Here is a 72,089-nt window from a genome sequence, read left to right as displayed (position 1 = left end):
GTGTGTGTGCGTGTGTGTGTGTGTGTGCGTGAGTGTGTGTGTCCGAGTACAAAAGTTGATGTGGATACGTCACATGTGCAGATATGAGTTGAAGCAGAAAGAGCCGTGTTTGTGTGCGTACACGTGTCCATATGTGCATCCTTGTGTGAGCCTAAAGCCCCAGTGGGACCGAGGGGAATTTTGTGGTGGGTTGAAAAGGCTTAGATTTGCCAGACGCTTATGTAAGCACAACAACATTCCCATGACAGGGTCCAGAGCGGTGAAGGTGATGCTGGCTTGAGGTGAACGGAGCACATCCATCCCTTTGTGACCAAAGTGTCCCCACTGAAATAAAATAACAACTGCCAAGCACCAAATGTCATTTGTCAACGAGGGTCAGCGGATACGTGTGCCCGTGACTTTTTGAGATCCTAACTTTCTACTGAGTTATTGGTCTTCGCCTGCTCTAAAACTTTCCTGTCCTCGATGCTCTCTCTAACAATAAAGACAGACTTTGATTATGTCATGCTAAATCTTTACTGTCACAGCCTATGGCCGATTTTTAAAACATCAGCAGTGAACTGATAAAAACACTGGACAGTATTACAACATCAGTATAACAGTGGCATGTTTACATAGGGATCAATCAGAGTTTTTCCAAAATCATTTTTATGCACAATCACTATGGGTTTAACTTTAGTTGAAACCTGAAGTGATGCTTTTTCCTTCCATAAAGAACAACCGTCAGGAGGCTAACTGCCTGTGCTTTAGGTGTGAAGAGAGATAGTTGCTTGGTAGAAATCAGTTTAGAGTCTGTTCTTTCTTTTAGAAACAGGCTCGTCCTTTTTTCCCTCTTCTTGTGGCACTGGTGATTATTTCTCAAGCTAAGAACTGAGATGCTATAAAATATCATACCTGCAGAATACTGAGTCAGTATAAACCTTGAAGTTGGGTGAGAGTAGGAGGAGATATGGGAGCATATGAGAAGAAAGGAGGAGTGGAAAAGATGGGAGACGAGGAAAGAGACGAGAAGCAATGGGAACAGAAAGGCAAGGAGGAAGGTATGCTGTGAGTAAGTGAAAAGGTGGAGAGAGAAAATAGTGCACATGTGAACAGAACAAAGTGTAAAACACAGAACTGCAGAGGCAGATTGAGATTGACTCTCAACCTCACAGCTTCACAGCTATGTGTGTGTGAATGCTACACAGGTGAATGTGTCTGTGTGTGTGTGCACATGTGTCTATGTGCTACGAAGCTTTGTGTGCTAAAGTGTTCTATGACTCATGTTTATACATATGAGGGTATGAAGGGCTGTCCCCACAGTCAGAAAGCACTTGAAGGCATGCCGACAGGGCAACCTCTCTGAAAAACAAAATCACAGCACGCCCTGAATATTTGCTAGATCGGTGCACTTAGCACAGCACTGAAGATCAAATAAAATCAATGATGTGGAATGCAACATGTCAGCCATCCTCAGTGACACCACCACTGTTCTCTCATGATCAGGTGCTGCTTTTAATCAATGGAACTGGGAGCTGCAGAAGCTTTGACTTTTCAAAGGCAGAAATTATTAATGATTCAAACATTTTGACAGTCATGCATTTCATCCTGCTTTTTAAATTTTTTTTATTTCTGCCTTTTAAACTTCAATCCAAACCCTGTTTGTATAACATGGACATATGACTGAGCATCCAGTGTTTGTTAAACGCAAGGACTAGACGCTCAAAAATCTAATTCTGCCCGAGATGCTATTGAGTGTCAAAAACAGACAAACTGCTGCGATGCTAAAACTGTAATGGGAAACACTGTATGGATCCTGATTCACTTTTAAAATTCAATCTAACATTAAAACAAGGGTGTAGGAATGTTGAATGATGCTACATAAAATGAAGAATTGTTAACAACTATATGATTTTCTGTACATCAGTTTTTAAAATGCATACCTATTAACATACACAGACTCAGGTGTGAAGGCACACCAAGCTATCTGAGACATCACACGTTATCTTCAGCACCTTAAATGAAATTGCTTGTGTATGTCTCTGTGCCTGAGTGTGTATGTGTGCTTGTTCACAAGTGTTGTGTTTAGGCTGCAGCAAGTCTCAAAAACGAATCAAATGGAATAAAATATCTTTTTATCAGCTCAGAGCGGAAGTGTTTCAGAGGTTCTTGGCGTCAAGGTTATGCTTCAGAGTCTGCTATTTACTGGCACTCCTCACTTTAGCCAGTCCTATCCTATTAAGCCCATGCTCAGTCCAAATGAAAAAAAAAAAAAACTGGTGCATTTTGCAGGTCATCAAAGAAACTGAAAGACATATAGAAGAAAAACAATCTATGACATTAGTTTGATGTTCTGTGTTAAACGACGTTGTGAATAGTTTGGATTCTGATGTTCCTCCATAACAGAAAAGCTTAATTGTAAAAATACACATTATGTGAATATTTCAGCAGCTGCTGCATGAAGCTGCTTTTGCATAGTGTTACTGTGTTGTCAGTCAAGTGGTTGCTAGTTTGTCCTTGTCACTGTCAGACAGATAAAACACAGCGATGCTGTGAAAATCAGCAATGTTGTCATTATTATCATCACCATAATACAAATCCTGATGTCTGCACAACGTGATTAAATGGTGCTGCATTGACTTTGTAAGAGGTGACACTAGATGTGTTATGATAAGATAAACAACCATAAATGAGATGTGTGTATGTGTGTGTTTATAAAAATATTTTAGCAAGTATGTCAATGTTTGCCTCAGGAGGAGAGTGAGAACAGCAGACCTCAGTTTACTTCTGCCTGTGTGAACAAGAAATGACATGCCTTCCTTGCTGTGAGCGCTCGCCACCTGAGTTACACACATATACATGCACGCAGGCAAACACACAACTGTACAACATCCATAAGGAGCATGCCTGTACTGACTTAAGCACACACACACGTTAGACTTCATATATGACTCTGTCCTGCATTAGTGTAGAGCATGTCTAGGTCATGGCATCACAGACACAGGTGTACGTTTCTACAGGTATAACATGTTTATCCCTTCAACGTGACAACAAGATTATTTCAATTAAAAGCCTCTTTGTCTTGTCCTGCCTCTTTCTTTTGCCCCTACCTATCCCCATTTTAGTAGAATACTAGCCCAGAGGTTTAATAAAGGCAATTCCTCACCGAGAAAGGGGAGAAGAGGGAGTTATAACTGATGTGGGAACTCCTGCTGTTCTGTTACACTAATGTGAACAACAGAGAGGAAGAGTGGACATGTTTGCCTGTCCTGCACTTTACAGTCACTAGTTCTGCTGTACTATCCTCTCTTCGCGCGTGTGTGTGTGTGTGTGTGTGTGTGTGTGTGTGTGTAAGCAAACGCACATTCCTTATAGGGAACAAAATTTTCTATCCCAAAAGTTCTCATAGGGCTAATTAACCCCAACATGAACACAAGTCAGATTAGCAATGACCTCATATGTCTCTCACCTTTATAATCATGTGTTCATGTGTTCAAATCAGTGTGTGTCTCTCATTCTGCATAGAACCAGGCAGTTTCTGCTTGTTCTCAGGATCTTCCATGATTTACGTGACTTAACACAGAAAATCCTGGCCAAGATCGACTTTTCACCCAGCACGGCTTTTGCTTAGGGTGTAAAATTCTTCAAAGGAAATTTCATTAGATTCAACTTTACGTAAGAATTGCACTGGGTGTAATTAGAAAATAATAACACAGTGATAACACAATGAATATTCTAGACACAGCTGAAAGCATTTTCATAGTGTCCTTAATATCATTTTGGCCTACAAAACATATTTAGAGAAAGAATGTAATGGCATTAAATAGAAATTAGTCTGCGTGTTCCTACTGAGGCCATTGCCTGAGCTAATGAGTGTGTTTGATACCGAGCGGAACATGCAGCAGCTTGAGGTTGGTCCCAGGCCTTATCAGGATGCTGTGACGTGAAAGTGGGACAAATCAGAGTTGTGAGAGAACATGATAGATTACACAGGAGAGAAGAACTGAGTGAGATGCAGAGGAGAGGCAGATGAAAGGCCAATTATCAGCAGCACTATGCCAGTAAAATCAAGTGTACTACAGGATACACAAGTGAGAAAGAAGATGAATGAATTATCATTCTAAATACACACGCTCACATACAAAACGTACATTATTAAGAATTACATCTGTGGATAATGGCTAGTATGTGTGTGTGTTTGTGTGTGTGTGTGTGTGTGTGTGTGTGTGTTTGTGTGATACATTGATTCCCATTAAATTTGCTTCTAGAGTTTCCAATATGGGGTCTTCTTCTTCGAGCTTGTTATAAGCACTAATTCCCTTATTGCTCACAAAGCTGCACTCATCTTTTGCATGTGTGTGGTGCGTTTGTGTGCTTAAGGGAGAGAGACAGTGTGTGTGTGTGTGTGTGTGTGTGTGTGACTGCAAGGCATACACAGGGCCAGAAACAGGCTTAATAAGGAAACGCTCTAATGAAAATTTATCACATCTGCCCAGAGAGAGAAACCCATTTCTAAATGCATTCATATAAAAATCTACCAAAAAAAAAAAAAAAAAAAAAAAAGAAACGTTGGTGTTTCTATATTTGTGAGGCACTGTCTAAGTCTTAACCCTCACTGAAGGTGTGAGAAGCAGCCATTATGTCCTCACAGTGATGGTACTGAACACAAATTTGTCCATGCAACCACAGAAAGACATACAGTATACACACACACACACACGTCCAAACTTCACACACACTCTTCTCATATATAGCACATGAAAAATCGCCTTATTCAGAAAGATAGGATTCATCTGTTTCTAAACCTTACACCAGTCAAATATACCTCCTTCCTCACATTTCATTGCCTCCCCCTCTCTCCTCAGTCTGTCCTCTGTTTCCTGTCCCCTCATTAGGAGAGTGGATCTGTGCAGGTTTTGCACAGTAAGTGAGTCCCTGGGGAGAAGGGCCACGGAGTACCTTTTTCTGACTAGTGCGTGTGTGTGCGTGTGTGTGTGTGTGTGTGTGTGAGGCAGAGCGACAGAGAGAAAGAGCATGTGTGTCTGCAGCTTGGGAAGAATGATGCAATATCAGCTGACAGGCTGCACATAGTTTTGCACAGACTGAGGCAGAAGTGAACGTTTCCTCTCCAAGTTGGACATGAAATCAAAATAGAAAATCAGAGCTCCATATGATAACGAGCTAGAGAGAGGCAGCATTACACGGAAGACTGTAAGCATGGAGAAAGGGAAGGCTACAAATCTATTATACAAAGTGCATTTCCACATTTAGTGGCTGTCTTTACCACTCTTTTTAATCACTTTGCCATTTGGTTTTGTGCTGTTTTCATGGTGTATTTCTCTGTCTTATATGTTCTATCCTGCACAGTGAAAGCTGTTTGTTTTTATAGACCTCTACCCTCCACACCCTGTTGTTTACATGCCCTGTAATCATGTGTGCACAACATGAGGATCAGAGTTCAGATTGGGGAAATTGGTACTGGATGTTGCTGCTTGTTTAAAGGCCCCATAAACTTAAATGCAAATTGGCATTTTTGCCATATTATTACATTAAAATGGCCTGTTAAATAATTATAGTTCCATATGTTTTACAGCAGTGGTTACAGATAATGAATATCAACCACATCTTTTACATTGGTCAATATCATATTGTCCATCATAGCAGATTAAGTTGTTGCTTGTTAATGAGACAAAGTCTACAGCCATGCTAGCAAATCTGTGGTGCTGTACTTAGCCAGAATGGTGCCTTGAGCTAAATGCTATAACATCAGCATGTCTTACAATTAGTTTCTGTTTTTGGTGCAAGGAAACTGTACAAATAAAAAACCTAATCAAAAATCAGTCCATAGATACTTGGACAACAAGTAATATTTTTAAAATCACAAGTCAGTCATTTAAAAACAAACATGTCACTGACAACATCTAACCAACTCTACAGCTTCAGATAAGTCTTATTACTATACCACGATACATCCTCTTCATCCTGCATTCCTTATGCACAAGGAAAACAATGCTGTGCAATCTCAGATTTGTTTATTATGAATAAATAATGTATTTATACAGCAGTTTTAAACAAAACATTATTTTATGCTTCACTCATGTATGCAGATTGGGAAAAATAGACTTCATGTGAAAATTGGTGATGCAGAAAATATTGCCATGCCAGGCAGACACGACCACATCGCACATGGCTCATGTGTCAAACATAAAACCACTGAATTAAAGAGTTGTAGGCAGCTTCAAGACAAGGAGAGGAAATGTCTCAAACGTTTCAGAAGTTCGAGGTCACTATAAAACCTTCAGAACAGGAAGAAATGTGTAAAGGTAATATTACATTAAGTGTGTGTGTGTGTGTGTGTGTGTGTGTGTGTGTGTGTGCAATTTGTGGTGCTGTTGATCTTGAACTGCACTGCATCATGCAAAGAGACATGTCAGTAGTTTAGCCTTCCCTCACTGGTTTGAGATGGACAAAAATAATAACAACCCCCATCAATGCAATGCAGTTCAACAGCAACACAGACTGCAGACCACAAAAAGACCAAGTTTATTCTAAATATTACACATGTATGATTTTTTATAAAAGTGAAGTACAGCCCTGTTATATTAGCCAGAATTTATTTATTCAGTACCTGTTCCTTATAAACTAACAACTGACTGTGCATGTTCGTTTATGACAAAGGTGGGATCAGTGGAGAGAAACAACATTTCTCCAGAGAAATTTGCAGCACAGATCTGAAGAAGAGTTGAGTGTGTGTGCACACAAACATGCACACCAACTAGGGAAACACACAATGTATCAATGACTTAAAATGCAGTTCCCTCCAGGGCCATGAATGGCTGCTACTTTTGCCAACTAACTACATTTGTGTGTGTGTGTGTGTGTGTGTGTGTGTGTGTGTGTGCGTGTGCGTGTTCTGGGAGCACATTTGGCTACACTTATCTACTTTTGAATAATCTAGAGAGCACTTTCTCTCTCCCTCACACACACACACACACACCTCTGTTCACTCTCTTTGTCAAACACATACAGACACACTAATGCACCTACCCACAATCCACCCACACAAACTCACACACTTACAAATGCACATGTACTTGTATTAAGTCACTGGCCTCACTGTTAAGGATACATTTGCTCTCTCAGGGGAACAAATTAAATGGTAAAACCTTCTTCCCCAGCATGTGTGTGTGTGTGTGTGTGTGTGTTTGCATGTGTCCATGCACATGTAAATGTGCGCTTGTGCACCTCCATTGATCACGATTGTATTAATTCAGTCCTTTTGTGACCACACATGGCCTTTAGACACACCACGCAGAGTACCTCTCCAGTAATCCAGCCTTCAATTGAGAGGCTCAATCCACACCTCAGTTTGCATGCAAACACATATTCTCAAACATGAGCAAAATGAGGGAGCGACACCTGCAGTTGTGCACGCAGTCGAAGAGACGAAGACACGAGCTTTCACAGTTCCTGACATTGTCACTGTGCAGCCCTCTGGCACTGTCTCTCCCCACCCAGGGTGTTCACCTAATCAGCAACAAAGAAAACTTTTCCCCACTGAACCTTCACTTCCTGATCATAAACACAACAGAGACACCTCTCTCCCGTTGTTTGTTAATTGAGATGCTTGACAAACATCATGTGATCAAACAGTAGCTCTAACTAAGTGTAAGTCCTGACAGTGTGCTGGAGTTCATTATTTTTTGTCAAGTCAACACACATCTACTCATACGAGATTCTTCAGCAGGGGACGTGAACGGCATGATGTCGTGAGCCTGAACTGCTCCATCGACACAAGAAAACAAAAATAAAATAGCAGAGCTCCATCCCGGTGACTCTTTCTTTTGTTATAAAACAGTAAACACAGATCATCAGGTGCTTTGGTGCTCTGTGTTTTTCACCACGACCTGTTGCACAGCAGCGAGTGTCAGCTTATGTTTCTTCCAGTAACAATTCTTCCAGATAAATGCCCAGTTTATCATTCAGTAGATGGACTTTTGAATTAAACTCTGTTTCCTTCCCAACAGCCTGCTAAATAAAGGGAAAGTAGAACAAGCAGCAGCATTCTGCATAATTTACCCTCATTAAATTCTTAAAATCAGCTGCTAATTCACCTTTGAAACCCCATATACAAGAAATTCATTCTATCCAGACCGAGTTTGAACTCAAGGCTGACTGAGAATTTAATTTACAATGTTTTGTGTATTTTAACCTTAAACAACCTCTAACACAATAATGCTTTTTTTTTTTTCATTCAGATTAATTTGACTGCTCATTATAATGTTCCCATGAGTCGCTTTTGAGTTCTAGGGGTCAAAAAGACAGCAGAGCTATGTGAGGTGTTAAACTGTCAAATAGTGAGAGGTTGTCGTTTCTTTTTCTACCAATGTCACATCTACAGTAAGCTGAACCCAGAAGGTTTCTGCCTATACACACTTCTGTTTTAAAAAAAAGGGGAATAAAAGCGTCACAGGGACAAAGACTCCACTGCAGCATTATATACATACGCACACAAAAACTGCTGAGAGGAGAAGAAATATCAACTTTCCATAGATGCTCCTATTTTATGTTGCACCCCAGTGGGATATTAGGAGTCTGTGCAACAAGCCACACCTTTGTTACATTAAAGGCATTTAGAGATCTGCTATTTCCAATAGTTCTTCTGCTGCATTTGAGCATGTTTGTGTGTGTGATGAGAGCAACTCAAGCATAAGCCTTAAGATGAAAATGAGGTCATTTGGTCTCATGGGAAAGTTAGAGAGGGAAAAGCAGAGAGGGGGAGGTTAAGATACTGGACAAAAAGATGATAAAGGCAGACAAGTGAAAGAAGTAGCAGTAAGGAACAGAAGGAAGAATATTGGCTGTTGGGCATGATCCATTAAGCAGCATACACATGTAATCGCACACACACACACACACACACACACACACACACACACACACACACACACACACACACACACACACACACACACACACACACAAAGACATACATTTAGAAGAGCATTAGTTCCTAGTTTGGCTGTAGTGGTCCACTCATGCTTGTTCCCTATCAACGATTTCAATTTCCAAACCCTTCCTCCAGAGAACCATGGTCAAATTCGCTCTCTCACAGACAGTAACAAAAGACCAGTGACAATTTAACAGTAGAGAAAATCTTCACCACGTGATATTAAAGCTCATAAACATGTTTTTGAAACTGCTTTTTACCTAGTGATGACCTGGTGTCAGGAAGTTATTTTGTTTCTGGTTTCAAGTGGCTTTTACTGCCTTTTACTGTCATTTCAACCATATACGGTTCAGTACACAGTGAAACGAATCATCATTCATGATACAGGTGACAATACAGACGCTGTCGCTCACACAACACTTTTCAAAACTACTTTTGAACTTTGAAGGAACTTGCAAACACTGTCATACTGTTATCTTTGACTGCGTTCACTGTTGAGCAGTATCTTTAAATCCTATTTTCTATAAAATAGTCAATAATCAGTGCTGGGTTTTTTTTCAGCTCGTGACCACTGGTCTATTGAATTTATTTGTTGTATTGTATTTACATCAAAGATGCTCAGTTTTGAGCCTTTTTCACAAAAAGAGTTGGTCAAAATGTGAATATATAGTGGATGTAGGCACTTTGGTACATTTGAAGTTATTGATTCCGATTGTCGGCTATACTCAAGATGTATTTTGCATTTCTAAACACTATGTAAGAGACAAAAATGCTAAGTGGACATTCTGGTGTAATTAGCCCGAGGCTACTCGAGGCATCTGTTCTCTCTAGACCGTGGTGTACTGTAGTTTAACAGTATGCTCTGGTGTGCCATTTAGCCTTGTAGGAAATATTAACCACACATCCTCTAATGAGACCTAATCTAGGTTGTATTTGAAATATCAAATGTCTCTCTTTTGTGAATGCCATCGCAATCAGAGGAAGGCATTGAATGGGGAAGGGAAATGTTAGCCTGGTTATTGTAGCTGGAAATACAACAGTTTTCTATATGACATACCTCTAAATCCTTCTGGAGAAGCGATTGCTGGCTGGATTAGAGCGAGCTTTGACTAACGATGAAAAACAGAGGTGTCTGATTTTCAAGATGAAAAGCATATTATTAAAACTCTTGGGGCTGAATCGATGTGACACAGAAACACTAAGGCAATAAAATAGGTTTATCCTGCATACTGCATGAATAATTCATGGAGTATAATTCCTATGCAATCTTCATTGATGCACTGACTCGTTTAACATTAGAAATGTGCCTGTAGTATATGAAAAGTTACATTAGCTCAGAAGATAATTGCTTCACAAACATGCCTGATTCTATACACTCCAGTGCTGTTTGCAGTGCATGCTGTGTAAAACCCCCTTCAGTAGTGTACAATAACAGCTGTGGGAGAGTTAGGTCAACCCCAAGGAACAGAGAGGTTAACCCCATCACAACTCATTTACTGCAAAGTAGCTAAACTGACCCGACAGTTTAGGCTGCATTATAAATAAATAAAGAAGGATGATAGTATAGAGACCAAACTGAGTGTGTATTGATTGCAAGATACCAAATCCTTTTAAGAGCTAAATATTTCAAATGCATTTCCTGGAAGAGTCATAAAAGGGGAAGAAGCTGCAGGAGGTGTGTTAAAAATGAGAGAGCAAAGAGAAAAGAGGTTTGGTTTGAGATGAGGACAAGTGAGAAATAGAGAGGTAAGTGGAGAGGAAGGAAGAGAGAGAAAGGGTCATGGGAGAAAATAAGATTGAGATGAAGATGACAAGGAGAAGGAAGAATGAAAAATGGGGACAAGGCATGGAAGGTGACACACTCGATGGGCGTGAGGGAATGAAAGTGAGAACACTTCCGTGGGAAAGTCAGTATTTGTATGTGTGCTGGGAGAAAAAAGTACTTCTGTGAAATATTCAGTGTGATAGAAGACTTATAGAGGCAAAATCCCCTCCCTGGAGAGGAGCAAGAGAGCTGAGAAGAGGAGGAGAAAGGAGCAATGACTGAAGTTTTGGATAAGAGTCATAAGGCTGGAGACCATTAAAACAGAGAGGTCTCTGCTGTGAAGCTTTGTGTAGGACTGTCAGGGCCCTCTCTATTTTTAAACAGTGTGTGGGTATACTGCTCACACCTTATAGCATCCAGCATACCTGGAGCTTGCTGGAGGTAGAATTTTCTACTGGCTTACCTTTTTGGTAAAGGAGAAAACAGTCTCTTGTTGTTGAATAATGACTGGACAAATTAAAGGTCTTTTCACTGTAGGCTACATGACCACAGACAGTGAAGAACAAGACTGACGTCAGGGACCTGCTAACACAAACACTAATGAATGGATTGTCATGAAAGCTGGTCCAGATATTTGTGTCTTCAGGATAAATGTCAACTTTGGTGACCACTTCTGATCTAGTGCCATCGTCAGGTCAACATGTGAATTTCTCCAATATTTCCTTTATGATCAAACTCCTGCAAAGCAAATGATATTCTCATCAGTCTCTGCTGTACCTCGTGTTTAGTGCTAAATAACAAATGTTAGCATTGTTCAACTCAAAGCACTGTTGTGACTCCATATAGCCTCAGTGCTGCTAACATGAACTAGCCATCCACGTGCTAGGAGTCTGTCCTCGCTCCCCTGGCAGTGAACTATTTGTACATTTGCTAAATATAAACACTTCCAGTATATAATCCGGTACACTTATCTCAAACATTGCAATTTTTTTTGTATGTTCATGACCAGCCATTCTCAATCGGGTGAGAAAATCTTCACATATAAAAAACATAAATATACACACTGGCTTACACCCAAGCCAAAAGGCTCTATAAATACAGTGTGGAGGTAATGTTCATTGTGCAAAGTAGGCGGATTAACTGGAACCGGGTCAGAGCAAAAGCAGACCATGCTCTAGCTTTTCTCCTGTGTAACTGCTTTTCTTGCTGTTGCTCTTCTAGCTATTTTTTGTCAGAAGGTAGACGGGAGTGGTTATATCCTTCAACCACACACAGTCCTGCTCAGCTGCTCTGTAGCGTGTGTCTTCATAGACAAGCATATAAAATGTAAGGTTAGGTGGCAAATTACTGGAGCTGATGTTGCTCATGTATCATCAATGAAACTGTACTTCAAGAATGAGCAAAACCAAAAAAACTACCAAGTACTACACCAGATATCGCTTTTATATTTATAGTTTCTTAAAGAACAACAGAAAAGACAATATGTGTTTTTGTTTTGGAAGCATCTGTAGATTCTGCTTCACCATAACTGTACTGTTTGTACGAGAGTGAGGCTGAGCATGTCTATTACAGTTAATACTCTCTTATCTCTCTTATCATAAATGGCTGGATGCATTAAATCAATCAATGGGATGTTTCTGTAATGACGCGGAGAGATGGCACATAAGAGAACAAGGAGGAAAGAGGGGGAAGTCAAGAAAAGGCAAAGGCCAAAGAGTAAAGAAAGGAGGAGATGTGGCAACATCAGAGAAGGATGAGAAGAGGCTTGCTTTTTATTCCATGAGTCAGACAGAGTAAAGTATGCACCTCACTCAGGAAATCTGGCTTTGTTTCTAACCACCTAAGTATTAAACCCATCCATCCTCAGAAAGTGAGAAATATACAGTGAGGAAGGCAGGGAGGGGCAAAGATGAGACACAGGCAGACACACAAAGAATCTGCATCTGCAGAACAGTCATCTTTCACCTGTAGCTAACAGAGATCTTGGCTTGCATAATACAATGTGAGGATAAAGCCTCATTTATGACCAGCTGAGCCAATAAATCCGGATCAGCTCTGACCTCTTTTTCTTCCTCTCATCTCCTTTTCTCTGTGGTTTCTATAGAGTGGCAACGATTTCCAGCTTCTGCACTCTCCAAGCCAATAAACTTTTCCTGATTCCTTTTTCTGTCATTGCTAACTTGAAGCTGCATCACAAAAGTAAAAACCACATATTCATCTGTTGAATCCACCCATGCATTAGAGCAAAGTGGAGACACTTGACACTTAGTGCTTCCACCCCCCTCCCCCCAGTACAATAATAAAAAAAAAACATTTCAAATGTACCTTTCTTTCCCAGTATGTTTAATTGCCTGTGTCTGTCTCCCTCTACACTAACCATTCCCTCTTGTGCAAAGTCCCTACCGTAAATGTTTTCAATTAAAAAGTGCTGTGCAGCAGCTGTCCATAGCTATATTGCTATACAGGGGAACAGCTACCAGAAGATGAGGGGTAGTAGCTTTGGCAGCCATCATTACGATCAGATGGGGAGCCACAGTTGAAGGACTGATAAAGCATTGCTTGTTGGATCTATCTTTACAACAGCTTGGGGTGTTATGTAAGGGGTAATGTAGATGGGTCTGGTGGAGGAAAAACAAATGATAAATCCCAACGACAAATATAACGAGCAAGCAATAAGTGAGTGCTACACGTAATGATACCATTGATACTTAGATTATGATTTCCTTTTATTTTCACTCCATCATTATAACAGTAGGCAGGAGCCACACTGTGTACTGTAATTTATCTGATTCATTTGTGTCTTTAATGTCAGTTTCTGTGTCCTAGCTCTGTTGCCCCAAATTCTAGCCCAGTTTACACTTTCTTTTTTTTTTTATATATATATTTTTTTGCTGAGCTCAAAGAAATATTGACCCAGCACAGTCACGTGTTTTGAATTTAGCTCTGTTCAGGCTGGACCAGCAACTAACAGGTGATCGGTCTCAGATAATAAGAAACTGGGCCAGGTGGAGTAAGTTAGAGTATGCTGCTTGGCCTCCAGAGAGCTGTTTGGAAGAAGAAAGACTGCACCAGTCTGGTCTCACTCGCTCCTCTCCCCATTCCTATTCCTCTCTTCCAAAGGGCCAATGCAGTCATTCACCACAACAGTTCACTAATGACAAGACGCTCGGGCAAATGAGATACGGTACGAGCCAAGGGAAGGGAAAGGAAAAATGAGGCATTTAGAAAACTGGAAAACAAAATAAGAGAAAGAGAAGAAGAAATAGATGAATACCAGATGTGTACGTGGAGACAGAGAGAGCAGAATACACAAGGTCTGGTAATGAATGCCACTTTCATGAAGTACTCTTTGTGGCTCTCTATCTCTACTGCATTTTTTCACTTTAATCTTTCTATCCCCTCCCTGTTTCCCTGTTGCTTCCAGTCTCTCTCTCTCTCTCTCTCTCTTCCCTCCAACACCCCAGAGCCATGGGGATCAGATAACTCATTACTAATTCATAGTTTCTCCCCACATGTGTATTTACAGGCCTTGAATACTAGTTAATTCAGTATCCTACAACAAAGTGCAGAGAAACAAATCTTTTATCTGGATGATTAAGGTGACTCCAACTCCCTGTCATGGGAGACTCTCTCGACGGTCTTAGAGCATAATGAAGCCACAGTCTGAACACACAACCACGAGAAAAATTGTTTTCTCGGTGTTACTTATTTGATGAGCTGCAAACTTATAAAAACAAAGAAAGCAATTCGCTGGGTACGTCACTGACGTTTACTTTCTCCAGTCAATCTCTCTCTGTGTTATTGTGTTGCTTTAAATTAAAATAAATTGTGGTTACATTTATATTAGTGTGTGCTCATGTGTACGTAATGCATAGAACCATTTCATCCTGGCCTGATGCTGAGCTGCAATAAGATTTCATGAAGATTTCATGAGAATAAATCCCCCCCCCCCCCTTGTGTGTTGGTTCATGTTGCCTGTAGGTGCTGGACTTATTGGTAAAATTTGATTCATTGCTTTAATCACTTTTTAGTTTTGTGGTTTCTGGTTTGGCTCTGACATTTATTGTCCCACCACAACACAAGAGGAAAAAAAACAAACTTTTATAGCGTGTGTGTGTGAGAAACACCGCTGTGTGGTTGTAACACATGCTGAATTTCTTTCATTACCTCTGCCAGTGAAGTTGGTCAGTGCATGTGTTCTCGCCTCTTTATTTCAACAGGTTACAAGTGAATTTGGCTGGAATTTGGTGAACAAAGCTCTGGCCCGAGGATCAGATGATTCTCTTTTCTCAGTGACGTCAATGTGGGATTTCTGCCATTATAATTTTTTATAGTTTTCCTCATAAAATTGTAATACCAGGAGGTCCAAGGACGTGACAGAGTCTTGCTTTGCTGTAACGACACGATCTAGATCATTACTCGTAATAATATAAGCCACTGTATTCGTTCTGATAAGGAGGCTATGTGCTATTAGCAGGCTAGCATCTTAACACTTATTGCTTCAATTAAATTAGATGCAAAGGTGTTTCACAAAAAAGTTGCCCTAATTTTGTTTATAAATCGGTTTGTATTTATTTTTTATTATTTGTCAAGTTAGAAGTCCATAAACGTGAGTACCACTAACAGCGAGTACCAGCCTCTCCTAACCCTAATGTCTCATTTCTAGCAGTGGGTTTAAATGCAGGGTAAAGCTGCTGCACATTTCCAGACAGCTGTGGGGGGATTTCTGCTTTTGTCTGGTGTTTTATTATTATTATTTTACATTAGTTTTACCAAATTACAATGTTAACTGTGTGCATGTTTCTTTTCCCAAACTGCTGACATTAATAATATTTATGTAAATAATTTACTACACCCTGAAAAAATGAGCATCTGGTAAATGATGGCACAACAAACCAGCCTGAAATGTATTAATAATGAATGATTTCTGGCTTTTTCCTGTGATTCCTGTGACTACCACTAGATGTCACTGAAGAGCCATATTTTCATGAAAACACCTTAATTATATTAATAGGACAATAGGTTCCAGGTTCTGAGACGTCCTTGCATCATGCACACAGACTTGAAAAGCTCTGCTGAGTCTTGAGTATAAAGCATATCAGACAGACGTATAGATAGATAGTAGATGGAGACAGGAAGCAGTAGGGGACAGGGGGCACAGCTGGAGAAGACAGGGAACAGATGAGATGGGAGTGTGTGAGAGCAGGAAGGCAAAAGATGAGCAAGGAGGACAGGACATGAAAAACCTCTGGCACCAAACTCAGCTGAGGGAAAAACACAGACATATGCTGTGTGTAGTGTATCCTGAAGCTGAACATTATGTAATGTAGGTTATATGTGTGTGGAAATAAGCAAGGAGGGGTTTTAGATCGGATTGTGTTACTCTTGGCGTTGCTGGCTCCAGCATCTAAGATCTAACATGTGCTCTTGTTCATCTCCTCCACTAGCGAGCAGTGAGTGAAAACCATGGCACATGACAAGGAGGGTTCGAAAAGGCATGTTGACGGATCGATGCACCTCTTAATCTCCTGCAGCCACCATCTGTAACCTATCCTGCCCGCTGTGATGGAAAATCCCGGTGGTCATGGACATGGAGGTTGCAGATTGCAGCAAGGACTGGACTCTGTTGTCTGCACCTCAGCAACAGAATCTCAATGGGAAATATTCATTTTCAACCACACAAGACTCAAAGAGGGTGTTTACATCCACTGTTAACACCTATGGGGGTATTCCATTACACTATAATGGGATATTGATGCCAGCATTGCATCAGCGCCTTCACAAACCTTGTATTAGGTTTCCTATTGATGAAATCATAAATCTGTAAATATGGCTCTTATCTGACGGCAGGACAAAAGCAGATATACTGCACTGCATTCTCCAGCATTAACCAGCCTTATTAACGTAATAAGATTTTTATATTTAAGGTTTCCTTTATTTTCTGTTTTAAATGGTACATTTCCTTAAACCTCTCACTTCAGATTGCAGTGAGTCAACTCAGAGAAATATGTGGGTTGATCAATACCACTACTGCCAGTGTAAACATGAGAATCACTTGTCCCTTCCTTCCTCATCCTTCCTCTTGCTTTTCGATCGTAGAGGCCTTACGCAAAACCTATTTGTACTGGACCGGTGTTGTAATAACTACATTAATCTCACCTCATGAACTGTTCAGTAATCACTAGCGGGGATGTTAAGGCTGTTGAAAGCATTAAAAACTCAGGCTTTCATTAAACGGAGCTCACAACATGTATATGTTAGCAGTTCTGGCACATCGATGGCATATTTATTTGATTTATATCACAATGAAAACTGTGTCAGCATTTTCCTCCTCACTGAATCATTTCACTCTGCTTGTAAGTGAAAACCACAAAATGCTGAGAAGTAAATCAGCTCAATAACCCGCTGATCAATTTTTGACCAAAAGCAAAGCTGCTCAGAAGATGATACCAAGAAGGCGAATACGTTCACAGCAGCTTTATCTCCTCGAAATGTATTGATCGATTAGTACAAAATGTTTGACTAGAGATCAGTTGAAACTAGTCATTATCAGTGGTGGGAAATGTGGATTTTTCATGTTCAAACCATGTTCAAAAAAATTCTTGGCCAGTGGTTTATAGTGAATCCAAAATAAATCTGATTTAAACCGGTTTCTTTTTCTTTTCCTTCAGATATTTTGTTATCAAGTAAACAAGCACACAACCAAGCAAATGACACTAAATCATAAAAGACGTTATGGCAAAGGAAAGAAGATTTCAATTGTGTCTTAAACATTTGCTCCACAGCAGTTACATGTTACATAAAACTACACAGGATCAATGGTGCTGGTCTTGAAAAATTGCTGTATCTAAGTTATTATCTTACGGTAAGATGATTTACAAATCTTTCCCTCCATCCATTATTATCCTGCTGATATATTTCATCTTCCAAATGTTTCTGACTATTGAGTGCGCATCCGAGGTCAGTCAGCTGAAAATCTCCAAAATGAATTCTCGATTTTTAAAAGACAGCCGGCTTAACTGTGCCGATGCAGGTTATAACCTCTGCTGCATTTTCCATTCTCAGAAAAAAAGGCAAGGTACATGCACACACACACACCCACCCACACACACACACACACACGGTATATCACTGAAAGCACCTTTGTTTGAGTATGTACGTGCTGTGTTGGCTCGTCACTTATCTGGTTTGTCCAGTGAAATCCACGGATAACAGACTTTGTGCCATGAACAGCACCGTACGTAATGAAAAAGCACACAGATGATTTGAAAGCCTTTTGTCCTTTAGGCTGCAGTCTTTCCACGAAATGAGGTCTCAAGTGGTGAGTTCAAACATGAACATACTACGACTCACGGGTTGGCTCAGAGGACAGTGGCTACAGAGAAGGAGAGGACAGAGACTCCTAGATAGACAGACAGATGTGAGAGGACGAAGATGAATGCAAACTGAAGCAGATAGCTGTACAGGTAACACACAGATGGACTGACCCAGTTGAAAGCATCATGTGACAGCGCGCACTGGGAGGATGACAGGTTCTGAACTGTGAACGGTGAGAGATGCAGCACCTGAAATGTTGTCTGATAAAAAGTTCTTTGCACCCTGTTACACAAAATCTGTGAGCTTTTCTTCACCATATAAAGCCTGAAAGTGACTGTGGTTGAAAATACAGAGCAGCTGAGACGAACATGTGAGCAACCACATCTCCTTGCTGTGTTTTTCCCCCCTAGCCTGCCCTGCTTTTGTCATCCCCAGCCTCTTTTCCACTGCCACTTTGTTTGCTTTCTTAGTTCAGCAACCTCTTTTAGTCTGTCTCTGGGGTGCAGTAGTGTAGTAGCCTACACTTGGTTTTCTCTGATGTTTTCTCTTCCCTCCTCTGGTCTCTTCCTTTATCAACTTGCACAAGATAATATAAAGCACGTTAATGAGGCCAGCAGGGGCTGCTTTCATAGCAAAAATTCAAAATGACCTACCATTAACTGTGGCTTTAATAAACAGTTCATCAATATTGATATGTCCCTATAACACCACTCCAACCTTCTGTTGCTCCAAACATGAGGTGAAACTTATGTAAAGAGCAAACATTTCTGCAACAGCCTCGTCCCTCTACCATTCGAGCTCAGTGTGTTATTCCAGATGTCCATTAAAACCTAGCCCCGAGCCTCTGGCCAATATGCTGACCTAGTATGAAGAACTGGCTGGTACATCTCAACTGCTTAATGCATAATTAATAAGTGAGTAACTGGAAAAAGCTAAAGCTGGATGCAGCTTGACACGGTCTGGCAGTGATGGGAAACGGTGTGTGTATGGAAATGTAAACGTTTTGATTCAGTTTCAAAGAGGATCGATTCTTAGCCAGTGCGGCTCCAGACGCTTGGTCTTGTAGGACAGCTTCTCAGTGCTGCAGATCGACTACACTAAGTGGACCAGCTGTGGCTAATTGCAAAATGACTCACTTTAACGAGGAGTCCACACCTGCCACTTAAGAGTGAGCAACTACTCTCAATGAAACGGCTGTTTTACTGCATCGTTGCGCAGAAAGTGTAAACACTATGGAAATAACAGTAAATTACGACAAAGTTCCGTAGGTTCGTTTCAGAACCTCGAAGAAAACTACTGACAGTGTTCTTTAGGAACAGAGACATTTGTCATCTGTCAACCCTCAAAGATTCAACAAGTCAGCGGCTCCATATGACCGACTGCATCACTTCGAACTTCATAAGATGTCAGTCACTGCAGCTGTTTTACGCACGGTTACCGTCCAGCGCGCACCATCATGGTCACCAGCAGCAGAATCAGAAAACATCTGTTTTTATCCCTCCACCGACTGGTTCAGCGCCGGTGAGGATTAAATGCAGATGTTCATTTGCAGCGCTTTGAGCTTTGCCTTACCTTGAGTTGTCGCGGCTCTGGAGAAGTGTGGGTGCGTATGTTTACGGTTCCCCCTTTATCCAAAATGGAAAGTCTGGTCCTACTTGGTACCTGGACTCGAAGGGGGAGAAAGAAAAAATAAATAAAACCAATGCCGTTTCTTTGTTGATGTACAAAAGAGCGTCAGAGAGGTGAACTAACCGCAGCTCCTGCACTGGCACGACTGTCTCTTCTTCGGTGAGAATTAGTTTGCTTGTTTCTGACTGCCGCTCTCCCTCCCACTCACTCTCACTCACTCACAGTCTCCCACCCATGAGGAATAATAATCTTTCATCTCTCTCTCTCTCTCTCTCCCTCCCTCTCTCTCTCTCTCTCTCTGCTTAGCAGGTGGGCATCTTTGAATAATGTCAGATCCTCATTAAAGGCTGCCCACCCCAAAACCCCACATATTTCTAGGATTAAACAAAACGATCTGCGTGTCTGCCCTAAGAGTTGTTCCGAGTGTCCGGTGTGTGCAGGCAGCGGATTGGGAGTGGTCGGGATTAAACCGTGGGATTATAACTCAACGTTCATCATTTTATCTCACACACTGAGAGCACGCTGGTGGACAATGACATCAGTCTTTGGCAGAGGCAGACAAACAGACAGATTCATGTGGGTAGGGATGAAGAGAAGGACCAGAGAGACACAGAGAGAAGAGAAAAACAGAACATAAAATGAGAAAACTATGGAGACTCAGAGGACACCTTTCACCTCTCAGACTGATCCACACAAATCTAAACGCTTTACGCCAGATCCATCAGACTACTGGCAGGGCACAGAAAAGGTCAGAGGGGTGAGATGTTTCCTGGGTGCTAGTGTGGTTGTAGAAATATACCGGGGCTGCATGCAGCCCTGCATATGTGTGTGTTTCTAATAGATTCATACAAAGCCAAGTGAGAGTATGTGTGCCTGCATACTGACAGATGGCTACTGTAATGACGCAGGAACTAACTCCTGGGTTTATATGTGTCTGTGAGGTTGTATGGTTGTGTCCATGCTTGTTAGTGCTACCTGTGTGTAAGAGAGAGAGAGAGAGAGAGCAAGATGCTCTTGATAAGATAAGGTAGGAAAAGATAAACATCAACATAAGATCCAGAGGCAACAGATATCTCTTTTCTGTTTCTGCAGCCTTCTCCTAAATTTGTCTCTGTATTTCACACACACACACACACACACACACATGGACTAAGAAGTGTGCTTGAGCCAGGATAGCAATTATTAAAATAGATCAATTGTTTTTGGACCTCTGTTTAAGCCTGTGAGGTTTACAATAGCTGTTACAGATCTCAGCTCACACGTGCGCACAGACATGCAAGCACACACACACACACACACACACATATTTAATGAGCTAAGGCCAAGTGTGGCAGAAAGGGACAGCAGGGAAAGCAAAGGAATAGAGACAAAACAGTGTGAGTCGGGAGCGAAAGGGAAAGCAGCATGTAACAAAGTGAGTGAAGGAGAGCCAGAGCTCTGAGCTCTCCTTCTAGATGCTCCGAATGGCACATTTGGCACAAGGATGTTTACTCTGAGTCCTCAAAGCAGCACTGCATTTTACTTTTATCCTAACAGCTGTGCTTTCTGTTTTGCTTTAATGGCCCTATTTAGTTGACCTCTCCTCTCACGTCTCGCTAGATAACAGGCATGGCCGAGCGGTGGAGGGTCTTTAACGCTGAGTGTGGTTTCTAGCTTAGTTTTGATGCACTCGTGAAGGTGAGGGTCACTGTTATGCATCACAAATACAGTGACTCATGATGATTCATAATTAAATATAGTGGTAATCTCACACCTCTGTGTGTGCCATTCAGGAATCCTGCACTGATGCTCTTTTGGGCCATATCAGAACTTTCTGTACACCTAAAGTAACTAAGTATATTTAATGATGGAGTGCATTTAAACGCAGTTTTGAGATGCAGGAACTTGAGTATTTCTGGTTTCTGCTACTTTAGACTCACAAGACCACATACACAGCTACAGCTACAATTACTTGTTACTGTACTTTAAGTTCAAAGGTACAAATTCAAAAAGGCATATCCATCCATCCATCTTCTATACCCGCTTTTTCCTGAAAGCCAGGGTCACAGGGATCTGCTGGAGCCTGTCCCAGCTCTCTTTGGGTGAAAGGCAGGGGTCCACCCTGGACAGGTCCCCAGTCCATCACAGGGCCACATAGAGACAAGCAACCTCACACACTCACACTCACTCCTATGGGCAATTTAGAGTCACCAATCAACCTGACATACATGTTTTTGGACTGTGGGAGGAAACCAGAGTACCTGGAGAAAACCCACACAAGGACAGGGGGAACATGCAGACTCCACACAGAAAGGCCACTGATGGGTTTCAAACCAGGAACCTTCTTCCTGTGAGGCAACAGTGCTAACCACTAACCCACTCTGCTGCTCCAAAAAGGCCGTTATATCCAACCAGTGGCATTTCTGTGATCATATATACAGAGTAAAGTGTCCATCCTAATGTGTTTTTAAAAAAAAGACTATTATAGTTAGCAAGTAGCAAAGAGCTAAATGTCTGTCCTGTATGTTGTTTTAGGAGAACATGCAAACTCCACACAGAAAGGCCCCTGATGGGTTTCAGACCAGGAACCTTCTTGCTGTGAGGCAACAGTGACAACCACTGAACCTAATGTTTCAGTTTGTGACTTTATACAAAAAAAGCTGCTCCTTGTTATGTACAGTTTGAGTCCTTTGCAGTTCTAAGAGCCATTTAACATGTGATATGATGTGATACAATGTTTTATCTAAATATTCAGGTTTGTGCAGACACTTGTTTTTGCAAACTTGTAAGAGAGTATTTGCTAACAGCACACAAGTAAAAGAATTTAATACTCCTGTTAATTCAACTTGATGTGCATATATAACCAGCATGATAAGCTACAGTTTATTAGTCAAAACTTTGTGATTGCAATTTGTCTAAACCAGATCTGTAGCTGTGGGTGCAGAACCACCAGAAACCATCACTCATGAGATTTTATGCTGATCGTTTTTTGTTTTTTTTTTGTATTATTTTCTGTCTTTCTCTCTGTCACACAAACAAACACAGACCATTTTGCAAATGTATTTTCAGAGAATGGAAGCTGCAGTTTCTTCCTGCAGACGTTCACAAGACAAAAGCCTGTATGTATTTAGACCGGTTTTGGAAAATGCCAGTGAGGTTCATCACAAAGATAGCCATGCAAATGTATGTGTGCGCGCTCATTATGATGTATCCTGGCACCCACTCAGTTGTCTTAACTCTCTTATTTAAAAGCTTCTAATTGTTGTGCATGCATAGAGTAATGGTTTGGATACATGCCTCAAAACATGTAAATGTTTCCCTTACAGACTTAAATTAGAATTAAATCCCTAACAGCCTGCAATCTAGCCTTCTAGCATGTATTTCAAATTTGGCATCAACTAATATAATGCTATTAGAGCTGTGACCATTTACTGCTTGCTCTCCCTTGTACAGAAATGGATACACACACAAATGCACTCACTCACCATGTGTTTTACTGGATTGTTTCCCACTTCCTTTTGTCGGAAGCTTACCCTCCCTTTCTCCCTCTGCTCTCCTGCTCGCCCCCTATCCTTTCATCTCGCCTGCCCACTTCTCCCCCATCCCGTCACTCATCAGCATCCTTCACTGGGTCACTGTCCTCTATATTTTTGATTCCTCTCTGCTATCGCTTCTTCAACATTTCCCCCCAATTCCACTCCAGTGTGCCGCTTCACAAATGCAGCTCTCTTTTGCTTGTTTTTGTGGCCCTCCACCGGACCTTCTAGTTGGGCTTCAGCCCAGTGTGGGTCAAAGGCAGGCTGTAATTACCTCACCCCTCCTCTGACAGCTATAGTGAAGGAAGGAAGGGAGAAAAAGCAAGAGAAAATGAGAGAAAGAGACTAAACAAAGAAAAACAGACTGATTCTCATAATCAGTGCTAAACAATCTGACTCCCCCTAATCCATTTCTCTTTTTTTTTTACCACTAACAGGCAAAAATAAATGAGTCACATTCATTCCTGTTATCTCTACAGTCATGTTCATATTCATGCTGTATGTGAGCACAATTCTGGTTGATTTCATCCGCTGACAATGTACATGTCTGCAGAGTCCAGCGTCAAGAGATAAATAATACAGTAATATCGAGTGATTTTTGCCACATGCTTAATGTAGCATAGAAGAGCTGGCCTTAATTGGTGCAGCTATATTTGAGCTATAATGTAGGGCGGGCAATGCCTTCTCGACTTCACCACCGGGTTGGGCCAAATTTGCATACCTTTAAAAATCAATAGCTGTGTGAAAAATGTTCACCAGACATAAAACGGAATTAACATGAAAAGAAAAGAACGAACACAGAGGAAAGAAATGTGACTCCGGTGGATTGTTTTTCATTAAATGTGTCTTTCAGCTCAGACCCGGGTCACTATACAGTTCTCCAGTCTTCTCCCTTATAGTGGCAGTTTCAATGGCAGGAGAACTCATTAATTTAAGGGTGAAACAGACAGACAGACAGACAGGGGGCAGGGATTGTTTGAAGATCTTCAGCTCGATGCATCACTGTGAACACTGTTGTTAATTACCCAAACTAGAGAGGAGGAGACGGTTTCACTGCTGACCACAGGTCAGCTTCTGGGTGCTATTCTTATCCCAGGTGATCAATGATGTTTCTTCAGCTGTCTGGGGGTCACAAGAGTCGCCAATTACTGCATGCCAATAACCTATATTTCCTTCCCTTTGCACTAACACACACATTGTTGGTGTGTAGATCTTGCACTTTCACACACAGGCTGATATATGTGAAAATAAGAGCATAAATGGATGTTTGCACATGCATAATAAAAAATACAGTGAAATCAAAGAAAATAAAACACTGGCTGATACTGAAATGAAAGGAGACCAATATGAGACCTGTGATGGCTGACAGCCCTCACACTCGGGGGAAGACGGAGGAAGGACTGAGGAAGTGAGCTACTGTACATGTTACTGGTAAGCCATCTTCCCTCAACTAGGTTGATTATTTTAAGCACTGTGAGATTGATTTTGAGCTCCTATGGGGGCCTTGCGGGTCTGTATGAGTGGAAGTAAAGGTGCATGCAGGCCAAAAAAATGAGGTAGAAGAAAAGTTAGGACAGGGAGGATCACAACTCAGAAGAGTGGTAGAAGGTGGGAGGAGTGGAGATGGGTAGAGGTGGTCTCCAGATTCCAGAGGTTATTAATAAGAGTGTGTCTTCAAGGACACCAATGATGATTTGGGTCAGGCTATTTCCTGCTCCTCCTGAGGTGCACCAAGGTCACTCAAAAGAGGGCCCCAGAAAAAATCTCTCTCCCAACTTGAGAGCAGGCTGTCTTTGTTTTGAGGGTGCAGTAACCCTGGATGAGAGAACATGGCAAACTGCTTGATGTCCTCAGGTGTATAATCGATTTTAAGGCACGGTAAAGCAGGTGTGTTAGCAACTGGTGTTAAAAGAATCATATAAGACACTGAAAAACAAGAGAGAGTGCCCTTGGAGATGCTTCATTGTCTAATTTTATTTAATGGAACATTTGACAATCTACAGTTCTCCCTTAACAATTATTATTTTTTTAAAATCTGTCAAACTACATCTACTCTTTCTTTGCTGTTCTTTGTCTCCCTGTGTGAAGAAGACCTTGCCTTGGCCACTTATTATATGACCAAGGAAGCAAGATGTTCGCTGCCGCCTACGGAGCTGTCTCTCTCTGTGTGTGTGTGTGTGTGTGTGTGTGTGTGTGTTCACAAAGCCATGCACTTTAATGGCAATTCAGCCTGAATTCCTTCATATGAAAGGAACATAAATTCTCTACCTGTGGGCTGACGACCACATTTCTCTCCACACCAGCTGTGCTCAGGCTAATATTCATTTTACACCTGTCCCACTGAGCCTTAGTTTTGAGGCAATGACATATCTTTGACGTCTGGCAGGATTATAAAACATTTCTGCACAGGTGAGTTATACTGTTTACAGTTGCCTGTGGAAAAGATTTTAACTGCTGAAGATGCATTCACCCACCATGCCCTTTGAAAACAAATGGAAGGTGGTGTTTGTCTGCCATCTAGCGGCCAAATGACGCCACAGCAGGGAGAACATGAGACTGAATGTCTGAAAACACATTTGGAAAGTTTAATTAAATATATAAAATTTTATGACTGAAGCTTTTACAGCTTATATCACTCATATCCAGGTAGATGTATGCCTATTTCTCTATATGTAGCCTATTTTTTTAGGCGACATGAAAAAGTGCTCCTGGTGCAGAAAGACAAAGATAAATGTTTCCCAGCATGCCACAGGCGTCTAAGTCATTGTCGAGTTCGAAGTAATTTAAATACAAAGAGGTAAAAGAGCGTAGTTGTACTTTCGCTATAGTCGGATTTAGTTTTCTCGTGGATCCTCAGAGCAGGTACAATAGTATTTACACCACTACAAAGGTAGAATGTGGATATTTAGCTGTATAAATACATTTTAGGATTACTTCTTACTTCTGTGGGCGGAAGCTCATTGCAGAGGACACACGCTGAGCGTTCATCACTCCATAAAGCTCCTCTGGGAAGGTCTGAGACAAGAGCCAATAGCTTCTCCTGCAGGGCACCACCTGATCAGGTGAGCGAGTGAACAGAAAACACGGGGCGCTGTGGACGGTCGTTGCAGGAGAAGCCTGGTGGCGTCGTGTCTCTGCGACCCGGTGGATGTGACGCGCACCGCCTTGGAATCGCTCTATCTCTCTATCTCTCTATCGCTCCACACCTATTATTATTATAATAAAACAACACACAGGACAGACATTTAGCTATTTGCTATTTGCTACTTGCTAACTATAATAGTCTTTTTTTTAAAAACTTTTTTAGGATGGACACTTTACTCTGTAAATGCCACTGGTTGGCTATAACGGCCTTTTTGGGGCAGCAGAGTGGGTTAGTGGTTAGCACTGTTGCCTCACAGCAAGAAGGTTCCTGGTCTGAAACCCATCTGGGGCCTTTCTGTGTGGAGTCTGCATGTTCTCCCTGTGCTTGTGTGGGTTTTCTCCAGGTCCTCTGGTTTCCTCCCACAGTCCAAAAACATGTATGTCAGGTTGATTGGTGACTCTAAATTGCCCATAGGAGTGAGTGTGAGTGTGTGAGGTTGTTTGGACCCCTGCCTTTCACCCAGAGGGCTACATTTGCACTTTCATATAAATAGCTAAGCAGGTTAGGCTTAAAGTATTATTACTTTATTGATGCTGATGCTGGTTTGCTGATGTGCTTAGGAGTTTATGTGGGAATCCACATTTAACTGTACAGGAATGATTATTCTTCACAACTGTGATTTTTGTTTGTTGCTTGTTTTCAGGTGTAAGAGACTGAAGAATACTTTTTAAATATAACTGGAGTGCAGCAAGAGAATGGTTAATGTTAACGTCTGTAAGGTGTAACAACAATTCAGCCAAATAAACAAAAGTAAGTGATTTCGTATGTAAATTGTCGGTGCCATGGTTTGACCTGTTGACCCGGGGGCATGGCCCCTATGAAACAAAACAGATTCATGTTTCTGTCTGACCCAGTTCCAGAGCCTTATCGGAGCGTGTAGAGTGTCCCGTACAGTATGATCTGTAAAAGAAAGCCACAGAATATAAACCACTTTAAACATCACCTGCAGACAGCCTGTCGATAAGGAAGACAAGCTAAGGAGGGCAGTGAAGTGACCTGTCCTTCTTAGCTGGCCTACTTGAGTTCTGGACCTTTCTACCACAACACAGCAAATCTGACTAAACATTCAGTCTTGGATGCAAAGTTTCACAAACCAGTTATTCAAAACCAACAGCTGTGAAAAAAATCTGCCATCTCTCAACACTGCTGGGAAAAGGTAGCATTAATATAAATCCCCATTCAGCATCGAAAGTTTTATTTTTACATGTTTATTTTAAGATTTATTGTGATTAGATGTTTTGTTTATTATTAAATTTGCTTTATTCCGCATACTTTCTGTTTTTTCACCCATCTGTTTTCGATTTTATATGATCTGTCTGTGTGCTTTATCACAGACCTGTAGGTTACACTAAAGTAAAGTGATCCTTTTTTACTGGGCTCAGGGCACAGATGACATCTTGTGATCCAGAAGAATAGTTTTAGGAATGCTTCTTTAAATTCAGGTGAAACTCCAAACATTTTGTGCTGCAGTTACCTGTAAGTTTTCTGCACAGCGTTCTTCAGTATGACCCTGCAGAGTATTGAGGCGACACACGGCTGATGCTTGAGGAGATACAGTAGTCCATATTTGAAATTGCTGCTTCACGACCCACTTTGTTGTAATTATCTGATGGGTTTGTTACGTAACAGTGACCCACCATGATCAGTGTAGAGCAAAAACAAAATGACAGAAACAGGGTGCAGGTCAGAAACAGAGAATAATGACAAACTCTCCGATTAATTAGGGTATGTGGTGTGTGCAAGTAGACTAATGAAACTGCCACTGTAGTTAATGTATTTTTGTATAGATTTACAAAGTCTTCTTACAGAAAGGAAACTTTCGTCAACATTGTAGGGTGTAGGGCTCCACAGGGAATTACTGGGCATGCAGCTTTAATTATAGTGGCAGGTCACAGTTTCCCAGTCTCTGGTCACGTCAATAAATTATGGGTGTTTTGCTAAACATGTTTTAAGAATTTTTAGGGTTAAAGCTGAGGACACTTGGCCTTTCCCATTAGGAACAGATGAGATGAACTAAAGTATTAATGGTTTGGATAATGAGAGAACAACCTTTTCATTCAGGTGGGGCAGAAACATGTGAGCACTGACTAAACATGTGTGATTCAGGTCACTTCACTTCACTTCCTGTAACCAGACGAGATCATTAATAATCAGTCGTTTCAGTTTCACGTAGTTTTGTGTTCATGAAGACTGTTCTTTATTTATATTCATATTTCATAACTGATTCATAGTTTTACTTATTATTTAGGGGCACAGATAGGCATTCATGCTACTCAATAGGCATCACACAGTTTTCTCTACATTTATCACATGTCATTTGACTTCACAGTCTCACTTTTTAAATGGGACTCACTTGGGAGGGATTGTGGTGCACTGTGAACCTGAGCTCAAACCCTAGTTTGCTAAGTGGACTTCCCATGACCTGAAACGTGTGGAAACAACCACATGGATCAGCTTTGACCGGACATACACACCACAAAGGGTCAGTGTGGAATTGTATAACTTGTTGTTGTTTTGCACATGTTGTGTGACAGCATGCCCGACCTGCAGTAACGTTACGTAACACTGGCATTTAAATGTGACGCTTGAGCCCGTTTTCTTCAGGATGACCTGAGAAAATAAAAACTATTTATTAACACACACACTATAGAGACACAGACTGCATGCGATGTGTGTTTTGGGACCCGTTTTAACGGTGACGTGTGATTTCTGGAATGAGGTTGTAGTCAGGGTGGATTAGAGATCCCATAAAAGAGGATGTACATGCTCAGTCTTTTCAGATATCCACAGCAGGTGAACAGAGGAGACAGTGGGAGGAAGAATCGAGAAAGAAAAAGATAATCTCATCTCATTTATAAGAGAGACAACACATTTATTGAATAATTGAAATCATTTTCTCTACACTCCATCTCTGCATATCTAAGCACAAACAATCATCCTTGGACTCCTCTATTATTTCAGGAAGTACAGGGAGGTCACATGTCCAGGTGTGTTTTTTTCTCTTCAATATAAGTTTGCTTGACATTTGACAGAATTATTGTGTTGCAGTGATATTGTCTTGTTGTTATTGTTATTCTGAGAGACACTTGTATGTGTCTGCACTTTCAGCATGGCTTTCTTAGTGTTGAAATGCCTGATGCTGTACGCGTTGATGGGTGGAACTGTTTGCACCTGCATGCTGAAGAACCACACCTTATGGATTGAGAGGCACGACTGCGACCAGTGTGTGGCTATCAACACCACCATCTGCAGCGGCTACTGTTACACACAGGTGACTGTTACTGCTACACGCTCTCACACCTGTCGTGCATGCTCTTCTAAATGTTTTGTATGAAATGCAATGAGGCATTGTTGCCTGCTGGTTTGGATGTCATGACAGTGAGGTTTTTTTTTGGATTCAGCATCTTAATTAAATCCTGTCAAAGACTAACTTCAGTGTACTGTAGGTTTTTGTTGGGTCTAAACTCAGTGTCATATTATTCTCTACAACCCGTCCACAACCTAAACCCAATTACTTTTTCAGGACACCAATCTGAAAGGACGGTTCGGGAGGATCTTCCTGATCCAGCGTAGCTGCGTGCCTCTCTCCCTGGTGTACCGAGCAGCCTGTGTTCCTGGCTGTCCTCAGGATGTCAACCCACAGCTGTATTATCCTGCCGCCCGCCGTTGCAGCTGTAGGCGCTGTGACACACGCATGCTCCATTGTATTCGCACCAGCCAAATCTCTTACGACCAATGCACAATGGCGCTTGGCAGGGTAAAGAACCGGAACCAGCCCGCTTTGGAGACCTGACCTCATGCTAAATATATAAACAATGCACAAACGTGGCATTTGATAGAGCTGTAAACCTGAAGGACCAGAAGTGTTTCTGCATGTTGATGTTATTGTAATGCAATAAACACATGGAAATAAATGAGGTCATAACACATGCATTTCCACGTTAAATCAGTCTGTAACAATGGTGAGCCGAGTTAGGAGGAGAATGAAACACATTTATCAGGGTCACACATCTGTGACTAGAATCACACAGCTGTTCAATGAATTTGTGTGTCAGCTATTTACATTAGAAAGCCATGCACTTTACAGAAGCCTTATACAAAGGCCACCTTTATGAATGTATTACCTTATTAGTTTTTTCTCCTTGTATTGATCTCCCAAGTTAATACGATCAGCAAGTCAGAGCTCAGGTCCAGGGTCAGTGCCAGAAAATGAGAAAAAACACCTGCACACAAGCTGAACAACGGAAAGACAAAGAAAGTTAAGGTCATCAGAGAAGACGGAAATAAAGATAAAGCTCACACTTGATGTCTATGTGGATAAATGACCACAGGTGAATGGGGAACATGCACACACATGGAAACACGTGAACTAGTGTTGTTTAATTTCAGACCGCGCCTGGGCTGCAGCGGGAACGTGTTTGACTTGTGGTTGAGAAAAGTTGCATCATGTGAACCTGGGTTAACAGATTTGTTAAGATGAGTCCGTCCTACATTACAAAAACCTTTTTCATTGGTCCAGGACTGAGGTCCTTCGCTGGTGCACAGGCTGTTCATCCATTCAGTGCTGCACCTGTACGGAGGGATCGGCAGCTTCTTCCTCATTTTCACCTCGTTTCAAGGTGAGTCCTTGTCAGAAACCTGCACCGACATCAGTTTGAAGACGTATAGGCGGAAGTCTGGTTTCTTACTTCACAGTTTACATTTTTAACTTCCTCTCATGATGTAGCGTGACCCCGTTATTGATTAGTTACCGCTACGTTACTAAAATCTTTTACCAGGTGCAACACAGACAGTAAATGTATTTATTTCAAATGTAAGAGCAGAATGTGGTAGATCACTGCGATGGACCAATTGGATTGAGCGTTGAAGAGACTGACTGACTGACTGACTGACTGACTGACTGACTGACTGACTGAATGACTGACTGACTGACTGACTGAATGACTGACTGAATGACTGACTGAATGACTGACTGACTGACGGACTGAATGACGGACTGACGGACTGACTGACTGACTGAATGAATGACTGACTGAATGACTGACTGACTGACGGACTGAATGACGGACTGACGGACTGACTGACTGACTGAATGACTGACTGACTGAATGACTGACTGACTGACGGACTGAATGACGGACTGACGGACTGACTGAATGACTGACGGACTGACTGACTGACTGAATGACTGACTGACTGACTGACTGACTGACTGACTGACTGACTGACTGACTGACTGACTGACTGACTGACTGACTGACTGACTGACTGACTGACTGACTGACTGACTGACTGAATGACTGACTGACTGACGGACTGAATGACGGACTGACTGACTGACTGACTGACTGACTGACTGACTGACTGACTGACTGACTGACTGACTGACGGACTGACTGACTGACTGAATGACTGAATGACTGACGGACTGACTGACTGACTGAATGACTGAATGACTGACGGACTGACTGACTGACTGACTGACTGAATGACTGACTGACTGACTGAATGACTGACGGACTGACTGACTGACTGAATGACTGAATGACTGACTGACTGACTGACTGACTGACTGACTGACTGACTGACTGACTGACTGACTGACTGACTGACTGACTGACTGACTGACTGACTGACTGACTGACTGACTGACTGACTGACTGACTGACTGACTGACTGACTGACTGACTGACTGACTGACTGACTGACTGAGGTCTTCTGAGGTCCTCTTGACCTAAATTATAAGGCTGCTACAAATGTAAAGAGCTAAATAAGGACCTATGGCTTCTTTATTTAAGGCTGACCTACCCCATGAGTGATCATATAGATCATAATACCTGGGACTGAAGCCTGTTTGTAACAGGAACTGATTATTTCAGTAGGCAGGTTTATGTTGGGGAGCTATTTGGATTGTGCTTTGATATTAGTAAGCTTATGACTAACCCTGGCTCCATTTCTTGGCTCAGAGTGTGGTGGGTGGAGAGTACTATCAAATTTATCCCTGGATCTCCCTCTCTATATATATAACCCTGAGCTTCTTTCTACTCTTGCCTTGCTCAGTGTCTCTCAGGGACCCTCAGCCTGCTCTCCCTCCTCGGCCCTCTTTGTGCTGACCAACGTTTTGCACTCAACCAAGAACCATGGCCCAGCAACAGCAGATTAGGTACGGACTGTTCTCTCTGGCGTAAAGGATGCTTAATTATTTAACTGAATTCATTTCAAATAGTCAACAGTGCTATCTTGCCATACGGTGTGTTTATAGAGCTAACATGGCAAACCATAGTGTGATGGCTCATACATGTGTCTGTGGTTTGGTTTGCTGTTGACAAGTTATTTTTGGGTGACCAGATTCCTGGAGGGACTCACTCTTTAGCCAGTTGGGTTACAAAGCTAATGCCTCACACACAAAGCAAAATGTTTTAGAGCTAATGACGTTTCTCTAGACCCCCAGTCCCTTGAACTGTTTCAGTTCTGTTTCAGCAGGGTTTGTTGCCTCACCTGATACTGCCCCACCTTACTCCGCTTCTACAAATGTTTGAATAAGAATGATTGTTATGCACATGTCTGTTCTGACAGCCTCCCAGCCAAACTGATTAATGGAGGGATAGCAGGCATGGTGGGAGTCACCTGTGTGTTTCCGATCGACCTGGCCAAGACCCGCTTGCAGAACCAGCGTAGCGGCCAGCAACTGTACAAAAACATGTAAGACCACTCATTTGCAAAAGAATTTTCACATGCGTTGTCTCGTGGTTTTCCACTGTATTATTACTATTATTACTATCATTTTTTTATGTTGTGTTATTGTGTTATTGTAGCATGACCTAATTACCTGCATACACAATGGCCTTTTCATCAAGAAAGTTCCTTAAAGCTCAAGTCATCTCTCAATAACACCTTTAAAACAAGCTGTCTCTCTGGGTTCAGTGAATGTGTTAATAATTGTTAAAGTGCCAACTGTGAGAAACTGAACTCAGCAAATGTTTCCCCCCAGGTTGGCGTACTATGATATGATGAGACAATCTTTAAATAATCTTTCTTCTTCTTCAGGATGGATTGCCTAATAAAAACGGTTAAATCTGAAGGATACTTTGGGATGTATAGAGGTAAGACTACGCCGACTGTCTATACTTATTACTAATTATTGAACAGTTACCTTGACTAACAGATTCTTGGTGGACACCTACTTTTACGTCACTTAAATTGGCAACGTCTGTGTTTATACCTCAACTTTTATTTAAAATATATTAATTTTGTTAAACTTTGGCATTTTTGTTTGATGATTTAAGGTGGTCATGAATAGTGCTTGTTATTTCAGGTGCTGCAGTGAATCTCACCCTGGTAACTCCGGAAAAAGCCATCAAACTAGCTGCTAACGACTTCTTCCGCCACCAGCTGAGCAAAGACAGGTTGGTAGAAGCTCTGAGAAAAAGACAGACTGAACTGCAATGTCATATTAGGTTTTTGATCTCGTTTCTTAACTTGGTATGTCTCTCTTCAGTGGCAGGTTGACAGTGTTCAAGGAGATGTTTGCAGGATGCTGTGCAGGAATGTGTCAGGTGATTATCACCACACCAATGGAGATGCTCAAGATCCAGTTGCAGGATGCTGGGAGGATAGGTAAGTACAAGGAAATCAACAGAATGTGCTATCAGCGTAGTGTTTTGGGATGCTGTATGTTACACTCTAGTGAAAAACAGTGGTAATACATGTGCGTATGTTCCCCATGGGTGCCAGCGGCCCAGCAGAGGGTGATGCCGAGTGTGGTAACGGCTTTGAAGATTGGGGGGACCAGTGCCGTCCTTAGCCGTTCTTACAACACTAGCCCTGCGTCTCAAGTCATGCGAGTGTCCGCCACACAGATCACCAGAGAGCTTCTGAGGACCAAAGGAGTCACGGGACTGTACAGGGGACTCGGAGCCACCTTAATGAGGTGGGTGGAATTCAGCTCTTGTACTTGCTTAAGCGGTTTTCTGTCTGTGTTGAGTGGCCTCCTAATATGAAGGTGCTTGTTTTTTTTGCTTTCCCAGGGATATCCCGTTCTCTGTGGTGTATTTTCCTCTTTTTGCACACCTGCACCAGCTCGGCCAGCATTCACTTGAAAACCCATCTGTTCCCTTCTATTGGTCCTTCATGTCTGGTTGCCTGGCTGGATCCCTTGCTGCTGTGGCCGTTAGCCCTTGTGATGGTAAATTACCCAGTCTGGGCAGATAAATGCTCATGTTTTGGTCCCTGGGAGCTGAACCCATTTATTTTAAGTAACATTTTAAGCTTTTTTATACAGTTTTATACATTCTGAGCTAAAATAAATTTTGTACGCCTTGTGCAGTGGTCAAGACCAGGCTACAATCACTCAAAAAAGGCGCAAATGAGGAAACCTACACTGGAGTAGTGGACTGTGTCAGGTAATCCTGTCTTCATCACTGGACCAGCAAATGTTACTAGGATGATACACCATCAAACATTGTGCTTCTCCCTCAGTGGGGTTGAGACGATTGACGTAGATCATGAGCTAACCCTGTGCTCTCTCGTCCTTCACAGAAAGATCCTGAGAAAAGAGGGTCCCGGTGCATTCCTCAAGGGGGCCAGTTGCCGGGCCCTGGTTATTGCTCCACTCTTTGGCATTGCTCAGGTTGTGTACTTTGTAGGGGTCGGAGAGATCCTGCTGGGGTACACTCCGCACAACATCTATTCTGCATAAACAAGCTGTTTCCTAGCCTTTCTGCCACCTCATTAAATTACAGGCAGCTATGCCCTGGGCGTAGCCATGGACCCAGTTCTCTCTTACTGTGTACCTTCTTTACTGTTGGAGGTTTTTCTCTTTTGAGTGAAATACTCAAGGGACCAGAGAGATGCCATTTTATTTCAAAATGATTTCAAATGACTAACTCTTACTTAAGAGGGTGAGACTGAATCATATCTGTCTATATGGGCTTCAGTGGAGCTTATGGCAGGGAGTGACTTGCTTCCCTCACTGAGGGACTAGAGTGTCTGACATTAATAGCCTATATCACCCATATTGGACTTGACTGTACTGCTTTGGCACCAAACCTCTTACCAGGCTTCCTTAGATTTGGCACCTACCCCTAAATGCACCTCATATCACTTACCATTCACAGTAACCCTAACCTGTAAGTCCCTGCACATGTGATCCTAGTTGACGCTGTTGCAAGGTGTAGCAGGAGCCCTCAGTGCACCAAGCAGCACCTAATAATGACAGCAGAACACTGAAACTTTATATTACTTGTGTCAATCCAGTTTTAAAGTTTTTTTTTATGAATCTGGGTCATGGATGTTGATCCTGGCCTGTGTATATAGTATATTTGTTATTGAAATGAAGTTAATTTGTTAAATCACTTTTTCCCAACAGAATTGCCATAATGTTGTTGTTTTAACAGCCTGGTCAGAAAAACACCTGGTGGGCAAGATTTAGACCCCACTGCTATGTTACATAGAGATGCCAGGGTTTCTATTACAAAGAGTGGTTTTCCTGTCTGGTACATAGTTTACCAGTACACTCCTACTCTTTACATTGTTGGACACAAGATTAAGGCTTGCCATATAAGCCATCTGGTGCTTATTTTTCACAGTGATCGTGCTTAAGATGTTTTTACTGGGCTTTGCAAATGTTTCTCTAGGAGCTTGCACGAGTCTGTAACTTACAACCTTAACTCTGCAGAAAAGCAGTTCGGTAAAGGCTTCAGCAGATGACTTAAGACAGATGCTTTTAGGGGGAAGAAAATGTTGTTTGATGGTTGGTAAACTGCAGTAGAAAAACTCTATTAATGGGATTTTCTGTGCTTTTGGGACCAAGTCTGCCAAGTCAAGTGCAACTTTGCAGCCACTTGGTTAACTGTAGTTGTTTCTGACTATGTCAGGTTTTCATATGCATTAAGAAACACTCACAAATGCATTATGTTAGGCATTTAGACGCCGCACAGAAAGTGCATTGTTAGGGTACACTGTCTTCTGGAAAAATAAATGTGGTTGCTTTTACTGCTGTAAATATATATCCATAAGATTTTCATTTTCCTGAACCAGTGCAGGTTAAACTCAAATTTAGAGCCTTTTAACGTGTGAGTGTTTCGGCCAGTTGAGACAATTTATTTTCACTTGGGAATTCCAAATGTAAATACAGATGTCTAACTGCTGAATAAATATTTCTAAATGCAGTGTTTATTTGTGTTATTTGTGAAGTGTGTGTAGCCCGAAGTAGGAGAAAGGACTATTGGAAACAAGCAGCATGTTGAGTGTAGACACACTTAAAATTATTTCTGATGCAAGCTTGAAATGTGTTACCCTACTTCTCTACACATGCATCACTGGCATGGAAAAGTCTGTGGCTGTAAAATGCTCATGCTGCAGTGTGGGAGTAACTCTACTCCCAGAGGCTCTGCCAGCATCACAAGCATTACTGTCCCCTCAACCAAATATTCAGCTGTCCTTTAAGCTCAAGTGCTGAAAGGTGAAACTGACACAAGATTCCTGTGACTAAACCTGGAAACCCACTTAATGACGGGATCTCACACGCAATCATCTGTGAAGAAATAGAAATCACCTCATGATGTAATGATAGTTTTATCATTTGAGTTCATATTTAAAACAAAATGATCTTAAGTGGTGACATGGGTCATTTTAGTTAAAAACCATATTCTTAACATCCATATATGTACGTCTGTATCTATAAAGCTTAGCAGATTTCAATATAACAGGGAAAATCTACTGTATAAACTGATGATATAAGTAGATGGGAACCTTTGTGTTGCAAGAAGACACAATAAACTCAGTACAACTTTAAAAGCTTTATTAAAGTTCAAGCAGCTATGTTCCTGAGAAGCCTGGGATGATATTCAAATAAATTAACACACAATCAACTATGAAAGGCTTGACTGTGTACACAGCACGTTGCGCCTCCAGATTTAGCTGAGGGACTCAGCAACAGCATTGTGGATTGGGTTGCCCTACAGTTTGACCTAGTTCATTCTATTTTAACTCCACGCAGCCTCTGATGTGACAATACAGTGACCTTGTTGTCCCAGTCCTCTGCCTAGTGAACGCCAACATGTGGGAAGTAGGCTTTGTTGTCTCCGCACTTGTGACAACTTACACTGAAATGTGAAGGAGTGAAGGCAACATTCAATATAAGGTTTTCCATCACTTTCACTAGGATTATTGGGGTTTTTTTGTGTTCAATCCTCAGATTATTTTAGTATCAAGAAAAAGACATTTGCTGCTTGCACCACTTCAGCTTTCATGGCTAGAGTGTGACACTTTAAAAAACACCACGACACTAATGGCAAGTGGAGCTAAATGTGCTACTCAATGAACATGTGTGACATATAGTTGTAGTTTAACTCTACAAACATATGTGCACATTTACTATGGTGGTTCGCTATGTCCAGACAGCCTGTTGTTTAAAAAGAACTCATTATAAAAGAAAGGCACATGAAGAAGTAGTTTTAGCTGTGTGGATTTGCTTTAACTATTACAAACACTGTCATGACTACAACACTGTCCAACTACAGCAAATCTGTCTACATGTCATATTAAATAGTACGTAAAGTATCACATTAGCCACAAATAATGTACAACTACAAAAAACTCACACATATTTACATACCCGAGTCCTGAAGCTTGGAATAAACCCTTTGAAATTAATAGTGGCCTGATTTGATCTGGATAAATGGAAGTGATTTCAGATTGTGTTTCTCCATCTATCTGAGGTGAAGGCAGTGTGGAATGAAAAAGTTGTCTTCTGGTTTTTCTTGTGGGGACGAAAAAGACGAAAACAGGGAGCGATCGAAGGTCTGGCTTAGATAACCAAATATTTTTATGATGATTGGTGCTACACATGCTCAGTCTGTAAACATGGCCATGTGATCTTGGTTTTCCTAACATACGGTCAAAGGATATTCTCTTATGTATCTATTAAGAAGAAATTGGTAGGAAATGGAATTTGTGTATGGCTGGATTTGGTTTGAAGCTGATATGGAGCTGTATTTAAAACCAAGGCACCTGACCAGAGTGTCTGCTGAAGTTGTGTAACCTGCCATAGTGAACATTTCTCAACGGTGCCAGCGTCGTATGTTAAGTGTGATGATGTTGATGTGTGTTTACAGCCAAGGCTATTAGCTTTGAATAAAGCCTGAAAAACAGGAGGAAACAGTGTGGCTCCGCACTAACGGTGTTCATATAGAGCCAAACCAGCTGTTTCCTATTGTCTACAGTCTGTGCTAAGCTCATCAGTCGCTGTCTGCAGCCTCATATTTAACCATAGAGTTATCAATCTTCTAACCCAACCCTCCCCAACAGTCAAGTACTGTGTATCTTTTCTGCTCTGTGCACTGTAACATTTTTCAAGATGGATGCATTCACTAGCTATTCCCAGCTTCACACTAATTCCACCAATCAGGACTCCCTATGAGATGTCAGGCCACCTTTTTTAAGTGTCATATAACACAGTATTTCTGTGTTTGCGTGTGTGTGTACGCACCCATCTGTGTGTGTGTGTGTGTGTGTGTGCGTGCATGCTGATTATGTGTGCACAGATAAGCAAACTCAGCTGCTTTCACCTCAGATTTAGTTTCCCTCAGCCGTGGGGTCAGTGTCGAGGCTGTGTGAAAAAGCACTGACACTACTGTGACACAATGTGGCTTGAAATTTTTAGTGGTGGCCAAATGGTCAAAAGCAAAAACAAACTGACAGATTGTCAAATCATCATCAGATTGTACAGTATCTCACTCCCCCTGGAAATGTGAAGTGTCAGTGTTTTAAGAAAGGTGGAATATGCTGCTCAGCTTGTGGCAGCAAATAAATAAAGAAAATTTCAGAGGAAAAAAAGATCAGGCCAGACGAGCTGGGTGGGAAGGAATTTTTAGGACATGGTGAATTGCCTGGGTCCTGGGTCAAGGTTTGACATTTGATATAAAGGCTGTACAAGGGAGGGGGTGTGGTGAATGAGAGGTGAAGGGTAGAGGTCAAGGATCCAGCTTAGATGACCTCCCTGCTGTTGCGAATGGCACAGCAGAGAACCATACTGAATATCATCCCAAGGATCTGTTGAGAGGAAAAGGTTTTAAATGAAATCCTGAGGATCCGTATTTATTTCATGTGTGTGTTCAACTCTTCTCAGATCCAGGCTCACCATAACTCCAGCGATGCCGATGCCCACGTACCCGATGATGTGAAGTTTACTGTTGAAGAAGTCCTTAATGCCTGTGCCACAGTCCTGCAGACCAAAGATAAGAGGAATCAAGTAACATTAATTTCGCATGAACCAGGTTGTTTTGTATGGTGCCATGCCACCTACCTTGGTATCTGGTGGGGTGTCAGGGCAGGGGCTTGTTGTGGTTCCACAACAATTCAGCTGAAAGTGGGAAGCAAAACACTGGAATCATATCTAATCATAAACAAACACAACATTCTCTCTAATAATGCTATTTTTGGGGCCAAGAGTTGCACAAAACATTTTTATATTTTTATATTATTGTTACTTACTATTTTCTGATACGAGATGATCAAAGTGCCATTATTGTTTTCATTGTAGTTTGTTGTGTAAAAGTTCTCAATATCTTGAATTATCTGCGGAAGAGAGTATAGGTGCATTATATGGTGGGATGGAAAGCAAAAATAACATATCAACTATTCAAACTATGAAATAACAAATGTACCTTTTCTTTGTTTAAGAATCCAAACACTCCTGCTGCCACTTCAGCTCCAAAGATGATTAACAGACAGGCAAAAAACTGAAAAAGAAAACCCAGGTATCCCAACAGTACATGTAAATATGCTAAAGGTAGAATCACTGCCTGCTTTAAAATATTTACTGACTACTTGTTAAGACATATGGTGCAAGTGTATGGATTTGTACTCACTGAACCCAACAGGCATTGAGATTCCCGAACTGCTCCACAGCAGCCAAAGAAACCAACTAACATCACCAGACTGCCGGCACCTATTAGGATATACACACCTGGAGAAACAAAGGGGGTAGGAGTTGTCACTTTAATGCACCAATGGTGTAAACAAAATATACATAAATAAGACCTTTATTCTATTTTGCTGTGCATTTACATAATTATATATCTGTATCACCTTAAAGAGGTGCACTCACTGTAGTGTCATTCCTCCTCCTACATACCTGTTAACACGCTCCACTTTTCTCTGCCAGCTCATTTGGCAATTAAACTTTACAGAGTCACCTGCAGGGGGCAGCTCAGAGCCAGGAATGGTAACTCAGTCCGCTGTTTGTAGTGTGCACAAAGCTAAGACGAATGCAGTCTAATGCAACAGTTCCACAGTAAAACAGGGAGAATTAAACTGCATTACATTTAGCAAGGTGCACCTACTAAGATGAGCTGCTGAGTGCAAGCTGGAGCAGCCACTGTCTAGGTGGCCAAGCAGAGCTTAGACATTAACATTTCACACTGGACTATTTCTATGGCCTTCTGTGCAAATGGCTGCAAACTTATCGGCTGTTTCCTTGTTAGAGTGGATTTATGTGTTGTCCACTTTATGGGATCCTCAATTGAGATGCCTTGTAAAAAGTTTGTGGGCCTGATTTATCGGGTAAAGCAAAATGCTCCAAGGTCCATAGATGTCCTGATCGCCCATTAACCCGTTCATTAAGGAAAGAATAGCATGGGTCTGCAAGGCTCTCAACAACAGACTGGTTCCACCAGTGTGCTCGTATACAGGTGGGGTCTGTTGCTAGGCAACAGCTCAGCAGAGGATGGGGTGAGAGAGGACACATAAGCCCCCGGGTGATGTTGGCTCAGGTGGGAACAAAAGAGGACAGTTCATAGGATCCTGGTGTGCCAACACAAAAAGTTGAAATAATAACTGAGTTGGGTGTGTTGTTACTTCTGTTGTGAAGACGCAGAATTTAGTTGTCAGCTTGAGGCGTCGAATAATCGGTTAGCAGCTTTTATCTTATTCAGGCCAGTGACAAGTGATGGTGGCTGCATTTGGAAGCTGAAAGAGACGCTGAGCTTACACCGGTGTGCTCTTTGGGTGCTGGGTGTGTTAGTCTGACGTTTTTCTCATTTTCTTATCACACATCAAAGTAAAAAGAGGTGCGGCCTTGATGCCATGGGAACAAGCCTTAATTACTGCTGAGCGCTCTCAGCTGTCATCGCCATGTGTAGCACTATTCTGTCAGAAAACCTGACGCACTCGCAGTTAAATGGGCATGGACATCCAGGTCTCAGTCCAAACACACACACACACACACACACACACACACACACACACACACACACACACACAGAAAGAAGTGATGAAATACCTCTATGGTATTAAAGGAATGTGTAAGAAAATAGCTCTCACTAGGGAACGCTCATCTGTTATTCCACAGCGTCATCACTGTTTAACAGCAGACTTGGATTTGGAGAAGAAAATAAAGTGCAGGAACAGAGTAGTTTAGTCTGGACGCTGCTATAATGACTGATATTATCACACAAACTGCTACGTGTGTGCGTGAGTGGATGTAGAACGGTACAGCTAAACAGTCTCGCCTCCTCCTGCCCATTCTCGTTTCATTTGAGGTCCCATCTTGAGTTTACTTCAAAACTTTGCTGTGCATCTTTCTCCGCCCCCCCCCCCCCCTTCTGCCTGGCTCTTTCCATCAGGGTGGGCAAGGTGACGTGATGTTGAAAGGTGGTTAGTGCCTCTGTGCAGTCATTTCCTGTTATTCACACTAAAAATGTATGCACTTAAATTTCCCTTTGTAGACGGATGATTTTATCTTATTAACTACTACACCCACGCACATAAGATACAAACACAAACCTGTTTGCTTGTACTTGTATTTGTTTGTGGCGTGTATTTGTGTATGAGAGATAAAGGGCAACATAATATTGACTGGGTTTCTAACATATATGTGGAAACTATAGAGATTTAAAGTCATTATCAAATGTCAGTCTAATAAATCCCACATGCTCTTCAATAAAGAAAATGTGCCTTAAATTCCCATTTTACATTCATGAGGTCATGTAGCAGTAAAGTGTAATTGCTGATGCTTCAGAGGGAAACAACTAAAACTTTCCTTGACCCATTTAGAGTGGTTTCCTAGCAGCATACATTTAAAACACAAACTCAAACAGAGCTTTGCAAGAAAAACAGCTCAGCGTCATGACAAAAAAAATCATCATTTGACGTTGAGAACAACACTTCTACACATTTGAACCAAAATCTTTGACCACATGTTAATGTGTCACAATATATTTCGACACTGTGTACAGTGACTGCGGAGATTAGCTGAGGTTTAAGGTGATCCTCACCAATAAAGAAGGTGTCTGGAGCCTTGTCACCATTGAGCAGAGACACAGTTTCTGGATCAAAACGTAGCCACAGTCCCACAGCCAGAACAAAGGATCCCATTAACTGAATGGAGACAGGACAGAAAGTGATACAATAAGATATAATACATGATTAATACAGAAACACACACAGAAACAGTCTAATATATAACTTCAGTAAATAACTGGTCTGCAATCGTTCACTTTCAAGACCCACTTGTACGCAGGCTTTAATTAACTAACCAATCCCTGAGAAACACCCATGGTTCTTCTTTCCTTCCATAATAGGATAATATAATAGGACATAATCATATTCAGGCAGTTGGCACACAGCTGCAGAAATACAGCATTATAAAGCATTCAGTCTTCTGTTACGTATGTCACAATGAAGAATGATTCTCAAACCATTTGTATTAAAGGTTTAGATCTGACGCTGCTGTTGGAAATTGGTCTCAGACTTCAACACATGTCCTTTAAAAGCACAAGAGTGCAGGTTCAGGTTTTCAGTACTTGTTCTTTCGCTCCCATAAATCTGATTTTCCACATAAATAAAGCAAATAGCGCTGTGGAGTTTCCACTTCAGCCCACTACCCTTAAGCAAAGGACTGTAATTTTGCAGCTAAAATGTAATATCTCTTTGTAAGACAATACTGTATAACATACATAGTTCATGAAAGTGTTCTCCAGAAAAAATGTAAGTTACATAACTTCAAAACCAAGAACGATCTCTGGCTTTCAGGAAGGGAGAAAATGACCCACTTGGCTGTGGTCAGCAGTATGGCACCTTGAGTTTTTGCAGGCTCTCCTGTTTGTTTGGAAATGTGGTTACATGTTGCTCATACTTTCCATCATCTAAACCACCAGCAGCATATATCGAACAAAATCCCACTCCCTGCAGTGTTCTCGCTTTGCAGCAAACTGACTACAGAAAAAGGCAATTATTCTCTAAAGTGGTCAGAAGTCCTTGAAGAAAAAGCTTTTTTCTGGGATCTGAGATGCTCTAAAGAGCAGAAACTGTGGTGGGTGCTTCACTGTCAGATCAATACTGAGAGGTTTTAATGATCACTGAGCCCATGCCCCCCGAGGATAATCCAGTCTAAAAACCATCTGAGCTAAGCTTCACAACAACTTAATGTCTATGTGTGTGTATGCATGTGGAGAATAATGTGATTTGTCTAAATGGAGACTATTTACGAGCGTGTGTCACATGGGCTTTCTGTGTCCTAGATCTCACCATTTAGGTGGACCACAGTTTGTTACTGTTCCTGTGCCCTCAAGCTGTTAAGTGAATTTATTTAAAGAAACTTTGTTGACTATTTCAAGCAAAACAAACTGTTCTGTGGCTGCATCTTAATTTCTCTTTATGGCCTTTTGTTTACCGAATCTACCCAACACCTTTTCTGTTGTACGATTTTCTGTCTATCTCATTCTCATCCTCTCTTCCTCCACTCCGAGTCCATGGGTTATATTTTCTGATATCAGTCTGAAGTAAAGCCAGTGGCTGAGCTGTAAAGCATCCGAATGGGACAGGTGTTGGGAAGCCGGCTTCCTCCCGAACTGAGGATTTAGTGTCATGTGAGGTGATGTATGGGATAGCTGAGCTCTTGGGGTTTCAGGACTAGCAGGTCCAAAATGATAAAAGCACAGTGAAGTGAAGGCCGAGGATGTGTAGACTTACTGAATCATGTTGGCTCAGTCCAGAAAGCGGCTCTGGATCTGTTTAACACTGGTATTTGTACAGTGATGTCGGTGGAGCTGTGAGGTGCCCACTATACAGTACATTGTGTGGATTTAAGAACATGGTGCTAAAATAGCTGGGTCATCCCAAGCTACTGTAGACTGTGTTAGTCCTAAGTGGAGGAGCAGGTGCTTGTGTCTCAGATGAAAAGACCTCAGAGCTCATTGTCATTGTTATCGTGGGTACATTTTCAGAAACAGATGCATAGATGGAAACCACGCTGAAGGGTCTCGTTTTAGAACAGGGGGGCCACATCAAACAATGCTGTCAGCTCTGACATGCTAAGTACATTCTCAACACTGGCACGGCTGAGCCTGACTATCCCCAAGGTCCCATTAAGCCCTTCACTGCTTACATACCCCCCCGCTTTACCCCCCACCACTTTATCTGCCATCATTACCCTGGCTGACACCAGACACACCCCTCCCTCCTCCCTGTTTTCCACCTCCCAAATCTACGCCTCCTCGCCCCCGACCCGCCTCTACCCCACCTCATCGCACTCCCTCCCTCCCACCTTCACCCAGAGGACAAAGACCCACTGTCTCTCTGTGGCTATACGCTTTGGGACACAATGGGAGTGAAAAAGACAGACACAATGAAAGAACGAACGAAAGAGCTCAGGGAGAGGGGATACTAGATAATAAATCGTAAGAGGACCCATCACACAGACTCCAGAAACAAAGATACTAATGTTATAAAGGTACTGTGAGGTTTGTGTCTCTAAACACAAGGGAGAATAGCAGAGTTCCTCTGCCCACTTTCGCGTCCTAACACCTTTGAGGACATCTTTTAGGGCTTGACATTTACAGACAGAGATGGAAATCTCTCTGTCAAAGCTTTACTGAGGATCTTTTGCGGTGTAAGGCTGACTTTTGAACAGCACAAATAAATAGTGTTTATGTGAGGGGAATTTCCACGAAAACAGGGGCAGAGCCAACGCAGGGCTGTGGTCTTGGTCAGAGACAGTCTGTGGCATTATCCCTTTTCAGGACTAGACTTTCTTTTCAGAAAAAAACTTTAAAACTGTTAATTAAAACAAACTCATGTGAAAGCAGAACAAACGTAAACTACTTTCAATCCTGGTGGGCGATCAGAACTTGACTGGCATATGTTTGGGAAAACAGACACTAGTGCATATTTAAAATGATGGGCAGAAAGAAACTGTGAAGAGGAGTGAGATAATTATTGGTGGAGCAAATCTCATTATAGTCTGCCACAGGGCGAGTAGGGTAGAGGAGTGTAGTGGCAATAAGTGTGTTTGGAAAATTATTAAGTTTCAGTGTCAGTGCTGATATTAAAGCCAGTAGCATAAGTTTTCAAACTGTTAAACAAGTTCTTTAGATTTCAAGGAACATCTGTGCAAAGTTCTGTACAAACGCCCTGAATTAATGTCCATACTCAACAACCGTAAAATGGCGTTTTTTAAAGTAGAACCAACAAAAGCCTTTTTGCCAATTATAGTCTGCAAAGTCAGCTATGTTCCCTGGCCAGAAGGTGTTTTTTTTTTTGTTTGCCATAGCCATGCCAAGATATGTTAAAATAAAATAATAACAATAAAAGTGCTCACTACTAATTCAGTTTAGTTTTGAAGTAAACTCCCTCAGGACTGTTTAATGTAAATGTAAATAAATATTAAATGTAAATGTGAATAAATATTAAATAATAAGACATATATACCACTATACAGCATCTTATTTAGCTCCTTGGCCATATCTTTTTTCTAAAGCATCAGAAAGATATTTTTCAGAAATGTTGATATTCATATGGTTTCTCAATAAAACAGTCATGGACAGGCACTGCTCATGCTGATGTGTAAAACAGTAAGAATCAACATGACACTAGGTTGTAATGTTTGGTAAAGGGGCGATCATTTAGCCTATTCGTCCTGATGTAGCTAAGACTTTGAGAGCAGCATGTTTCCTTGTACTTGTGGAAAATGTGAATAATAATATCACTGGAAGACTGAACTAATACACTGATGCTCTGTGCGTTATGTTATGGACTTATAACATCCTCATCATTTATATAAACCATGACTTGAGTCTAAATTGTGTGAATGTGATTGGCAATGTGTCCACGTCTGTGGGGCTCCTTTCATTTTCAGCTACACTTGCCCACCTAGTAACATGAAATCAAAATCGTGTCTCGACCCTTAAATTAAGTGATTTGCTAAGGGAAAAAATGTAACATAGTATGTTCTGACCATGTTTTACACAGTAAAGATTAAGGTAGGAAGCATATAGATTAAAAAGCAGCTATTTTATTAGAAATGACAAGGAAGGCTGCCGTGCTCCCTGACATGCAATGCAAATAGCAATCATAAAGACTGGTGTGGTTTATTCAAGGTGAAGATTTCCACACCAACCTTCACAAAGACATTGCTTTCTGTCAAGTCACTGATAAACAAATTTCAGCAAATTTTCAGCAGTTAGGCAAATGAATCATTAAGCTGACAGGAGCCACAGCCAACCTATGTCAAGCATATCAGGTGTTTTGGCTGCAGAGGTGTACCACAGGAGGAAGCTGTGGGAAACACTCTCTGTTCTGCACCTTTCATGTAGACCACTATGAAGCAGTGCTTGCCCCCAAACTGTTTACCTCACAGGTTTATCGTTTGACTAAGTAGGGCAGTCACATAGCTCACATACACAAGCCAGAAAAGCCATCAAGGTATTAATGCTCCATTGCAGGCTGTTGTGTTTGCAGCGATCAGTGTATTACATACAAAGCTTTAGCCTGCTTTACATTGATTAGTTACAGAAACACTGCAGGAATTTTGCTTCCTTATGATAGTGAGACGTGCAGTCAGGAAGTGATCAGTATCTATGTACTGACTGATGGTGTGTGGTCTGACATTCCTCATCATTCAGACAGATAAGTTCTGTTCTCTGTTTAAAGTGTGTGGATATAATGCCACAGCAAACCATCTGTGTATCCGCTGCCTGTCCATAATAGGAACCACTGGTCTGTCTCTGCTCCTAGGCCCAGTGTGGGACTTCAAGGCAGACTTGCTGCCCCTCCTCCATCCACTTTCATTACTCCACACACTCTTCTACTTATCATTTGTCACTCCACCAGCAACAGAAACAGCTGTAGCTCAGGGGGGATACTGGGATCCTGTGATCCTGAGTGAAAGCTGACCACTTCAGAGCCCTGAAAGAATGTTAAGATGCCTTTATACACACAGGGGAAGATGCTTTTTTGTTTTTTTTGTGGTCCTGCTTGACACATAACAATCTCGTAGACAGCAGGGATCCACAGAAGATCATACTGATCCATTTTCTGCCTTTATCTGGGTCAGGTTCATGCCAACTGTCCCTCTTTTGCCATGTGGACAAACACACGCTCGCACATGAATATCCCTCTCAATCTCCCGATGACCCTTTTCCTTCCTGTCACATGTACTGTCTTCCTTTCTTTACTTCTTTCTCATTTTTCTGTCACCATTTGCTTTCTACAGTTGTTTGCCATTGCACACATCTTCACCTCTGACTCAACATATGTTCACACGTAAGTGAACCAAAAGGAGATTTCAGCAACAGCCACGCCCATCCTGAATGCAGAGGACAGTGTGAAATGTGGATTGACCCACTCAATGGAGCGGGTCGGTGGGGCTGCTGTATTTAGGTCTCCGGCTCTGCTGCTTAGCCGGGCTGCAGCAGCAGCAGCAGACTGGAGTTATGCTATTGTCCCGCTGCTACAATGGAGCCATTCACACTGCACTCCATGCCTGATCCACTGCACAGATGCTTGTTGGAAAATCTCTTTCAGTCTCCTTCACACACACACACACGCACACACACACACACACACACACAATAAATGAACTTCCACACAAAAGACTGTGAATGGTGGTATGGATAAACCAAAGTGCTTACACAAACACACACACACACAGGTTATCACATACATTTATAGCAGGAATTATAAAGCAAAGCGTGGGTACAGCACACACACACACACACACACACACACACACACCTTTCACATCCACCTGACAGTTTGTCTTGAGTAAAGTGACTCTCTTGTGTGCTGGAGGAGGAAACATTTGGGGGGATCCTTTGCCCCAGTGGAGGCTGTACCTCCAGCTTATCAATCAACTTTGCACCAATGAAACAATGTGGCTCAGGATGCAAACTGCTGACTTTGTTTTCCGTGCTCCGTCTTTCAATCTCTCCCTGTGTTTTCATTCAGTCTTCCTTTCAAAAACATGCTTCCCCGGGAAAAAAGGGGGCGGGTTTTTCCTCTGCGGAAAATCTGATTTGAGCCCGGTGAGCCAAAAACCTCTGGCTGTCACGCTTTCCGCGCCAGAGTAACCCACGCCAGACAGCAACTGAAAAAAAAGCGCGCAAGAATCCGACAAGAGGTTAAATGCAAAACCTGCAAACAGCCTCAGCATCATTACTAAACGAACAGCAGCTGTGTGAGTGTGAGGAGGAACCACTGCTGCACTTGCTCGGTGTTCATTTACGCACAACTCGCATCTCATCACCAGACAGCATGCACTTACCCAAAATATGAAGTTGAACACGAACAAAAGGTATTTCACGCATTTCATCCCTCCTTCCACCTTTCCCATTTCTGCTTGGTTGGTGCAGGGTTTTGCCTTTGCCCCCAGAGAAGTGCTGTGGCGGTTATACTGGCTCCGAACAATGTGTCAATAACGGTCCACCCGGGTCCACACTTGTGCGTCAAGAAGCGGTTTTACGGATACTCTCTCTCTCTCTCTCTCTCTCTCTCTCTCTCTCTCTCTCTCTCTCTCTCTCACACACACACACACACACACATACACACACACACACCAAAAAACCGCAAGATCCGCTTAGACTCTTTCCAGACCGCCCCTTTCAATAATGCAGAGGGGTGGATGAAGGGGGGCCGAGACTACACGATGGGGACTTTGCCCAAAATGTTGTTTTTCCTTTAACAAAAAGTCTATCTATCTATCTATCTATCTATCTATCTATCTATCTATCTATCTATCTATCTATCAGTATATATCAATATAATCAATATTTGTTCTATATGCCTGAATGAACACTAAATGTCCACTATTTACTGCAGTTTATATACATCTCATGTTTATCATGAGATTACTATGTTTAGACTCGTAGTACAGAGCAGGTATTACTAAGACCGTAAGTAAATAAAGCAAAGCCTTTGTGCACATTAGATGTTCAGAATATTTGATTTGTTTTTAAAATAATTTTGTTAGAGACCAGAAAGGAATCACACAATATCCTTTTACGACAAGGTGAGGTTGCATTTCCTGACCACAGTTTGCAATACCACAGCCTTCCCCAAACCTTTACTGTGTGTTACAGTACAGGAAACCAGGTGTCAGTGCAGCACCACAAGCCTCTTAATAAGGACAGAAAATATAAACAAAATGTCCCAAATGTTTTGTCCAAAAACTCTCCACTGCTTATCCTTTAATATTTATGTAATAATAAACTCTTTAAAGTGTTTGATATCAAAACCAAGGGAACTCACTGGAGTTTATTGGAGAACAAAAAACATTTTTGTGGTAATGTCACACTAACAACCACTAGGTTTGCATCGTTAGTGTTTCATATTACTGTGAGCTACTGGGTTAAAACAATCCCTTTCTTGGTTGTTGGCTTTCATCCTGGGTAAAGTTAACACACTACTGTGTTGGCGTCATACCCAATGGCCCAGTTGTGACCCACTATTTTGTAGTATTTATATTCCTTTTCATTTTTAAACACAACTGAAATCCCATTTCTTAATGCATTATGTCCAATCCTGAGCAACTACTTCAACCCAGATACGATCTGAGGCTGCTACTAATGAAATGGAAAGAGTAGCCTCTATGCTGTATTTCTTCGCCCAGTGTCATTAGTGAGAGGGTGCATGTAACTCAGCGGCCGCACTATGTTCAACATAAATATTGTCCCCACAGCCATGGAGAGCAGAGGAAACATCTAGAAAGCAGTTCATTTTATCGCTGGGGAATGAGACACTGGTTAGAAAATGTCCTTATAGAGGAACAGAGTGGTCTGCCAAGCTGAATGTGAGAGGGAAGGAGGAGTTAGACAGGAATGACATGAGGAAGAGAGAGCAAGAGAGGACATAGAAGAAATACTTTGCGGATGGGTTCATCTGAATAATCATTAACATCTAGGTCTTTTCATCTGTGTACATGGATTAATCTTTAAGAAATGATCCTGAAACTGAAAAGCAGAGGTTGTGCTCTGAGGTTGAGAAAGGGGAAATTGTGAAGAACAGAGAGAAAACAAACAAGGAAATGTTTCATTTGGATGCTAACCAGATCAGTGCCAAAAGAGGAAAAGCTGATAAGACATGGACAAGACCACTGTGTCCCTGTTGGTTGTTGGTGGCCCAGTTGCTATGTGGGTCCAAGCATGTAAACAAGGAAAATGAATGCAGGTCTTAACCTTCATGAAAACAGATAACAAATAACTGACTGTGTCCTTTTATAGCACAATATGACGCATACCAGGCCCCCTCTGGGTCAAAGTCTACAGCTGGTCTGCTGTTTTCATTTGGTTGACAGATAAGTGGATGTTAGGACCCTGTTTGAATCAATATTGTATGTAAGCCACAAACAGAGCCTGTTCAAATTCATAACAATCACTGCAGCCTTAGCAATTGTAATCAATAAAGTCCTTGCTTTTCTGCTTCTGTCTTAAAATGGGTGGGGTCAGTAAAGGCAGTTGTGTTTTTGTCTGTTACACCCATGTTTTGTCAGGTCCTGGACCTTTTCCTCGGTTCTGAGGTCATTATTGATGACAGACTGTGATATCAGTTGGTGGTGAGGGTCAGCTATAGTCTTACTTTGTCAGGAAGTGAATCAGTCTCTTACTAAACTGAAGCAGGGTTAGTAAAATTGTTATGGTGCTGTTATTTTAGTTTGTGAAAATAAAAATAATAATTAAGCCTTGATCAGAATCCATGGACACATTATTACAACAACCTGGAAGGAGTCTTTGGCAGTGAAAGTGACCTTTACCTGTGGCAGCACAGCACCATCTACTGGTGATATGCTGTATTTGTTCATCTCCAAGGAAAGCAGGTGAGAGCTTCACTGATGTCCTGGGTTTCACACATGGTCAGAGAGTTTCGTGCCTCGTTTCAAAGATCTTTGCCAGCAGCATCTGATTGAAGTAAATGCTTTTTATTATAACAGCATTTCCAGGCTTGAACTGCAATTCATTTTTGAAAAGTGGAAGAGGCGTGGCAAGTTATGAGAGAAAATAAGGCACAGCCCATTTTTTGCCTCTTTTCAGAACAGTGTCAAAGTTCAGTTTGCAGCCAGGATGGACTTTATCTGTTTCCCTGCAGGTTCCTGCCTTGAATACCTTCACAGCTACTGCTGTAAAACTGAGGCAAAGTGAAAAAAGGTTAACAAACCACACTGCCTGTTTGCTGCTCCTGGCAAATTAAGAGGCTGTTCGAGGTCACTGCTTGAAAAGCCATTGATCAGACAGCCGTAGCTGCAGTGAGGTATCCTGGCAACAAACCCGGAGCTGAAAAAAATGCGGCATGATCTTTGAAGCAAAAGCATTTATGAAGCTGAAAGCACAGCCAAGGCACCTGGGGTGATTGATGGTGCTACAAAAGGTGCAGAATTCAACTTTCAGTGAGAAGAATGAGAGTCAAAGGATTTGTGGAAACAGAATGCTTGCATACGTTTGACATTTGATATATTTTACTACTTAACCACTAGAGGGTGGTAGATTCTAGCAAAATAATAGTGTGAACCAAGACTGATGTAAAAAAAAAAAGAGACGTAAAATACTAAAAAACAATCTGATGATAATGATGATGATGATAATAATAATAATAATAATAATTAATGGAAGTTGATTAACTGCATTTACAATAGTTTTCCAGGGTAACAGGAATTCTGCTTCACTGCTAGGAACACCACAGACAATCCATCTTCCCCTGTGTGTATAAAATGCCGAGCTGGGCTCTCAGGCCTGCACAGTGTGAATAACTTTTCTTCACCTCACGAAGAGCCTGAGCCTGGTTATGGCTCTACAAGGGATGTTTGTGTCTGTGCTGCATTCCCCTGATGTCAACCCCGCTCTGCCGCTGGCTTCTATCCTCTCCGCTGAGTTATTGCTGCAGTGCTGACCTGGTCTTGTCATTTTGAGGCTTCCTGAAAATTCTTTGCAGCTATGGACTCTTGGGTTTTGAGGTGCTTAGACCAGAGTCTCTGTGTCCGCTTGCAATTGCTGTCCCACTTTGAGCTGCAAAATGTTCAGTGCATTTGGAAATTCTGATGGATGTGGTGAGATCACAAAACAGTAAAGCATTGGACTGAGAAACCAAAACAATGAGCAGAAAGAAGCTTCAAAACCACCTGGAGCTCAGGGGAACCTTCAGACTCAGATTATTAAAATAATATTTCTTAGAGCAGCTTTAAGTCCACAATGTGAAGAGCAACACAATATTAAATTAACTCAACAAACCAGGCAAGTACTGAGGTGTTTAATAAATAACAGCATGAACAACACAACAATAATAACAACAACATTAAAGCTTGAATTCATTTTGTATATATACACACACATACTGTATATATTTTCATATTTGACTGTATAAACCATAAATATGACATGCAGTCCTCATAACTTAAAACAACCAGGACTTCTTGGACTGAGGTAGGGTCAGGGGGCCAAGGGGTTGGATAGATGAAGCTGTTTATGTATGTGAATGTGTGTGTGTGTGTGTGTGTGTGTGTGTGTGTGTGCATGTGTGTGTGTGTGTGTGTGTGTGAGTGTTTGGAAGTGGGAATGAGGATTACAGTATTGGCAATAAAGCTGCAGTGGCTGTTTAGGAGAAATGTGTGTGCTTGTTTCATAGTTCAGTGGTCCGAGGTCATCCTCCCCAGTCAGTGCCCCAGCCGTTAATTCCAAGACCTCCGGCTGAGAACACACACACACGCGGCGTTGATGCGGATGAAACGCCAGGCTGTCCGCTCCTTGAAGATGGTCAGGGCGCTTACGAATATGTGTGTGTTGGTGCAGTAGGAGTTCCAGTGGCGACTATCGATGCCGAGGCAGTCTGAGTTGCCTGATTTGGAGCCCTGTTTACCACCTCGTCCCCCCGACCTTGCCCCGTTCTCAGTCCCCGAACCTCTGTGCGTGGGGGATCGGCAGGTGGTCTCATAGAAGAACTGTTTCTTCACCACATTGTTGATTGTAACGTTGGGAAGCACTGTCACCTCATTCCCAGCTATGTCTGTGGCTCGTGTCATGTTTCCTACCCAGGTATTTATGCTGTCACATACTGAGTACTTTCCTCTGGTCATGGTGTGTGAGCCTGCTCTGCGCCTTACCCTCAGCCCCTTTATCCCTTCAATGTCATAGCCCTCACCTTCCAGGGCGTCATGCAATGGGGGCACCTCGCTGAAGACAACACGGGGCGAGGAGCGGTATCGTCTCTTGGAGAAGAGCTTGGGGTCTACCACTGGGTTAGCAGGGTCAGGGGGGGGGTCTGATGAGGAGTGCCCAATGACAGGGCTCTTATCCTGGCTGTGTGAAGCTGCTTGATGGGGCCTCTTGGTCCTGTGGTGGCTGGTCCTGTGATGCTCCTGTGAAGAATGGTGTTCTGAAAGGTGGTCCCCTGCTGCTATATGCTGCTGTCCTGCTCTGTGATTGGCTGCCCTCTGCTGTCCTACTTTGTGGTTGGCTGCCCGGGCCAATCCACCTCCCATGTTCAGTACAGCCTGGACGCCGATCAGGAGGAGCAGGACCAGTGGTGACGACCTCATGGGCACACGTCCTGAGACATACACAGGAAAACTAAAAGATAATGTCATGCTGATTTTTAAGTTACAGAATGAAAGAAAATAAATAGTCACTTTTCTGGTTAATACAATAAAACCATAAGAAACACTTTGCGACTTTGTGAATGGCTATTGTTAGCCTGATGGCCATGCTAGCTCCTGTGGATTATTTTTGGCAAAAGGACAGAAGTGAATTTTGTCATTTGGTCTAAATTGGACCTTTACTCCGCTGACTGAGCTTGTGCCAATCTGTTCTGAAGCTCCACCCCAGCCTCCTCCAATGTGGCATTTTATATTGTTGATTCAGCTATTGATTAATGTGTTTATTAAGGGGGATTAACTCTCTCTTAGCAGAATCTTTACAGAATCCTGTTCAGGTTCATCAAGAGCTCCCTCACACAGCAGTATTGTCATACAGATTTAATGAAGGAGTGCTCTGTTCCCCATTTGGATCATCACAATAGCATCTCTGATCCTTGTTGAGCTGCAGAAAGTGGTTATGTGTACCTGTGGAATGTGTCCAGTTGAAGTGGGCGCTCCTATGGACTCTAGAGCCAGACTCCAGTACAGGCCGGGCCCCTCATGCCTGCCATCTGGACCCCCTTAACCACAGCTCTGCAAGAAACACAAAAAGAGAAATTAAACACTTAACATATTGATTCTCAGTTCAATTTCTGTCATATGTTCATCCCATTGCACTAGAATATAATTCAGTGCTTTAATCTAACATTATTTAAATCTTCATAATTTCATAATGTAGATTTAGACACAATGTGTAATATTTACAGTGATCTATTGGCAGGGTAACAGGAATATGTAGCCATTTGTGGTTAATAATTAGAAAATATCAAATGTTACATTTTCCTAATCTTAGAATGAGCCTTTAAATCTACATATGGAGCGGGTCCCCTTTCACGGACACAGCCATGTTGCACTGAAATGTTTCTACAGTAGCCCATAATGGACAAATCAAACACTGGCTCTAGAGAGGGAATTGCATTTTGTTTTAAAGGTGACATCCACTGTAAATGGGTGCATGGGTGTGAGGGGTGCTCAGAAGGTTGCATTCTGTACTCTCTCCACTAGATGCCGCTAAACCTTTCACAGGTTACACCTTTAAAATCTATACAATATAATTTTTGCTAACTAATCTTGTGAAAGGTTTTATTACCTCTAAGATGTGTTCCAGGTTGCCTAAATATTTCATTTGTGAATATGAAGAAAAAACATCCCAGTTCACAGTAAAAAAGAAAATAGAAAACAAAAAGGAACTAATTTCTATATCATTTTGCTGGCACGCTGGGGATCCACTTTTCTTCCGTTAAACAGAGCTAATGTACAGTTTTAACGGTAAATAATAAACATAAGTGGAAGCACTTGACTTCAGAGAACTCCATCACAGACCCAGGTAAACATGATTAGATGAGCTCATTCTGAGAGCACTGCAAAACCCTGTGCCCTCACCCCTTTTCCACCACTGCTCTTTCAGACATACACAATTTACTATTATCTGACATTATCTCAAGCAAAGTGCACACACACACTCACCATGTTTAACTCTTAGAGCTTAGACTCCGCCTGCACTGGAATGGGTGGCATTTCACACCTCATTAGGATGTCACATGTTACAAGTACTGAATGTAAAGAGCCCAAACGTGCGTTTTTAACAGAGGATGTGAACACATGCAAACATAGTCTTTACTTGACACAAAGGCCTTGAAGGAATGTTTTTACAAATAGCATGCATGCTTAGATGCCGGTATGTGTATGATCACAGACGCACCACCTGCCAAACAAAAACTCAGAAGGTCACTGAGGTGTGTTGAAATTGGAGTGTCAGTATTTTTGATTACAATGTTGTGTAAAAGCTCTCTGGCTGGTCTGGTCCTGGAATACTACAAAGTTTATTAGTGTTGTAAATGTTTAGCTCAACGTGTTAAATTTTACTGCCGTGTTGTGAGAGGTACAGCATTCTGGCTGGATATAAAAAAAAAGATTAGTAAGCAATCAGTGATTTATGGTAAATCTTTGCAAAAATGAAACCTTGTTTTTTATTTAATCTCTTGTGGCACCCAGGTCTTCCAGCATATTTGCACTGAAATCCTCCCTGTGTATCAAACAATAACCAGAAGAGGTCAGTGTTGCCTGCTCAGAACAGAACTTAGACACTATCAAGCAGCTGAGACTTATCAAAATAAGTCCTCAATTAAAATAGCAACTCAACTGCTGAAAGAAGATTAGCATCTTAAATCATTTTTCAGGTATTTTCCCACAAGCTAAGCATGCTCAAATCCAAAGAGTTGTTTTTATATTTTAATATACTACACTGGACTTGGTTGTCTACAAAGTGGTGCAATTTGCTTTGCATATATAAAGCCGTCATGTGATTTTGCTTAAATGAAGAGTTCATTCATTTGAAGAAACTGACTTATTAGCAATATCTTATCACACATTGTCACACAATAGTTTTTAGCAACATAGTATCTGCTCAGTCATACACACATACCCACACTGTCATACACATATGGAGCTGGTCCAAAGAAGCAGGGAGCTGATTGATCCAGGCTGATGGGCAGCTCATTATTTACATGGCCCAGGGTGAGACGGGAGGATCTTAATGATAAAAATATGTGGCTTGTGTTTAATGCATGTGGAGCCAGCGTAAACACTGCGGTGCAGGAGCACAGGGGTCAGGGCAGTTCATAGAGCACCTCAGACTTATAGGATTACTTCACCACTGGATCTGTCTGGCTGTCCCTCTGAACGCCTCACACATAGAGTACGAAGCACGCACGCACGCACGCACGCATGCATGCACGCACCACCATACATGCATCTGTGGTTAAACGGGGTTTGGATGTGCATCTCAAAGCTGTTTGTTGTGTCACAGTTTTGCAGAAACAAAACTACATTCTTGTGTACCAGTTGCATTCAGCCTCACTTGCAAGCTGACTGGGCCTGGAAAGTAATGCTAGGTGAAGCCCTCTAATGGATTCTACATGCCATCATACATCCTACATCAAACTGTAGGGGATAGGCAATCCATATGGTACTGATAGAAGAGGAAGTTTCAAAGTGCTGCATGAGATTCCCTGCACTTTGACAGGGCTGTGAGCCGCTTTCCTCTTTAATATCCATGCAGAAAAATTTGAGTGCATACACATGGGACATGCCCTGAAGAATAAGAAAGCCACTAGGAGACAGTCCTGCTCAAATGTGCCAGCCAAATGATGACAAAGGTATTCTAAATCCATTTAGGCAAATGCCACAGAAATTACACTGTATGGTTCATATTTGCAGACGCATATTTCCAACATATTGTATTAATCCACACTAGTATAAACAAAGAAGTTGTTTGATATCCTTTTGTGATTCATGCCTCGTACAGTTTGCACCAAGGAGGGCGTTTATGAGAACAAACTTTGTAGAGCAGCCTTGTGTGGCTTACTACAACATCTCCTGCTTTAAGGAGGTTCCCTTTCTCACTGCCCAGTTTGCCAAACTGTAAATCAAGAACATTTCTACTGAGTCATCCATCATTTTCAAATGCTGCGATGGTGTATGAGTGCTCAAGGCACCACATGGCACAGCCTGGTTAAACAAGATTGCCAAAGTCGATGAAAGTGTAGAGACAGAAGATGTAAGTCACGCAGCTGCTAGGTTGTGACCTGGAAAACGAATCGTTAGACTGCATGAGAGGAAAAACACATCAGACAGAGACTAATTACTTAGCCCAAGGCAGTGGAGCCAAGCCACACAGTTACTGGTACTGACTACGTGGTTCATAACACATTTTCATTTAGTCTGCCAGTGCGCAAGATTCACCAGTGATCAGTGCCTACAAGCTGCCAAATTGCTGCATGTGGATGCAGAACAGTGCAGAGTGTTGACTGTGATACAATCAAAACAAGGCAGGTGGGTTCAATCATCAGCAGTTTAGGAGCGTCTGCTCCGCCATCAATCTGAGGAGAGTTTACGGTTAGCGAGGGTTTCTTCCTATCACTGTGATACATTAGCCATTAGTTACATGTCCTTGTTAAAAGATGCGCAGGAGCGGCATGTCAGCGGTTCTCTCAAACAAACACACATATCTCTCCTGGAGCGATGACAGCATCATCAGATTATGAGGGGGTGAGAAAGAGAGACTGACAGCTGCAGAGATAGAGAGAGGAAGCAATAAAACAGGCAGAGAGAGGGTGATGCAAAGAAAAACAGAGAAAGGTAAACAGTTTTTTCTGTGTCTTTCATCAACTCAGTGTAGTGCAGTTCCTCCTGCTGTCATCCAAGGGAAATAATTATCAAACGGGACGACCGCCAGGTCAGGTTGCTCTCTCTCGCATTTATACATGTCCAAATGTTGGATATTCCTTCTAAGACAACAGTTCCTAATGCTCATTGATCAATGTTTGAATAAAGAAACTTCCAAGGACTGGACTTCAAGGTCCAATGAAACATTACTTTTAGATTAAGTTTTATTAGAAATGGAGCTCGTCAATTAAAATGCAGGTTTGCATCAGAATTCACATGTGGATCAGATGTATTCTAATGCTAACTCTGATGCTCCTTTTTCACGTCTAGTCACGGTTTCATTCAAAACTCTAATTGAAGCCTTTCATTTATGGAAGGACAATCTACTTGTCACAGTTTAGAAAAGACGCCATGTGAAACTAATACAACAGCCAAGACACTGACATGAATCAAGTGTTTGTCATGCAAAGTGATGTCATGCAGTGTCTCTTAAAAGCACAATTAAGTTACGCTCTCCAAGCTGTCAGTGAAACGGCTAGAAAGGATTTGAATGTGGGACACACAGCACAGGTCGGACAGTATTTATACTGTGACAATGTAAAATAAACTACGCAGAATATATGTTTTTTATAAGCCAGGAAATCAGTTCAAACACTGTTCTGCATCATTTTCTCTTACACACTATCCTGGTCCATTTACACAGGAACTATTTATGTATCAACAAAGGAGGGTTAGTATGGGATTTCATACAGATGATAACACTTAAAGAACCTTTTGGTTTCTGTCAGTCTGTATACAACTTTAGTTCCAGACTTCCTGAAAAGACTGTGGTGAATGCTATCAGACTTTAAGAGATGAAAGAAACCAACTTCTGCTTTGTCCTTTCCTCTTCATCTTCATCTTCATCTTCAAAAACATCTGCTGTAAGAAGAAAGGCACCTGATGTGCACCGGGATACTTCAAACACTAAACTCTGCTGCTGTGGCCTCAAGACACAAGAGGAGCGAGCGACGGGCAGAGTCCAACTGACAGACGCCTGTTAAAGCACTTGACTCCTCGGTGCGATGACAAATGATGCCAGATATGCAGAACAAAAGAACATTTGATGTACAGAGTGACAGAGTATGAATTTACCAACTGCTACATGGAATAAAGAACATAAAGGTTCAGCTTGTGTTTAGTCCAGCAGTAAAATATACCTGGCATGTAAAACGTACAGGGTAATGTATTTCCAACTTTCAACTTCTCAAAATAATTAGTGGTTTTTAAAAGTGTAAACCAGTACTCAGCTTAACTTCGTGACGCTGCCAGCTGCACAGAGGCCCATATTTCCCTCCACATATCCAATGAACGTTTCCCAGCTCAGTATCACACAATGCCAACATGATCTCTGAAATATAGCAGAGCCTTGGGTTTTATGAGCAACCATGTCAAACAACTTTACCTATAATAAAACCATAAATGAACATGGTGCCATGCAGCAAGCACGGGGGTATCTAGAAGTCTGTATTTACCATAGTTTATTGTTTTGATCAGCGAGTGCACATTATACAGTATGTGCTATATGGTCGGCGCCTGCAGGATTTTATAATAATTAAAATATATTATAGGTGTTTCTGGGCTTTTTTTCATCAGGTGTCGTAAAATGAAATTGTGTGTATCTTTCCAGAGTATCTTGAGAATATCAGGGAAGCAGGGATCGGTGTGGAAAGTAAAGGGAATGGACTTTGGCAGTGAGCCAGTGTCTTCGTCCTGCTGTTTCATGCCTTCTCTCTGTCTGGCTGTCAATCTGTCTCTCATTTAGCCAGGTTCTCCCTTTCTACTCCTGGAATCTGACCTAATGCTCGGCTTTTCGCTCACAGTTAAAAGGTAACTTCCTGTAGACGTGGCTGGTTCTATGTCTAACAGCGATAACAGATTTCAACACTGTGCAAGCATGTATGCAGGTGCAGAGCGCTGCTCTTGTGGGTCTTGTGTTTTCTCCCTTGTGTTTTGGAAAAATTACACAACCATTTATTTATCAGATCCATGGACCCTTTCAGTGGAGAGATCACTGGAGACACCTTAGTCAAACACAATGCCCCTTACTCTTTTTTAACTGTGCTGCTTCAAGCCCAGACTGCATGTTTGTTTGTTTTTCTGTGAACTACAAATAATTGCCTACTGATTCAGAATCTGTAAAGTGATTTGGAAAACACACAGACAACAGGACTGAAAATAGCATTCCCAGTGGAAGGAATTTTGCTTGGAACTGGGATAATTAAAACAGTTGGACTTGTGTATGCATAAGGCTCCACTTTTATTTTTTCACTAACGCAATCTTTCCAAGAAAAGAAGATGTCAGAGGAGGAAAGTGCGCCAATGCACTTTAGCTGGAGGCAGTTACCTACCATTTCAATCTGTTCCACATACCTGTCACACAGCAGGTGCAATAACAGACTCTGTGAATTTGAAGTCATTGTACAGTCTTAATGTCTTCCTTTCTCTTCGAGGGAACAAGGCTCAAAGGCACATTAACAGTGACAATTCCCCCGTTCCCGTCCAAAACACTCACACAATTCCAGAAACCACAGGCATATATTTGGCATGAAGATTTTTTTATCTTCATTTTAGTGACGATTTCATCTTCAACAATGAATAATGACATATGTGGTATAACTTTTAAGTTCTTGGCACAACATTTGTTCCAGAGTCAGTTTTTATTTGCAAGGGAAGCCCTAAGACAAAGCAGAGACATGATTACGATGTAACCTCAGTCTATTCTCTACTGTCACACACTGTCCTACAGTAAGTCTAACAATGATTCATCATAATAGAAAAATTGAATCCTGTTGGTGTTTGTAAAAGGAATCCAAAATAAACAACATTTCAGCTGACATTCAGTTTAGCGGTAATTAAATTTGGAACAAAGGGATAGTAGCAAATAGAAACTGTAAACTGGAACAATGCAACTCTTTGTACACCAAGGAATATTGCTTTTTGGTCGCAACTAATGTAGTTTCTAGCAGTTTCCCAGAATAAAACAGTCTACTTTGATGAAATGGGCTCACAAACAGAGAGGTTATGCTCCTTGTTAAGGTTACATTTAAGGGAAAGAAAGGGAGAATATATTTTTAGAGGCACTATGGTATCATGAATAATCCCATTCCTATAGCAGTGTAATTTTTAAAATAAGATATCACAGACAAAACTATTCTGCATTAATGAAAATAAAGATATATTCACACTACGATGGATAAACAAGGGATGGTCTGTGGTTATTTCAGACACTGTGGTATCAGCATCTGCACGCTGATATTACACCAAAGAAAAGATTGGCTGCCCCAATGAAGGTGAGTGCAGCTCTGTTACTACAGTTACTGCTCTACTGCATTAGTGTAAATGATTCACACAGACAGTGATTTTCAGTGGTGTGATGATGTCCTTATAATGAACTCTCTGCTGCTGTCTTGGACAGCAGAACTCCAGGCATGAGGTTTCTTTGGCAATGAGGCAAAACCACAGCCAGAGCACCATGTCTGTGTTAGTGAAAGCCCTTCGCCCCCTCTTTTTCCCTCCCCACAACCAGGCCCATCCCCAATTGACCCACCCATTCCCTGCAGAGGACCAGCAGACGTGGGAGGCCAGTCCTCCAGGCCTTGAAGACAGGATGAACACAATGATTAACATGTTTTCCAGACCCCTAGTTTTTATGACCTTGACATTCAACATTCTCATGACAAGTGGTTAATCTTTTGGCGTGCACGTGGTAATTTCTCCCCCTTCCTGGTGAGAATCTAAGATCTCACAGCGGAGCAATGAGAGGAGGTGGATCAGAGGCAAGAATGCCTGTCTGGCCACAGAGAAGGAGGAAGACAGAGGGATGGGGAGGAAGGGGAGAGGCAGTAATGGAGGGTGGGGTACACATGGGCAATGTGATGTTTTGGGGATTTAAACAAATAAAGGCACTTGATATTAGAAAAAAAAACAGCACAAAGAACATTGCAGGGCATCAGATGTAGAGACAAAGACGAGTTCAAGGACAGGGGAGGAGGGAGGATTAAAGGCTGCAGGGAGTAACAAAGAACTGATGTGCAAGGGACACATGGGAGGGACAGTGTTCTGACTCTTCTGTCAAAGGCTTTAACAAAAAAAAAAATCTCCCCTATTTGCTCCACACAGGAAGTCAACCAATTTTCCAACTGTCCCAGAGCTGAAGCTAAAGTTTTACTCTCAGGACATCCACCAGAGCAGAAATGAAACGGTTATGTCGTCCAAGCAAAGGCTTACACATGTTGATAATAATATTCCTGGAGAGCACAAATAGACAAACACATGGCTGTAACTGAAATGGCCAACAGTGTGACACTTTGGTGAAATCCATCTCCGTCGCGTTTAAGATAAAAATGACTGGATAATATGAGAGTGAGTCATTGTGTTTATCGGCGTGAGTTTGATTTGACTCATCTCACAATCTGATATCTGCGCTCTGATTGCATCGCTCACAGCTTATACCTCTGACAACGCCGAGCATATAGATCTGACACGATGACTGAGTGCAGGGGAGCGATCACGAATGAGTCACCCAGGTGAATTTGCTACAGAGCATAACATGAAACTTGGACTTAAATAGACAAACGTTCTCAGTCAGACACCCAAGTTTTCCATTACGCCCAGTTCACGCTGGGCTCTCGTCTGATGCAATGAGCATGGGTGTGGGCCCACAGACGTACACTAACCTGGGTATACGCTGCGTCACACGTTAGGATATGCACGTACTTGGATTCTGTAATTTAATACAGCACACAGTCACTACATAGTGTAGATATAATTTCACTTTTTGGGGCATGTTATGATAATTAACTAGGTAAGACCCTATCTGAAAGGCTGTTATAGGAAGTAAATGAAGTTGCACAGAGCTGTGCCCTCCATCTTAAATTTGTGTAAGATGAATTTGATTTGATAAACATAATTAAATCTTCTATCTTGCTCCAACACAAGGAGACCAGACACATAAAGACCTAACTCTGATGATGACAACCTGCTGCTTTTTGACAGCAAACATGACAGTCTCTTTACAGTGCAAAGGTGCAGACTGAAATATCGCAGCAACTTTTGGATGGATTGGTATGAAATTCTGTGTGCAGATTCATGGTCCCCAGAAGATGAATCCTAATAACTTTGGTGATCAGTTCAACTTTTTAAATTTATAAAATATAAAACTGATGAAAGTCACATCAGTCGACTTGCTCACAGGAGAATAAATGTGCATGTATCTAATTCCAGCCTCACGTGGTGACTGATTTTAGCACTTGGTCTTAATAGTAACAAAACAAAAGGTGAAGGATTCACTTTTCATATTTTTCATCCATCTCAGTAACTGACATTTTAGATCGACACTAAAGCATTAACCTTCTTAATATCATCTTTGTTTTTAATCATACAAATCAAACTACTACAACCCACTTTGTTGTGCAGTTACAGATGGCCTTTTCAGGAATCCGGCGAATCCTCCGAAGAGTGTGAAAATCTGATCCTGTCATCACTCCCAGCATTTGTTTGACCACAGTCTCACCCTTCTCGCTGAAGACTTGACCTGACCGTTTTCTGTTCTGTGTGGTCTCAACCTTGTTCTGTCATCTCTCTCCCTCTCTCTGTTTCTGTGTTTCTCTGCCTCTCTGTCTCCCTCCGTCCAGATCTCCCTCCACTCCCTCCCTCTTTCTCTCTTCCCCTGTAGCTGATGTCAACCACCTGTCTGCGTGGGACCTCCCAGGCCCATCCTCTGTCTGTTAGCAGCATGCCATGTTCGGTGTGTGAGCTATGTGGAAAGAGATAAAGTGGCTACTTTCCAGTGTGTCTGCATGTGTGTTTGTGTGTGTGTGTATGTGTGTGTGTGTGTGACCTACAGTGGGGGTTTAGATGAATTGTTATGTACCATGGACCTTGATGCATTGGCTAAAAAGAGAATCCAGCTAAGCGAAATGGGTTCCTCCTTAAAACTCCCCATGATAAAACATCCGCGAATTTGAATTGAAACAAAACTTGATGACAGATCAAGCAGATAGTCTGAAGGCAGGGGGGCAGAAAACTACTTCTGAAGTCCTTCACACCTCGGTAGGCTTTGGGATCCTGCCTGACTAAAACAACGATAAGAAGAATGAAGGCTTAATTTCTGCTTTTGTGTAGGAGACCAATCTGTTACAACTAGCCAGTGGTTCATCCTCCCGCATACTGTGCATTCCCAACTCAACATAATCCAAATAAGTGCATAATAAGCGGCTTCACTTATATCCTTGGGGCTAAGGCGTGTGTGTGTGTGTGTTTGATGCGTATCCAACGCAAACACACATATACATACACATGTACACACATGCTTGTTTCTCATATACACATTCCTCCAATGCTGGTGTGGTTTATGCATCTGTACATTCTTTGTGTCAGAATATTTGATCTCTCCAAATACATGAAATTGAGTTTGAATTTGTTTATTGTATGACTAAGATCATGTAATAACAAAGTGTTGGACAGCAAATGCTAATTTCATCATGTTTGCGGCTTTGAAGGAATATTGGATATTTCAAAACGTCAAATATTCTTATTTTCTTGATGGCACAAAGAGGAGAGTTTCTTGTCAAGACAAGCTGTGGGCGACCAACCAAAGAGAATAAAGGGGAAGGAAAGTGAGAGTTAGACAGTGTCATCACATCAATACAAACTTACACACACACACACTCACACACACACACACACAAAGGTGCTGCAGTGAAACAATTCAAAACACCAGACATGCACTAAGTCAACAGATTAAGACTACAGCACTGTTATTCTAGAAGTAAGAAAAGCCCTGGCAATTTGGTGATTTATCAGCTACTGTGTGTTTGAGCTGTGTGCACATGCACAAGTGAAGTGCAAGCCATAGCTGAGAGTCATAGAGGCATTTAATGTGGAATGGGCAGGCATGTCTGCACATTTAGATTTTTTGAAGCATATACTGCACACACACGCACATGTGAGCAGACATAGAAACAGAAACACGCAGACACAGGCAAACATAACCCTTGAATGAGCACCTGTCGAAATCAGATCTTCAACAGTCAAACACAAAGACCGAATTGCATTAACAGTCCCGGATTCAGTTTTCAATCTATAGAAAGGTCCAAACACAGGAGTGTATTATTCTCGTTTTGGTACAGTGTGAAACAAGTTGAAAACCAGGTCCATATGGGAAAAAAGGTGCTGGGAAAAAATATTCCTGCTCATGTCTGACAACAGTTCTGTCCAAATCCAGTAAGTTATAAATGTCAAACAATATTAGCTGTGATTTCTTTTGAATTTACTCCCAAACATATTGAGAAGTTGTTTGTGAAGAATATTGCTAGGAGGTGGCATCACTTTGCCCTGTGCTCTCTGCTCTTGTGTCACATCGCTGAGGATCCTGACCTGTACTGACCACTTTCCTCCGCAAACACAGACTGAGCCTGAACTCTGACCTCTTACCTCTCCCACTGATTCCAGACCGAACATTTCACCTGGTTCACTCCAAACCAGATGTTCTTACCCCATGTTGTGCATTGACCTGTAGTAGACTGCAGGGCTGGTGACCCAGAATGTAACCAAAGCACCTCCTGGGTTGACAAATTATCATCTTTCATTTTCCCTTACAGGAAAGATTTGTTCTAGATGTTCAAACTTCATCTATTTCACACAGAGTTTTTGCTTTAGTGCTTTAAAAAAAAAACAGTCAGTCAACTGAATTGTCAAACTGGTATATTTAATGTGAATATAACCCCCCCAAAAATTTGAAAATATGCTCTTTGTCAAACAACCTTATTTTTATGCAGCTTATCATACTGTGCTGAATTAATATGTGACACCAGTACCATGGCTGCTATATGGCCTAACAACAGGATGCAGAGACATAAATTACACTCCAGTATCCAAAAGACCATGTGATGCACGTATGTGATCAACAAGTCAAATTTCTTGAACCGTAGGTTAAAAAGAAATTTGTTTGGCAGCTACTACAGTACTGCTATAAAATGGCTCATGTTGGGGAGGTAAACAGGCCAGAGAGGATGCTGTCAAACACGTTACCTTTTGAAAAACAACTGTAAAGCAGATTCGATGATCAGGTCTGCATGTAACACTTATGCGTCATTTTAGGGCATGTCATTTACCGAGAACAGGTGTTTGAATCTGTGCTTCACTAACGGGGCTGGTAACCACTGCACCTAACGGGCCGGAGATCGTGATTAGTGTGCCTCAAGCTTTTGTGTTCTCAAGAAATCTCCTAAGATAAAGAGATCAAACAGCATTATTCTGTGTGAACAAGCCCTTAATTATTTTTTTGTTGCCAGCTGGCACTGTCCCACATTTTCTTGTAATGATAGCAGTGCTTGTGTCGAGCTGAGGCTGACATGTGGAGCCCTGTAGTATTACAGGACACTTTAGGACACTGGTAATGTAATGCAGCGTTGGATTTGACCACATAGTTCCAGTCTTTCTAAAATGCTCAGCCCATATGAAGCTGCAGGTGGCCAGTGACCAGTGGTGAAACTGGTGATCAACCTGTTGTGTACAACCAAAATGGGTTTTAAGAAAGGGACAATGATTTTTATTTATTGATTTATGCATTTAATAACTGCACTCTGAGATTTTAAAAAGTTAAAAATGTAATACGTAATAATTAAGAGTGTAGAAAAATATATGGGAAATGATGAACTTGTTGCCACAGGACAAACTTGTTGACTTGTATCAAACACAATCTTAAATAGTGTATTACCATTAGCTGGTATCTTAAGTTTCACAGTAGGAATTACACAAAGGTTTGTGCTGGCCCTCGAAGATGTGTTACGTTAGGTCATAAAATATATTATTTTCTAGAATTACCCTTGTATGTTTTTAAATGTATAATTTTCTGGAGGACTGTAAAGGTCGGTATGGTTGGTTTTATGCCCTCGGGTGAAAGAGCCGCAGTTAAACTGACAGTCCAGGTGTACTGTCACAGCATCTGCCCCACACAGGTGTTCTCTACAACCCTCTGCAGTCTAGACACATCATTCCACCGTTTATGTGTTCAAGGGGTGGGTCTTCGTCTCACCATAATCTGAATGAGTACAATTTCAGAGTGTTGATATATGTCACACACACATAAGGGAATCAAACAAAGCAGCAGCTGGACACAAATAAATCTTGGAATCAGGCAGTAAGGTGTTGACTGTTTTGCTGTATGTAGCTACCCTGTTTTAGTGAGTAATGTTATTATCTGGATAAAAAAATATGAATAGAAATGTGCTCTAATCATGTATATCTCTTTTTAAAATGCACCCTGCCTCTGGGTTGCCTCATTCATGAATGAGTTTAAACAGGGCCAACGGACACAACACTGGATTCAATTTACCCAGTGCTAACAGGTTGTTCTGACCCAGTGTTACTTTTAGTTTTATATAATGTTTAATTTATTTATCTAAACTAACATTTGAGTCATTTTGTTCCAGGGTCAGCTAGAACAACACCGTAAAAATCACAAATGCATTGTTTGTTGTGTAGCAAAAAATGATATGAAAGTCTCCTTCATGGTTCATTGAACAAGAAATACTAACCCAAAGTTACTAATCCAACGTTACTATGAGAAACATCCCATTTTATTTGGTGGTTGATGGTTTTCAATTCATGGACACTGGATAAAGTTAAACTCAGGTCTACATTTCTATAAACTAATGCAATCTTTGTAAACATTCCACTATTTCCATTAATGCTGCTCAAGAAATTGTGTACCTTATTGTAAAGTGTTTCTCTCTCTCTCTCTCTCTCTCTCTCTCTCTCTCTCTCTCTCACACACACACACACACACACACACCCCAATACTAACATAGGGAAAGCTGTAATTCAGCTTCAAAGGGAAACCTGAGAGGGTCATGAATAATCACAGACATCTTTGTCTGCAGGGAAAACAGCACTGTCCATCTGCCCTCCATACACGTACACACACAGTAGTTTATATGGCTGTTTTAGCAATGCCACTGAGGGCAGGCCTGAGTTTAAAGAATGTATGAGGTATTACCACTTCCAATATAAAGCTCCAACCAAAGTTACTGACAACCTTTTTCGTTAAAACAAAAAAACCTCTAAAATGTATTTTAAATTCATTGGTGACATTAAAATTGTACAAAATGAGGGTGCAGGGATTTCCACCGGAGCTACCTGACAAATATCTGTCTGTAAACATCTCAGTCAGTCCACGTGATTGACAGGTAGATTCAAATGTAGATTACAAGGGACAGGCACGTAAATAGCAGCAGGGCTACTATATCTGCTTTTCTATTGGTATCATACTGTTGTTGTAGGCTGCAGTTAGTGTCACTGTCAAAACAATGACATGAAGAGATAATGAAATGTTTTGATTCTGCACAGACAAGAGGAACCTTCATGAGACCAAATAACGAGATAAAATAAAATGTAACGTCCTTTTCCCACTTTTGGTTAATGATTTCACTCACGGACACAACACAGGACATCGAATTTACAGCCAGTAATTTCAGTGGTACAGAATCCACAGCTTGTCTTGAAGTTCACGTTAAGCACATGGACAAGTTCAGTGTCCGTTGACATGTAAGATATATCGCCCGACTGCTGCAGCTTTCTCTTTCCATTTCCTCTGCAGATCAGCAGAGATGTAATGAAAACAATGTCAGCTCCTTTCTGTTCAGCAAACCTGAAGCTCGTAAACAATTTTAAGAAATCTTTTTGTGTACCTTTCTCTTGAGAAAGCTTTACTAGCAGGCCTACATTTAGCATTTTGATAAGTTTTCCTATGCAGCACAGATGTGTACACGTACAGTGCGAAGCTCCAGAGGCAGAGACAATGTGCAGATACTGTATGTGAGTAGGACCAAAAATATGAGCGGACATGGATCTACTGTTTGGGGATTTCAACCCAACAGTACCTGCTTTTTTTCACACATTATTCAGATTCAAATAAAGCCAAATAAAAACAAACAGGTCCGATGTGGCTGACCAAAGTACCGCACCTATAGGACGCGGCTGAAGCTCTCGGTGTGTAATGTTTATTTGTGTGCGTAAATGTTGGTCCATGGTGACATTCCTCCCCTGTCAAAGCCCGAAAGGAATTCCCTAGTAGGAGTGGCAGGCATGAGGTCTGTGTTTAGCACACAGACCTCGCACACGCACACGCAGACACAATTACACACAAATTAACATATTAGAATATAAAACAAAGATCAGCTGCACGCCCGTACGAGCACCAGGCCCCACCCAGACACGAGGATAACCTCAGAAACATACTTCATGTTGGACATCAGAGCTCATCAGAGTCTCCAAGTCCTTTGAGGGTTGTGTAACATGATCGGAGAGAAAGACAGATAGAAAAAGAGGGGGAGAGAGAGACAGACAGAAAAAAAAAAGGCAGAGGTAGAGAAAGAATGAAGGTAACCTGATGTCCCAGGAGTTTCGGAACAGTGAGCTGGTTCCCATTGAAGTTTGGAGAACCTCTCTTCCTAACCCTCACCTGTGTTCTCTCTCTACCGTTGCCTCTCTCAATCTGAATAAACCGACTGTAAAACTTTTATGTTTGACTGAAACTCTTAAAATAACAGAGCAACACAAGCTTTACATTCATCACATGCGCTCAGCTACACTTAGCACCGTGTGAGCTGGAATTTTCTCCCCCCAGCAGAGGACTATCTGGCTGCTGCTGAGATCAATCTCAATTCAGAGGCTCCACTTTCTCTTAATGACAGGTACCGTCTGACGTAAATGTCTAAATTGTCTAAGATTTCTGAGACAAGTGCCTGTTTTCCCTCTTCATTTTCTCTGAGCTGACTGCACACACATCCCACAATGTCACACCAGGTTTAATTTGAGTTTTCAAAGAACAAGGTAGGACTCACCACCTTGTTAATGCTCCTTCTCTTCTCACCCCAGTGAGTGAAAACTTCCAGATAAACTCTGCTATATTCCACCCCACTCTCTCCAGGTCAGTGGCAGAATTATCCCAAACTCCAAATCCCGCTCCTGGTTTTAAAGCTGTGAATCCAGGTCTTGGGCCATCCACTTCTGTCTGCCTCCCTCCTACACTCTTTGGGAAATGGATTGCTCTAAAAGTTTAGTAAGAGGAGTCCCATAGCTGCTCCCTCCCTCCTGTGCGGCTCACTTCAGGTCCTAGTGCCTTCCCTTTCCACATGCTTCTATGAAAAAAAGAAAAAAGCACAGCTGCTCATGATTTACACTAAACTGCTGTTATTCATTCTCTCCTTCCATTCACTGTTTTATTCACCTTCGTCTTTTTTACACAAACCAGTGGAAATAAACTTTCACCTGGGGATAATTCAATCTCTTTTCATTTGAGACTTGACGTCATGCAGTTGTGAGGTCAGTCTTTGCCCTGTGTAGTGAGAGCTTCTTAAGATTGCCATTGTTTTTCCACACCTGAGTCATTGCCGGCTTTTCCATAGATGCTCCGGGATGAGGACGTGTGGTGCGAAGTGTGTGGCTATACCACCAACATCCTGCGGCTGTGCAGGCAAGCTCTGTTACACAACCCAGAAGTGTAAAAGTTAATATCGTAGATATGCGCACGCTTTTGTAGTTCAAAGTGCTTTGCAATACATACAAAATGTGTAGAGCGCAATGACATGTGTGGACTTACAAGAACAGCACTTTGATGGTCTGTTGCAAGCAGGAATTCATCCCTGCTACTTGTCAGTGGCAAATGCAGAGAAACTGGGACATGGAGGAACAAGAAGAGTCAAACCATGCAACTATGATACCCCCTCACCCTGGTAGCGATCAGCCACACCCTGCATTCAGCAGGGCCTCCAGGCTCCAGTATCACAACAGTCCCTTTCTGACATTTTCTCTCTTGTTTATGCATCTTGATTTTCCCATCTATCCGTCTTGCCTTCTCACCCTCTTTCTGGTTTTATCAGTTTCTTTCTTTCACAGCTTTTCTCTGACCCGAACCGTATCGTTGTCAGAGCCCCTGGCACTGAGCAGACAGACATCCCACCCTTCTGCTCCGACGGACGGAAAAATGAGAGAAAGGAAGGATTGTGTGTCAGTGTCATCCCTTTTGCCTCCTCTTGGGAACACGAAGACTCCTTTACTTTCAGCTGACATGTCGATGCAAAATTTACAATGAGAGAATTTAATTGGGTGCAAATGGGTGCTGGAAGAAATAACACAGGTTAGAAGCTGAGAGGGTTTTTTTTATGCTCAAGAATTTTGACCCACAGTGATGAGTTCAAACCCAAGTGGGCATTTTCCTAAAGCCGGTGTGGCTCTTTTTTGTTTGGCATTTTCTGACGTGTGTGTGTGTGTGTGTACAAGCTTGTGTCACTGTCAAAACAGCCAGGGCCCTTGTTACCAAGACCGAGTCTGTAAGGGAAAACCCCAGATGGTGAACTTTCACCCTGCACCCTAGTCAGAGGTTAGTTTAGGGTGAGAAATGCTAAGGAGAGGTGAGCACTTTGGGCTGGGAGGGTGGAAAGAGGTTAAAAGTGCATCAATATTCTCATATTTCAGGCGTTTTGACTCTGGAACCACTTCAGAGGATCTGCTTGCACAAGTCTGACCTTGTTTTAGACCTAGACATAAACGCAGGTGATTGAAAAATTGCATTGTTGACCAGGTTTCTAAACTTTAGGTAATTCTTCCTAAATTTAGGTTTAGGATGCGACGTAATTAGTTTTTGACTTTCAGGTCAAACAGCTGTCTTCATTTGGCCTCAA

The 72,089-nt window shown here is 41.8% G+C and overlaps 4 protein-coding genes across 6 annotated transcripts; 2 read left to right on the top strand and 2 right to left on the bottom strand.

Moving 5' to 3' along the window:
* The first annotated feature begins 27,897 nt into the window (after positions 1-27,897).
* Positions 27,898-30,104, top strand: LOC113145554 (follitropin subunit beta-like). Its single transcript, XM_026332402.1, is given in 5 exon segments — positions 27,898-28,782; positions 29,262-29,287; positions 29,409-29,571; positions 29,824-30,076; positions 30,079-30,104. Coding segments are annotated over 4 exon segments (450 nt in total). The 5' UTR covers positions 27,898-28,782; positions 29,262-29,279.
* A 2,245-nt stretch (positions 30,105-32,349) lies between these two features.
* On the top strand, positions 32,350-35,074 carry LOC113145537 (mitochondrial glutamate carrier 1-like). Its single transcript, XM_026332378.1, has 9 exons — positions 32,350-32,463; positions 32,877-33,002; positions 33,348-33,403; positions 33,616-33,706; positions 33,799-33,917; positions 34,035-34,230; positions 34,328-34,485; positions 34,627-34,702; positions 34,839-35,074. Exons 1-9 carry the CDS (start codon positions 32,441-32,443, stop codon positions 34,996-34,998), a joined length of 1,005 nt encoding a protein of 334 aa, XP_026188163.1. The 5' UTR covers positions 32,350-32,440; the 3' UTR covers positions 34,999-35,074.
* Positions 35,075-37,084: 2,010 nt separating this feature from the next.
* tspan2b (tetraspanin 2b) lies at positions 37,085-49,054 on the bottom strand. The gene is made up of 8 exons (XM_026332390.2): positions 48,844-49,054; positions 42,578-42,680; positions 40,172-40,269; positions 39,968-40,042; positions 39,795-39,878; positions 39,607-39,663; positions 39,442-39,525; positions 37,085-39,353 (listed from the first exon to the last, which is right to left on the bottom strand). The coding sequence occupies exons 1-8, from the start codon at positions 48,910-48,912 to the stop codon at positions 39,288-39,290; spliced, it is 636 nt and encodes a 211-aa protein (XP_026188175.1). The 5' UTR covers positions 48,913-49,054; the 3' UTR covers positions 37,085-39,287.
* A 3,751-nt stretch (positions 49,055-52,805) lies between these two features.
* On the bottom strand, positions 52,806-70,529 carry ngfa (nerve growth factor a (beta polypeptide)). Of its 3 annotated transcripts, none has more exons than XM_026332381.1 (3): positions 70,251-70,529; positions 54,622-54,729; positions 52,806-54,130 (listed from the first exon to the last, which is right to left on the bottom strand). In XM_026332381.1, the coding sequence occupies exon 3, from the start codon at positions 54,097-54,099 to the stop codon at positions 53,233-53,235; it is 867 nt and encodes a 288-aa protein (XP_026188166.1). In that variant the 5' UTR covers positions 54,100-54,130; positions 54,622-54,729; positions 70,251-70,529; the 3' UTR covers positions 52,806-53,232. The 3 variants fall into 3 exon arrangements, with proteins under 3 accessions (XP_026188166.1, XP_026188165.1, XP_026188167.1); XM_026332380.1 differs by having other exon boundaries at positions 52,806-54,110; XM_026332382.1 differs by having other exon boundaries at positions 52,806-54,110; positions 70,254-70,529.
* Positions 70,530-72,089: the final 1,560 nt, after the last annotated feature.

This window comes from Mastacembelus armatus, chromosome 7 (genome assembly GCF_900324485.2).
Source record: "Mastacembelus armatus chromosome 7, fMasArm1.2, whole genome shotgun sequence".
Taxonomy (NCBI): domain Eukaryota; kingdom Metazoa; phylum Chordata; class Actinopteri; order Synbranchiformes; family Mastacembelidae; genus Mastacembelus; species Mastacembelus armatus.
The sequence above is the reverse complement of the archived record's forward strand: the minus strand, read 5'-3'. Positions and strand labels throughout refer to the sequence as shown.

Excerpts from the sequence above, each read along its gene's own strand:
- LOC113145537 (XM_026332378.1), top strand. The coding sequence starts at position 32,441 with ATGGCCCAGCAACAGCAGATTAG. Across the intron at positions 33,003-33,347 it reads CAGCAACTGTACAAAAACAT|GATGGATTGCCTAATAAAAA; the intron begins GTAAGACCACTC and ends CTTCTTCTTCAG. Across the intron at positions 33,404-33,615 it reads ATACTTTGGGATGTATAGAG|GTGCTGCAGTGAATCTCACC; the intron begins GTAAGACTACGC and ends TTGTTATTTCAG.
- ngfa (XM_026332381.1), bottom strand. The coding sequence starts at position 54,099 with ATGAGGTCGTCACCACTGGTCCTGCTCCTCCTGATCGGCGTCCAGGCT.
- tspan2b (XM_026332390.2), bottom strand. The coding sequence starts at position 48,912 with ATGGGAAAGGTGGAAGGAGGGATGAAATGCGTGAAATACCTTTTGTTC. Across the intron at positions 40,043-40,171 it reads CTCAATGCCTGTTGGGTTCA|TTTTTTGCCTGTCTGTTAAT; the intron begins GTGAGTACAAAT and ends TTTCTTTTTCAG. Across the intron at positions 39,879-39,967 it reads GATTCTTAAACAAAGAAAAG|ATAATTCAAGATATTGAGAA; the intron begins GTACATTTGTTA and ends TCTCTTCCGCAG.